Source organism: Aristolochia californica, unplaced genomic scaffold (assembly GCF_029961685.1).
Source record: "Aristolochia californica isolate CCGP_79_NKW_82.1479 unplaced genomic scaffold, dmAriCali1.0.hap1 SCAF_1, whole genome shotgun sequence".
In the NCBI taxonomy this organism is placed as follows: Eukaryota; Viridiplantae; Streptophyta; class Magnoliopsida; order Piperales; family Aristolochiaceae; genus Aristolochia; species Aristolochia californica.
The window spans coordinates 13,169,428-13,241,516 of record NW_027181770.1 but is presented as its reverse complement, the minus strand read 5'-3'; positions in this window follow the sequence as shown (position 1 = coordinate 13,241,516).

The window sequence follows — 72,089 nt, the reverse complement described above, 5'->3', positions numbered from 1 at the left end:
TTGTGTTTTCTCTTTTCCCATTATCTAGTATAAAAGGAGATAAGGAGGCAATTAGATCAAAACAAAACAAAAATTTTACAGTTTATGTATGCAAAAAAATTAAAACAAAAACAAAATTAAGAAAAGAAAATTTTTTTACACACAACAAATGAACACAAAAGTTTTGATATCTGAGTTTGGGAAATTGCACTAGTACAGCCCTAATAGCTTGGAATTTTACAAGAAATAGATTTCTAATTGATCCCACACATGTTTTAAATATAGATTATGCATGCTTGAAACATGTTAAAGATGCAAATGACCTATGGCTCCAAACCTCATTAAATTCTCAACTGAACGTGCAGTGGGATATTTACCCGAGTCAAACAAGCCATTATTTTGCCAATTTACAAAAATGCTGACCTAGCAATCATTGATTGTTGGAGGATAAGATCAAGCCCAAATGACCAAGGAAGGCCCACATATGTAAGATTATTATAAGATGGGCCCAAGCCCATAAGAAGTAGGACCCACAATGATTACCAAGAGTTGGCATCCTTATCACATCAGTTGGAAGATCAAAAACAACTTACAAAAGTATCTTTATCTTAGGGTCACCACCAAGAAGAGTTTTAGTTTAAGTTATATTTGGCATTTATCAATATTGAGTTACCTAATTATGTTAGGACTTACTTTAAGTGTTAGAGTGTGGGTGTAATTGGGTCAAGGGTAGTTTTATTGTAATTGGACTCTACTACCTTCCTCTATTATAAATAGAGGTTCATGTACTCTGATTACAACAAGTTATTGATGTCAATGAAGTATTTCACTTTTACATCAATTCAACATTGATGATTGTAAAGTGATTATCGGTCAATTGTGCATAACGGGCAATATTTTTGTAAGAAATGACTTATGGATTGAGAGCCAACACTCAGTTAAAAATCCCCTGCCTCGCCCTTTTTCCCTATGATAGCAAAACCTAATATATAAAAACAAGAAAGAATTTAAAACCCCTAAAAATAATAGACACTTTTTGGAATTATCTCTCTCTACATTTGTGCATTTAAATTTTAGATGTATACTTTTTTCTTAAATCAAAACTTGAGTTTTCATTTAGCCCTTTACCTTGTAAAAAAAAAGATAAGAAGGCAAATAGATCACAAAAAAACTAAAATTATAGAGTTTATGTATACAAAAAATTTAAAACAACAACAAATGTAAGTAAACAAAATTTATTCACACACCACAAACGGACACAAAAGTTTTGATATCCGAGTTTGGGAAGTACCACAACCTCAACCCTAATAGCTTGAAATTTTACAAGAAATAGATTTCTAATTTATCCCACACTTGTTTTAAGTCTATATTATGCATGCTTGAATCATGTTAAAGGTTCAAATGACCTATGGATCCAAACCTCATTAAATTCTCAAGTGAAAGTGCGGTGGGATATTTTCCCGAGTCAAACAAGCCATTATTTTACCCATTTATAAAATAGTCGACCTAACAATCATTGATGATTGTAAAGTGATTTATCAGTCAATCGTGTGTAACGAGCTATATTTTTGTAATAAATGACTCATGGATTGGGAGTCAACACACAGTTATAAATCTCCCGCCTCCCTCTTTTCTCGGACGATTTTACAAAAACTAGAAAGAATTTACAATCCCAAAAAATTACAGACAATTTTTAGAATTATCTCTCTCTACATTTGTGCATTTCCATTTTAGAAGTATACTTTTTTCTTAAATCAAAACTTGAGTTTTTACTTTTCCCTTAATCACGTAAAAAAATGATAAGAAGACAAATAGATCACAACAAAACAAAAATTTTAGAGTTTAGGTATGCAAAAAAATTAAAACAACAACAAATGTAAGTAAAGAAAATTAATTCACACACCACAAATGAACACAAAAGTTTTGATATCGAAGTTTGGGAAATTCCACTAGTTCAACCCTAATAGCTTAGAATTTTCCAAGAAAGGGATTTCTAATTGACCCCAAACATGTTTTAAATATTGATTATGCATGCTTGAATCATGTAAAAATTGCAAATGACCTATGAATCCAAACCTCATTAAATACTCAAGTGAACATGCGGTGGGATATTTACCCAAGTCAAAAAAGCCATTATTGTGCCCATTTACAAAAACGATGACCTAACAACTATTGATGGTCATAAAGTGATTTATCGATCAATCGTACATAACGGGCTATATTTTTTTTATGAAATGACTTAAGGAATTGAGGTCAACACTCAGTTAAAAATCCCCCCGCCTCCCCCTCTTTCCCGATGATTTCAAAATCTAATATATAAAAACTAGAAAGAGTTTATAATCCCTAAAATGTACAGACACCTTTTGGAATTATCTTTTTCTACATTTGTGCATTTCCATTTTAGATGTATACTTTTTTCTTAAATAAAAACTTGAATTTTAACTTTTCCCATTATCCCATAAAAAAAAAAGATAAGAAGGCAAATCAATCACAACAAAAAGAAAATTTTAAAGTTTATGCATGCAAAAAATTAAAACAACAACAAATGTAAGTAAAAAAAATTTATTCGCACAGCACATATGAACACAAAATTATTGATATCCAAGTTTGGGAAATCCCTCTAGTTCAACCCTAATAGCTTCGAATTTTACAAGAAAGAAATTTCTAATTGATCCCACACATGTTTTAAATATGGATTATGCATGCTTGGAACATGTTAAAGATGCAAATGAGCTATGGATCCAAACCTCATTAAATTCATAAGTGAATGTACGGTGGGATATTTACCGAGTCAAAGCAGCGATTATTTTGCCCATTTACAAAAAAGTTGACCTAACAATCAATGATGATTGTAAAGTGATTTATTGGTCAATCATGTGTAACGGGCTATATTTTTTTAAGAAATGAATAATTAATTAGGAGTCAACACTCAGTTAAAATCCCCCACCTCCCCTTTTTCTCGACAATTGCAAAACCTAATATATAAAAACTAGAAAGAGTTTACAATCCTTAAAAATTATAGACACATTTTGGAATGATCTCTCTCTACATTTGTGCGTTTCCATTTTAGATGTATACATTTTTCTTAAATAAAAACTTGATTTTTGATTTTTCCCTTTATCTAGTCAAAAAAAAGTTTGAACGCAAATAGATCACAAAAAAATGAAAATTTTAGAGTTTATGTATGCAAAAGACTTAAAACAACAACAAATGTAAGTAAAGAAAATTTATTCGTACATCGCAAATGAACACAAAAGTTTAGACATTAAAGTTTGGGAATTTCCACTACTTCCACCCATGTTTTAAATATGGTTTATGCATGCTTGGAACGTGTTAAAAACTCAAATGACCTATGGATCCAAACCTTATTAAATTCATAAGTGAACGTGTGGTGGGATATTTACTCGAGTTAAACATGCCATTATTTTTTCCTTTTACAAAAAAACTAACCTAACAATCATTGATGATTGTAAAGTGATTTATTGGTCAATCGTGCATATCGGGATATATTTTTTTAAGAAATGACTTATGGATTGAGAGTTAACACTTATTTAAAAATCCTCCACCTCACCCTTTTTCCTAACGTTTGCAAAACCCAATATATAAAAACTAGAAAAAGTTTACAATCCCTAAAAATTAAAGACACTTTTTGGAAATATCTCTCTCTACATTTGTGCATTTCCATTTTATATGTTTACTTTTTTCTTAAATAAAAATTTGAGTTTTCATTTTTCCCTTTATCTCATAAAAAAAAAAGATAGGAAGCATATAGATCACAACAAAACGAAAATTTTAGAGTTTATGAATGCATAAGATTTGAAACAACAACAAATGTAAGAAAATAAAATTTATTCGCACACGTCAAATGAACACAAAAGTTTTGATATCCATGTTTTGGAAATTCCACTAGTTCAACCCTAATAGCTTGGAATTTTACAAGAAAGAGATTTCTAATTGATCCCACACATGTTTTAAATATGGATTATGCATGCTTGGAACATGTTAAAGATGCAAATGACCTATGGATCCAAACCCCATTAAATTCGTAAGTATTTGTGCGGTGGGATATTTACCCGAGTCATACAAGCCATTATTTTTCCCATTTAAAAAATGTTGACCTAAAAATCCTTGATGATTGTAAAATGATTTATTGTTCAATCGTGCGTAATGGGCTATATTTTTGTAAGAAATGCCATAAGGATTGGGAGTCAACACGTAGTTAAAAATCCCCCGCCTCCCCCTTTTGTCCCGATAGTTTCAAAACCTAAAATATAAAAAGTAGAAAGAGTTTACAATCCCTAAAAATTACAGACACTTTTTGGAATTATTTTTCTCTAAATCTGTGATTTTCCATTTTAGATGTATACTTTTTTCTTAAATAAAAACTTGAGTTTTCAGTTTTGCCTTAATCTCGTACACAAAAAGATAAGTAGGCAAAAATATCGCACCAAAACAAAAATTTTAAAGTTTATATATGCAAAAAATTTAAAACAACAACAAATGTAAGTAAAGAAAATTTATTGACACACCACAAATGAACACAAAAGTTTTGATATCCGAGTTTGGGAAATTCCACTAGTTCAACCCTAATAGCTTGGAATTTTAATAGAAAGAGATTTCTAATTGATCCCACACCAGTTTTAAATATGGATTTTGCATGCTTGAATCATGTTAAAGAAATCTCTTTCTTATAAAATTCCAAGCCTTAACGGGTTGAACTAGTGGAATTTCGCAAACTTGGATAACAAAAATTTTGTGTTCATTTGTAGTGTGTGAATAAATTTTCTTTCTTTAAATTTGTTATTGTTTTAAAATTTTACCATACAAAAACTCTAAAATTTTCATTTTGTTGTGATCTATTTGCCTTTTCTGTTTACGGGATGAAGGGATAGCGAAAACTCAAAGTTTTGATTTAAGAAAAAAGTGTACATATAAAATTGAAATACACAATGCACAAATATAGAGAGAGATAATTCCAAAGAGTGTCTGTAATTTTTAGGGATTGTAAACTCTTTTTAGTTTTTATATATCAAGTTTTGCAATCGTCGGGAAAAGGGGGTGGCGAGGGAATTTTTTGTGAGTGTTGACTCCCAATCCATAAGTCATTTCTTTGGGTTTTATAGCCGGTTACACATGATAAATCACTTTACAATCATCTATGATCGTTAGGTCATCTTTTTGTAAACGGGTAAAATAATGGCTCTTTTGACTAGGGTAAATATCCCATCGCATGTTCACTTGAGAATTTATTGAGCGTTTGTTATTCTCTTTAAAAGGTTTGAATCCATAGGTGATTTGCATCTTTAACATGTTTCAAGATTGCATATCCATTTTTATAGCATGTGTGGAAGAAATCTCTTTCTTATAAAATTCCAAGCTTTAACGGGTTGAACTTGTGGAATTTCCCAAACTTGGACAACACAACTTTTGTGTTCATTTGTGGTGTGTGAATAAATTTTCTTTCCCTAAATTTGTTATTGTTTTAAATTTTTCCATACAAAAACTCTAAAAGTTTTATTTTGTTGTGATCTATTTGCCTTTTCGGTTTACGGGATAAAGAGATAGCGAAAACTCAAAGTTTTGATTTAAGAAAAAAGAGTACATCTAAAATTGAAATGCACAATGCACAAATGTAGAGAGAAGTAATTCAAAAGAGTGTCTGTAATTTTAAGGGATTGTAAGCACTTTTTAGTTTTTATATATCAGGTTTTGCAATCGTCGAGAAAAGGGGGAGGAAAGGGATTTTTAACTGAGTGTTGACTCCCGATCCATAAGTCATTTCTAGGGTAATATAGCCTGTTACGCATGATAAATCACTTTATGATCATCTATGATTGTTAGGTCAGCTTTATCATCATCTATGATTGTTAGGTCAGCTTTTTGTAAATGGGCAAAATAATGGCTTGTTTGACTCGGGTAAATATCCAACGGCAAGTTCACTTGAGAATTTAATGAGCGTTTTTTATTCCCTTTAAAACATTTGGATCCGTAGGTGATTTGCTTCTGTAACATTTTTCAAGCATGCATATCCGTTTTTAAAGCATATGTGGAAGATATTTCTTTCTTATTAAGATCCAAGCTTTTAAGGTTGAACTAGTGGAATTTCCCAAACTCTGACAACAAAACTTTCGTGTTCATTTGTGGTGTGTGAATAAATTTTTTGTACTTACATTTTTTATTGTTTTAAAATTTTTCCATAGATAAACTTCTAAATTTTCATTTTGTTGTGATCTATTTGCCTTTTTGGTTTATAAGATGAAGGGAGAGCAAAAAAAATATTTTTGATTTAAGAAAAAAAAGTACATCTAAAATGGAAATGCACATTTCAGAAATGTAGAGAGAGATAATTCCAAAGAGTGTCTTTAATTTTTAGGGATTGTAAGCTCTTTTTAATATTTATATATCATGTTTTGCAATCGTCGAGAAAAGGGGAAGGCGGGGGATTTTTAACTGTGTGTTGACTCCCAATACATAAGTCATTTCTCAGGGTTATATAGCCCATTACACATGGTAAATCACTTTACAATCATCTGTGATTGTCAGGGCAACTTTTTGTAAATGGGCAAAATAATGGTTTTTTTGACTCGGGTAAATATCCCACGGCATGTTCACGTGAGAATTTAATGAGCGTTTGTTATTCTCTTTAAAAGGTTTGGATCCATAGGTGATTTGCATCTTTGACATGTTTCAAGCATGCATTTCCATTTTTAAAGCATGTGTGGAAGAAATCTCTTTCTTATAAAATTCCAAGCTGTTAGGGTCGAACTAGTGGAATTTTCCAAACTTGGAAAACAAAACTTTGGTGTTCATTTGTGGTGTGTGAATAATTTTTTTTACTTACACTTGTTATTGTTTTTAAATTTTTCCTTAAATAAACTCTAAAAATTTCATTTTGTTGTGATCAATTTGCCTTTTTGGTTTTCGAGATGAAGGGAGAGCGAAAACTCAAAGTTTTGATTTCAGAAAAAATAGTACATGTACAATGGAAATGCACAATGCACGAAAGTAGAGAGAGATAATTCCAAAGAGTGTCTGTAATTTTAAAGGATTGTAAGCTCTTTTTAGTTTTTACATATCAGGTTTTGCAATCGTCGGGAAAAGGGGGAGGCGGGGGATTTTTAATTGAGTGTTGACTCCGGATCCATAAGTTATTTCATTCCAAAATATACCCCGTTATGGATGATAAATCACTTTACAATCATCTATGATTGTTAGGTCAGCTTTTTGTAAATGGGCAAAAGAATGGCTTGTTTGACTCAAGTTGATATCCCACCGCACGTTTACTTGAGAATTTAATGAGCGTTTGTTATTCTGTTGAAAGGTCTAGATCAGTAGGTGATTCGCATTTTAAACATGTTTCAAGCATGCATATCCATTTTTAAAGCATGTGTGGAAGAAATCTCTTTCTTATAAAATTCCAAGATGTTATAGTTGAACTAGTGGAATTTCCAAAAATTGGACAACAAAAGTTTTGTGGTGTGTTAATAAATTTTTTTTACTTATACTTGTTATTCTTTTTAGTTTTTTCCATACATAAACTCTAAAATTTTCATTTTGTTGTGATCTATTTGCCTTTTTGGTTAACGGGATGAAGGGAGAGCGAAAACTGAATGTTTTGATTTAATAAAAAAGAGTACAGCTAAAATGGAAATGCCCACTGCACAAATGTAGAGAGAGATAATTCCAAAGAATGTCTGTAATTTTAAGGGATGGTAAGCTATTTTTAGTTTTTATATATCAGGTTTCGCAATCGTCGAGAAAAGGGGGAGGCGGAGGATTTTTAACTGAGTGTTGACTCCCAATCCATAAGTCATTTTTAGGGTAATATAGCCCGTTGCACATGATAAATCACTTTACAATCTTCAATGACTGTTAGGTCAGCTTTTTATAAATGGGCAAAAGAATGGCTTGTTTAACTCGAGTAAATATCCTACCGCATGTTCACTTGAGAATTTAATGAGCGTTTGTTATTCTCTTTAAAAGGTTTGGATCAGTAGATGATTTGCATCTTTAATATGTTTCAAGCGTGCATATCCATTTTTAAAGCATGTGTGGAAGAAATCTTTTTCTTATAAAATTCCAAGTTGTTAGGGTCGAACTAGTGGAATTTCCCAAACTTGGACAACAAAAATTTTGTGTCCATTTGTGGTGCGTGAATAAATTTTCTTTTCTTACACATGTTATTGTTTTAAAATTTTTCCATACATAAACCCTAATATTTTCATTTTGTTGTGAACTATTTGCCTTTTTGTTTTGTGAGATGAAGGGAGAGCGAAAACTCAAAGTTTTTATTTCAGAAAAAATAGTACATCTAAAAGGAAAATTCACCATGCACAAAAGTAGAGAGATAATTCCAAAGAGTGTCTGTTATTTTAAGCGATTGTAAGCTCTTTTTAGTTTTTACATATCAAGTTTTGCAATCATCGGGAAAAGGGGGAGGCGGGGGATTTTTAACTAGGTGTTGACTCCCAATCCATAAGTTATTTCTTTCAAAAATATAGCCCATTACGGATGATAAATCACTTTACAATCATCTATGATTGATAGGTCAGCTATTTGTAAATGGGCAAACGAATGGCTTGTTTGACTCTGGTTAATATCCCACCACACGTTTACTTGAGAATTAATGAGCATTTGTTATTTTGTTTAAAAGGTTTGGATCCGTAGGTGATTTTCATTTTTAACATGTTTCAAGTATGCATATCCATTTTTAAAGTATGTGTGGTAGAAATCTCTTTCTTATAAAATTCCAAGATGTTAGAGTTGAGCTAGTGGAATTTCCCAAAATTGGACAACAAAACTTTTATGTTCTTTGGTGGTGTGTGAATAAATTTTCTTAACTTACACTTGTTATTGTTTAAATTTTTTTCCATACATAAACTCTAAAATTTTCATTTTGTTGTGATCTATTTGCCATTTCGGTTGACAGGCAGAAGGGAGAGCGAAAACTCAAAGTTTTGATTTAAGAAAAAAGAATACATCTAAAATGGAAATACACATTGCACAAATATAGAGAGAGATAATTCAAAAGAGTGTCAATAATTTTTAGGGATTGTAAGCTCTTTTTAGTTTTTATATATCAGGTTTCCCATTGGTCAAGAAAAGGGGAAGGCGGGGGATTTTTAACTGAGTGTTGACTCCCAATCCATAAGTCATTTCCTAAGGTAATATAGCCCGTTACGCATGATTAATCACTTTACAATCATCTATGATTGTTAGGTCAGGTTTTTTGTAAATGGGCAAAATAAAGGCTTGTTTGACTCGGGTAAATATCTCACCGCACGTTCACTTGAGAATTTAATGAGCGTTAGTTATTCTCTTTAAAAGGTTTGGATCCATAGGTTATTTGCATCTTTAACATGTTTCAAGCCTACATATCCATTTTTAAAGCATGTGTAGAAGAAATCTCTTTCTTATAAAATTCAAAGTTGTTAGGGTTGAACTAGTGGAATTTCCCAAACTTGGAAAACAAAACTTTTGAGGTCATTTGTGGTGTGTTAAGAAATTTTCTTTACTTACACTTTTTATTGTTTTTATTTTTTTCCATACATAAACTCTAAAATTTTCATTTTGTTGTGATCTATTTGCCTTTTTGGTTTACGGGATGAAGTGAGAGCGAAAACTCAAAGTTTTGATTAAAGAAAAAAGAGTACTTCTAAAATGGGAATGCACATTGCACTAATGTAGAGAGAGATAATTCCAAAGAATGTCTGTAATTTTGAGGGATTGTAAGCTATTTTTAGTTTTTATATATCCGGTTTTGCAATCGTCGGGAAAGGGGGAGGTGGGGGATTTTTAACTGAATATTGACTCCCAATTCATAAGTCAGTTTTAGGTAATATTGCCCGTTGCACATGATCAATCACTTTACAATTATCTAAGACTGTTAGGTCAGCTTTTTTTAAATGGGCAAAATAATGGCTTGTTTGACTCGGGTAAATATCCCACTGCTCGTTCACTTGAGAATTTAATGAGCGTTTGTTATGCTCTTTAAAAGGTTTGGATCCGTAGGTGATTTGCATCTTTAACATGCTTCAAGCATGCATATCATTTTTTAAAGCATGTGTGGAAGAAATCTCTTTCTTATAAAATTCCAAGCTGTTTGGGTTGAACTATTGGAATTTCTAAAATTTGGACAGCAAAAATTTTGTGTTCATTTGCGGTGTGTGAATAAATTTTCTTTACTTACACTTGTAATTGTTTTAAATTTTTTCCATACATAAACTCTAAATTTTTTATTTTTTTATGATCTATTTGCCTTTTCGATTTTTGGGGTGAAGGGAGAGCGAAACCTCAAAGTTTTGGGTTGAGAAAAAAAAGTACATCTGAATTGGAAAAGCACAATGCAAAAATGTAGAGAGAGATAATTCAAAAGAGTGTCTATAATTTTAAGGGACTGTAAGCTTGCTTTAGTTTTTATATATCAGGTTTTGCAATCGTCGGGGAAAGGGGGGACGGAGGATTTTTAACTGAGTGGTGACTCCCAATCCATCAGTCATTTCTTAGGGTAATATAGCCCATTACGCATGATAAATCACTTTACAATCATCAATGAATATTATGTCAGGTTTTTTAAAAGGGCAAAATAATGGCATGTTTTACTTGGGTAAATATCCCATCGCACGTTCACTTGAGAATTTATTGACCGTTTGTTATTTTCTTTATGAGTTTGGATCCATAGGTGATTTGCTTCTTTAATATGTTTTAAGAATGCATATCCATTTTTAAAGCAAGTTTGGAAGAACTCTCTTTCTTATTGGACAACAAAACTTTTGTGTTCATTTGTGGTATGTGAATAAATTTTCTTTACTTACATTTGTTATTGTTATAAATTTTTTCCATACATAAACTCTAAAATTTTCATTTTATTCAGATCTATTTGCCTTTTTGGATTACAGGAAGAAGTTAGAGCGAAAACTCAAAGTTTTGATTTAAGAAAAAAAGGTACATCTAAAATGGAAACGCAGAATGCACAAACGTAGAGAGAGATAATTTCAAAGAATGTCTATAATTTTTAGGGATTTTACGCTCTTTTTAGTTTTTATATATCAGGTTTTGCAATCGTCGGGAAAAGGGGGAGGTAGGGGCTTTTTAACTGAGAGTTGACTCCCAATCCATAAGTACTTTCTTAGGGTAATATAGCCTGTTACGCATGATAAATCACTTTACAATCACCTCTGATTGTTAGGTCAGCTTTTTTTAATTGGGCAAAATAATGGCTTGTTGGACTTGGGTAAATATCCCACCGCACGTTCACTTGAGAATTTAATGAGCGTTTGTTATTCTCTTTAAAAGTTTTGGATCCGTATGTGATTTGCATCTTTAACATGTTTCAAGCATGCATAACCATTTTTAAAGCATGTGTGGAAGAAATATTTTTCTTATAAAATTCCAAGTTGTCAAGGTTGAAATAGTGGAATTTCCCTAACTTGGACAACAAAACTTTTGTGTTCATTTGTGGTGTGTGAATAAATTTTCTTTTCTTACACTTGTTATTGTTTTAAATTTTTTCCATACATCAACTCTAAAATTTTCATTTTTTGTGTTCTTTTTGCCTTTTTGGTTTACAGAATAAAGGGAGAGCGAAAATTCAAAGTTTTGATTTAAGAAAAATGAGTAGATTTAAAATGGAAATACACAATGCAAAAATGTAGAGAGAAATAATTCTGAAGAGTGTCTATAGTTGTTAGGGATTGTAAGCTCTTTTTCATTTTTATATATCAGGTTTTGCAATCGTCCTTAAAAGGGGGAGGCAGGGGATTTTTAACTGAGTGTTGACTCCCAATCCATGTGTCATTTCTTAGGGTAATATGGCCCGTTACGCATGATAAATCACTTTACAATCATCTCTGATTGTTAGGTCAGCTTTTTATAATTGGGCAAAATAATGGCTTGTTGGACTCAGGTAAATATCACATCGCACGTTCACTTGAGAATTTAATGAGCGTTTGTTATTCTCTTTAAAAATTTTCGATCCATAGGTGATTTGAATCTTTAACATGTTTCAAGCATGCATATCCATTTTTAAAGCATGTGTGGAAGAATTTTTTTTCTTATAAAATTCCAAGTTGTTAAGGTTGAAGTAGTGGAATTTGCCAAATTTGGACAACAAAACTTTTGTGTTCATTTGTGGTGTGTGATTAAATATTTTTTACTGAAATTTGAAATTGTTTAAAATTTTTTCAATACATAAACTCAAAAAATTTCATTTTGTTGTGTTCTATTTGCCTTTTTGGTTTACGAGATGAAGGGAGAGCGAAAAACTCAAAGTTTTAATTTAAGAAAAAAAGAGTAAATCTTAAATGGAAAAGCACAATGCACAAATGTAGAGAGAGATAATTCCAAAGAGTGTCTGTAATTTTAAGGGATTGTACGCTCTTTTTAGTTTTTCAATATCAGGTTTTGCAATAGTTGGAAAAGGGGGAGGCGGAGGATTTTTAACTGAGTGTTGACTCCAGATCCATTAATCATTTCTTAGGGTAATATAGCCCGTTATGCATGATAAATCACTTTACAATCATCTATGAATATTAGGTCAGGTTTTTGTAAATGGGCAAACTAATGGCATGTTTTACTCGGGTAAATATCCCACCGCACGTTCACTTGAGAATTTAATGAGTATTTGTTATTTTCTTTAAGAGGTTTAGAACCGTAGGTGATTTTCATCTTTAATATGTTTCAAGAATGCATATCCATTTTTAAAGCATGTGTGGATAAACTCTCTTTCTTATAAAAGTCCTAGCTGTTTGGGTTGAACTAATGGAATTTCCCAAACTTGGACAACAAAACTTTAGTGTTCATTTGTGGTGTGTGAATAAATTTCCTTTACTTACATTTTTTATTGTTTTAAATTTTTTCCATAAATAAACTCTAAAATTTTCATTTTGTTCTGATCTATTTGCCTTTGTGGATTACGGGAAGAAGGGAGAACGAAAACTCAAAGTTTTGATTTAAGAAAAAAAAGAACATCTAAAATGGAAATGCAGAATGCTCAAATGTAGAGAGAGATAATTCCAATCAGTGTCTGTAATTTTTAGGGATTGTAAGCTTTTTTAGTGTTTATATATTAGGTTTTGCAATTTTCAGGAAAAAGGGGAGGCAGGGGCTTTTTAACTGAGTGTTGACTCCCAATCCATGAGTCATTTCTTACGGTAATATAGCCCGTTACGCATGATAAATCACTTTACAATCATCTTTGATTGTTAGGTCAGCTTTTTTTAATTGGGCAAAATAATGGCTTGTTGGACTGTTTGTTATTCTCTTTAAAAGGTTTGGATCCGTAGGTGATTTGCATCTTTAACATGTTTCAAGCATGCATATCCATTTTTAAAGCATGTGTGGAAGAAATTTTTTTCTTATAAAATTCCAAGTTGTTAAGTTTGAAATAGTGGAGTTTCCCAAACTTGGACAACAAAACTTTTGTGGTCATTTGTGGTGTGTGAATAAATTTTCTTTACTTACATTTGAAATATTTTTAAATTTTTTCCTTACATAAACTCTAAAATTTTCATTTTGTTGTAATCTAGTTGCCTTTTTTTTTTTTATTACAGAATGAAGGGAGAGCAAAAATTCAAAGTTTTGATTTCAGAAAAAAGAGTACAGCTGAAATGAAAATGCACAATGCTAAAATATAGAGAGAGATAATTCCAAAGAGTGTCAGTAATTTTTAGGGATTGTAAGGTCCTTGTAGTTTTATATATCAGGTTTTGCAATCGTCGGGAAAAAGGGTAGGCGGGGGATTTTTAAGTGAGTGTTGACACCCAATCCATAAGTCATTACTTAGGGTAATATAGGCCGTTACGCATGATAAATCACTTTACAATCATCTATGACTATTAGGTCAGCTTTTTGTAAATGGGCAAAATAATGCCTTGTTTGACTCGGGTAAATATCCCACCGCACGTTCACTTGAGATTTTAATGAGCATTTGTTATTCTCTTTAAAAGGTTTGGATCCGTAGGTGATTTGCATCTTTAACATGTTTCAAGCATGCACATCCATTTTTAAAGCATGTGTGGAAGAAAACTTTTTCTTTTAAAATTCCAAGTTGTTAGGGTTGAACTAGTGGAATTTCCCAAACATGGACAACAAACCTTTTGTGTTCATTTGTGGTGTGTGAATAAATTTTCTTTACATACATTTGTTATTTTTTTTTAATTTTTTCCTTCCATAAACTCTAAATTTTTCATTTTGTTGTGATCTATTAGCCTTTATTGATTACGTGATGCAGGGAGAGCGAAAAATCAAAGTTTTGATTTAAGAAAAAAAAAAAGAGTATATCTAAAATTGAAATGCACAATGCAGATATCTAGAGAGAGATAATTTCAAAGAGTGTCTATAATTTTTAGGGATTGTACGCTCTCTTTAGTTTTTATATATCAGGTTTTGCAATGGTCGGGAAAACGGGGTGGCGGTGGATTTTTAAATGAGTGTTGACACCCAATGCATAAGTCATTTCTTAGGGTAATATAGCCCGTTACGCATGATAAATCACTATACAATCATCTATGATTGTTAGGTCAGCTATTTGTAAATGGGCAAAATAATGGCTTGTTTGACTCAGGTAAATATCCATCGCACGTTCACTAGAGAATTTAATGTGCATTTTTTATTCTCTTCAAAAGGTTTTGCTCCGTAGGGGATTTGCATATTTAACATGTTTCAAGCATGCATATCCATTTTTAAAGAATGTGTGGAAGAAATCTCTTTCTTATAAAATTCCAAGTTGTTAGGGTTGAACTAGTGGAATTTCCCAAACTTAGATAACAAAACTTTTGTGTTCATTTGTGATGTGTGAATAAATTTTTTTTACTTACACTTGTTATTGCTTTTAATTTTTTCCATAGATAAACACTAAAATTTTAATTTTGTTGTGATCTATTTGCTTTTTTGGTTTACGGGATGAAGGGAGAGCAAAAAGTAAAAAGTTTTTATTTAAGAAAAAAGAGTACATCTAAAATGGAAATGTACAATGCACAAATGTAGAGAGAGATAATTCCAAAGAGTATCTATAATTTTTAGGGATTGTAAGCTCTTTTTAGTTTTTATGTATAAGGTTTTCCAATGGTCAGGAAAAGGGGGAGGCGGGGGATTATTAAATGAGTATTGACTTCCAATCCATAAGTCATTTCTTAGGGTAATATCGCCCGTTATGCATGATAAATCACTTTACAATCATCTATGATTATTAGGTTAGCTTTTTATAAATGGGCAAAATAATGGCTTGTTCGACTCGAGTAAATATCCTACCGCACGTTCCCTTGAGAATTTAATGAGCATTTGTTATTCTCTTTAAAAGGTTTGGATCTGTAGGTGATTTGCATCTTTAATATGTTTCAAGCATGCATATCCTTTTTTAAAGCATGTGTGCAAGAAATCTCTTTCTTATAAAATTCCAAGCTGTTTAGGTTGAACTAGTGGAATTTCCCAAAATTGGACAATAAAACTTTTGTGTTCATTTTTGGTGTGTTAATAAATTTTCTTAAGTTACATTTGTTTTGGTTTTATATTTGTCCCATACATAAATTCTAAAATTTTGATTTCGTTGTGATCTATTTGCCTTTTCAATTTATAGGATGAAGGGAGAACGAAAACTCAAAGTTTTTATTTAAGAAAAAAGAGTACATCTAAAATGGAAATGCACAATGCACAAATGTAGAGAGAGATAATTCCAAAGAGTGTTTGTATTTTTTAGGGATTGTAAGCTCTTTTTAATTTTTATATATCAGGTTTTGCAATCATCGGGAAAAGGGGGAGGTAGGGATTTCTAACTAAGTGTTGACTCCAAATCTATAAAGTCATTTCTTAGGGTAATATAGCCAGTTACGCATGATAAATCACTTTAAAATCATCTATGATTGTTAGGTCAGCTTTTTTGTAAATGGGAAAAATAATGGAATATTTAACTCGGGTAAATATCCTACCGCACGTGAGCTTGAGAATTTAATGAGCGTTTGTTATTCTCTTTAAAAGGTTTGGATCTGTTGGTGATTTGCATCTTTAAGATGTTTCAAGCATGCATATCTATTTTGAAAGCATGTGTTAAAGGAATCTCTTTCTTTTAAAATTCCAAGCTGTAAGTGTTGAACTAGTGCAATTTCCCAACTTGGACAACAAAATTTTTATGTTCATTTGTGATGTGGGAATAAATTTTCTTCACTTACATTTGTTATTGTTTTAAATTTTTTCCATACATAAACTCTAAAATTTTCATTTTGTTGTGATCTATTTGGCTTTTTGATTAACGTGATGAAGGGAAAGCGAACCCTCAAAGTTTTAATTTAAGAAAAAAGAGTACAACTAAAATGGAAATGCACAATGCACAAATTTAGAGAGAGATAATTCCAAAGAGTGTCTGTAATTTTTAGGGATTGTAACCTCTTTTTAGATTTTATATATCTGGTTTTGTAATCGTCGGGAAAAGGGGGAGGTGGGGAATATTTAACTGAGTGTTGTCTCCCAATCCATTAGTCATTTCTTAGGTTGAGAATTTATTGAGCGTTTGTAATTCTTTTGAAAAGGTTTGAATGCATAGGTGATTTGCATCTTTAAAAATTTTCAAGCATGCATGTCCATTTTTACAACAAGTGTGGAATAAATATGTTTCTTATAAAATTCCAAGCTATTAGGGTTGAACTAGTGGAATTTCCCAAACTTGGATAAAAAAACTTTTGTGTTCATTTGTGGTGTGTGAATAAATTTTTTTTACTTACACTTGTAATTTCTTTAAATTTTATCATACATCAACTCTAAAATTTTCATTTTGTTGTGATATATTTGCCTTTTTGGTTTACGGGATGAAGGGAGAGCGAAAACTCAAAGTTTTGATTTAAGAAAAAAGAGTACATCTAAAATGGAAATGCACAATGCACAAATATAGAGAGAGATAATTCCAAAGAGTGTCTATAATTTTTAGGGATTGTAAGCACTTTTTAGTTTTTATATTTAAGGTTTTACAATGGCACGAAAAATGGGGAGGCGGTGGATTTTTAAATGAGTGTTGACACCCAATCCATAAGTCATTTCTTAGGGTAATATAGCCCGTTAGGCATGATAAATCACTTAACAATCATTTATTATTGTTAGCTCAACTTTTTGTAAATGGGAAAATAAAGGCATGTTTGACTCGCGTAAATATCCCACTGCATGTTCACTTGAGAATTTAATGAGAGTTTGTTATTCTCTTTAAAAAATTTGGAGCCAAAGGTGATTTGCATGTTTAATATGTTTCAAGCATGCATATCCTTTTTTAAAGCATGTGTGCAAGAAATCTCTTTCTTATAAAATTCCAACTTGTTTGGGTTCAACTAGTGGAATTTCCCAAACTTGGACAACAAAACTTTTGTGTTCATTTGTGGTGTGTGAATAAATTTTCTTTACATAAATTTGTTTTGGTTTTAAATTTTTTCTATACATAAACTCTAAAATTTTCATTTTTTTGTCATCTATTTGCCTTTTCGATTTACGGGATGAAGGGAGAACGAAAACTCAAAGTTTTGATTTAAGAAAAAAGATTACATCTCAAATGGAAATGCACAATGCACAAATGTAGAGAGAGATAATTCCAAAGAGTGCCTGTAATTTTTATGGATGATAAGCTCCTTTTAGTTTTTATATATCAGGTTTTGCAATCATCGGGAAAAGGGCGAGGCGGGGGATTTTTAACTGAGTGTTGACTCCCAATATAACTGAGGTGGGGGATAAGTCATTTCTTACGGTAATATAACCCGTTACGCATGATAAATCACTTTACAATCATCTACGATCGTTACATCAGCTTTTTGTAAACGGGTAAAATAATTGCTTGTTTGACTTGGGTAAATATCCCAACGCATATTCAATTGAGAATTTAATGAGCATTATTGTTCTCTTTGAAAGGCTTTGATCCGTACGTGATTTGCATCTTTAACATGATTCAACCGTGCATATCCATATTCAAAGAATGTGTTGAAGAAATCTCTTTCTTATAAAATTTGAAGCAGTTAGGGTTGAACAAGTTGAATTTCCCAAACATGGACAACAAAACTTTTGTGTTCATTTGTGGTGTGTCAATAAATTTTATTTTCTTACACTTGTTATTGTTTTAAATGTTTTCCATACATAAACTCTAAAATTTTCATTTTGTTGTGTTCTATTTACCTTTTTGGTTTACAGGATGAAGGGAGAGCGAAAACTCAAAGTTTTGATTTAAGAAAAAAGAGTAAATTTAAAATGGAAATGCACAATGCAAAAATGTAGAGAGAAATATTTCCAAAGAGTTTCTATATTTTTTAGGGATTGTAAGCTCTTTTTCGTTTTTATATATCAGGTTTTGTAATCGTCGGGCAGGAAAAGGGGGAGGCAGGGGATTTTTAACTGAGTGTTTACTCCCAATCCATAAGTCATTTCTTAGGGTAATATAGCCCGTTACACATGATAAATCACTTTACAATCATCTATGATTGTTAGGTCAGCTTTTTGTCAATGGGCAAAATAATGGCTTGTTTGACTCGGGTAAATATACCACCGCACTTTCACTTGAGAATTTAATGAGCGTTCATTATTCTCTTTAAAAGGTTTGGATCTCTTGGTGATTTGAATCTTTAACATGTTTCAAGCATGCATATCCATTTTTAAAGCATGTGTGGGAAAAATCTCTTTCTTATAAAATTCCAAGCTATTAAGGTTGAACTAGTGGAATTTCCCAAACATGGACAACAAAACTTTTGTGCTCATTTGTGGTGTGTGGATAAAATTTCTTTACTTAGATTTTTTATTGTTTTAAATTTCCATACATAAACTCTAAAATTTTCATTTTGTTGTGATCTATTGGCCTTTTTGGTTTACGGGAAGAAGGGAGATCGAAAACTCAAAGTTTTAATATCCGAAAAAAGAGTACAGCTAAAATGGAAATGCACAATGCACAAATCTAGAGAGAGATAATTCCAAAGAGTGTTTGTAATTTTTAGGGATTGTAAGCTCTTTTTAGTTTTTATATATCAGGTTTTACAATCGTCCAGAAAAAGGGCGAGGCGGGGGATTTTTAACTGAGTGTTGACTCCCAATCCATAAGTCATTTCATAGGGTAATATAGCCCGTTACACATGATAAATCACTTTAAAATCATCTATAATTGTTAGGTCATCTTTTTGTTAATGGGCAAAATAATGGCATCTTTGACTCGATTAAATATCCCGCCGTACGTTCACTTGAGAATTTAATGAGCGTTTGTTATTCTCTTTGAAAGGTTTGGATCCATAGGTGATTTGCATCTTTAAAATGTTTCAAGCATGCTTATCAATTTTTAAAGCATATTTGGAAGAAATCTCTTTCTTATAAAATTCCAAGCTGTAAGGGTTGAATTAGTGAAATTTCCCAATCTTGGACAACAAAACTATTATGTTCATTTGTGGTGTGGGAATAAATTTTATTTATATACATTTGTTATTATTTTAAACTTTTTCCTTACATAAACTCTAAAATTTTCATTTTGTTGTGATCTACTTGCCTTTTTGGTTTACAGGAAGAAGGGAGTGCGAAAACACAAAGTTTTGATTTAAGAAAAAAGAGTACATCGAAAATGGAAATGAACAATGCACAAAAGTAGAGAGAGATAATTCCAAAGAGTGTCTGTAATTTTTAGGGATTGTATCCCCTTTTTAGTTTTTATATATCATGTTTTGCAATCGTCGGGAAAAGGGGGAGGCGGGGGATTTTTAACTGAGTGTTGTCTCCCAATCCAAAAGTCATTTCTTAGGGTAATATCGCCGGTTATGGATAAATCACTTTACATTCATCTATGATTGTTAGGTCAGCTTTTTGTAAATGGGCAAAAAAGAGACTTGTTTGACTCGGGTAAATATCCCACTGCACGTTCACTTGAGAATTTAATGAGCATTTTTTATTCTCTTAAAAAGGTTTGGATCTCTGGGTAATTTGCATCTTTAACATGTTTCCAGCATGCATATCCATTTTTAAAGCAAGTGTGGAAGAAATCTTTTTCTTATAAAATTCCAAGCTGTAAGGGTTGAACTAGTGGAATTTTTCAAACTTTGACCACAATAATTTTGTGTTCATTTGTGATGTGTGAATAAATTTTCTTTACTTACAGTTTTTCTTGTTTTAAATTTTTTCCATACACAAACTCTAAAATATTCATTTTGTTGTGATCTATTTGCTTTTTTGAATTACGGGATAAAGGGAGAGCGAAAACTCAAAGTTTTGATTTAAGAAAAAAGGGTACATATAAAATGGAAATGAAGAATGCACAAATGTAGAGAGAGATAATTCCAAAGAGTTTCTGTGATTTTTAGGGATTGTAAGCTCTTTTTAGTTTTTATATAACAGGTTTTGCAATCGTCAAGAAAAGGGGGATGCGGGGGTTTTTAACTGAGTGTTGACTCCCAATCCATAAGTCATTTCTTAGGGTAATATAGCCCGTTAGGCATGATAAATCACTTTACAATCATTTATGATTGTTAAGTGAGCTTTTTGTAAATGGGCAAAATAATGGCTTGTTTGACTCGGGTAAATATCCCACCGAACTTTCACTTGAGAATTTAATGAGCATTTGTTATTCTCTTTAAAAGGTTTGGATCCTTAGGTTATTTGCATCTTTTAACATTTTTCAAGCATGCATATCCATTTTTAAAGCATGTGTGGAAGAAATCTCTTTCTTATAAAATTCCATGCTGTTAGGGTTGAACTACAGGAATTTCCCAAACTTGGACAACAAAACTAATGTGTTCATTTGTGGTGTGTGAATAAATTTTCTTTACATACATTATTTATTTTTTCAAAAAAATTTCATACATAAACTCTTAAATTTTCATTTTGTGGTGATCTTTTTGCCTTTTTGGTTTACGGGATGAAGATAGAGCGAAAACTCAAATCTTTGATATAAGAAAAAAGAGTACAGGTAAAATGGAAATGCACAATGCACAAATCTAGAGAGAGATAATTCCAAAGAGTGTCTTTAATTTTTAGGGATTCTAAGCTCCTTTTAGTTTTTATGTATCAAGTTTCTAAATCGTCGGGAAAAAGGGGAGGCGAGGGATTTTTTATTCAGATTTGACTCCCAATCCATAAGTCATGTCTTAGGGTAATATAGACCGTTACACATGATAAATATCTTTACAATCATCTTTGATTGTTAGGTCAGCTTTTTGTAAATGGGCAAAATAATGGCTTGTTTGACTCGGGTAAATATCCCACCACACGTTCACTTGAGAATTTAATGAGCGTTTGTTATGCTCTTTAAAATGTTTGGATCTGTAGATGATTTGCATATTTAACATGTTTCAAGCATGCACATCCATTTTTAAAGCATGTGTGGGAGAAATCTCTTTCTTATAAAATTCCAAGTTGTTAGGGTTGAACTAGTGGAATTTCCCAAACATGGACAACAAAAATTTTGTGTTCATTTGAGGTGTATGAATAAATTTTATTTACTTACATTTTTTATTGTTTTAAATTTCCATACATAAACTCTAAAATTTTCATTTTGTTGTGATCTATTGGCCTTTTTGTTTTACGGTATGAAGGGAGAGCGAAAACTCAAAGTTTTGATTTATGAAAAGAGAGTACATCTAAAATGGATATGCACTATGCACAAATGTAGAGGGAGATAATTCCAAAGAGTGTCTATAATTTTTAGGGACTGTAAGCTCTTTTAAGTTTTTATATATCTGGTTTTGCAATCGTCGGGAAAAGCTGAAGGCGGGGGATTTTTAACTGAGTGTTGACTCCTAATCCTTAAGTCATTTCTTAGGGTAATATAGCCTATTACCCATGATAAATCACTTTACAATCATCTATGATTGTTAGGTCAGCTTTTTGTAAATGGGCAAAGTAATGACTTGTTTGACTCGGGTAAATATCCCACCTCACGTTCACTAAAGAATTTAACGAGCATTGGTTATTCTCTTTAAAAGGTATGGATCCATAGGTAATTTTCATGTTTAATTTTTTTTATGCATGCATATCCATTTTTAAAGCATGTGTGGAAGAAATCTCTTTCTTATAAAATTCCAAGCTGTTAGGGTGGAACTAGTGGAATTTCCCAAACTTGAACAACAATACTTTTGTGTTCATTTGTGGTGTGTGAATAAATTTTCCTTTCTTACATTTGTTTTATTTTTAAATTTTTTCCATACATAAACTTTAAAATGTTCATTTTGTTGTGATCTATTGTCATTTTCGGTTTAAGGGATGAAGTGAGAGCGAAAACTCAATGTTTTGATTTAAGAGAAAAGCGTACATCTAAAATGGAAATGCACAATGCACAAATGTAGAGAGAGATAATTCAAAAGAGTGTCTATAATTTTTAGGGATTGTAAGCAGTTTTTAGTTTTTATATATCAGGTTTTGCAATTCTCGGGAAAAGGGGGAGGCGGCGAATTTTTTATTCAGTGTTTACTCCCAATCCATAAGTCATTTCTTAGGGTAATGTAGCCCGTTACGCATGATAAATCACTTTACAATCATCTATGATTGTTAGGTCAACTTTTTGTAAATGGGCAAAATAATGGCTTGTTTGACTCGGGTAAATATTCCACCGCACGTTCACTTGAGAATTTAATGAGCTTTTGTTATTCTCTTTGAAAGGTTTTGATACCTGGGTGATTTGCATCTTTAACATTTTTCAAGTATGCATATCCATTTTTAAAGCATGTGTGGAAGAAATTTCTTTCATATAAAATTCCAAGCTGTTAAGGTTGAACTAGTGGAATTTCAGAACATGGACAACAAAACTTTTGTGTTCATTTGTGGTATGTGAATAAATTTTCTTTACTTACATTTGATATTTCTATAAATTTTTTCTATACATTAAACTCTAATATTTTCATTTTGTTGTGATCTATTTGCCTTTTTGGATTACGGGATGAAGGGAGAGCGAAAACTAAAAAATTTGATTTAAGAAAAAAGGGTACATCTAAAATGAAAATGCACAATGCACAAATGTAGAGAGAGATAATTCCAAAGAATGTCTGTAATTTTTAGGGATTGTAAGCTCTTTTTAGCTTTAATATATCAGGTTTGGCAATCGTTGGGAAAAGGGGGAGGCGGGGGATTTTTAATTGAGTGTTGACTCGCAATCCATATGTCATTTCTATGGGTAATATAGCCCGTTACGCATGATAAATCACTTTACAATCATCTATGATTGTTAGGTCTACTTTTTGTAAATAGGTAAAATAATGGCTTGTTTGACTCGTGTAAATATCCCACCGCACGTTCACTTGAGAGTTTACTGAGCGTTTATTATTCTCTTTAAACAGTTTGGATCCGTAGGTGATTTGCATCTTTAATTTTTTTTAAGCATGCATATCCATTTTTAAAGCATGTGTGCAAGAAACCTCTTTCTTATAAAACTCCAAGCTGTTAGGGTTGAACTAATGGAATTTCCCAAACTTGGACAACAATACTTTTATGTTCATTTGTGGTGTGTGAATAAATTTTCTTTACATTTTTTTTATTTTAAAATTTTTTCCATACATAAACTTTAAAATTTTCATTTTCTTGTGATCTATTGGCTTTTTCGCTTTACGGGATTAAGGGAGAGAGAAAAATCAATGTTTTGATTTAAGAGAAAAGTGTACATCTAAAATGGAAATGCACAATGCACAAATGTAGAGAGAGATAATTCCAAAGAATGTCAATAATTTTTAGGGATTGTAAGCTCTTTTTAGTTTTTATATCTCAGGTTTTGCAATTGTCGGGAAAAGGGGGAGGCGGGGGATTTATAATTCAGTGTTGACTCCAAATCCATTAGTCGTTTCTTAGGGTAATATAGCCCGTTACACATGATAAATCTCTTTACAATTCTCTATGATTGTTTGGTCAACCTTTTGTAAATGGGCAAAATAATGGCTTGTTTGACTCGGGTAAATATCCCACCGCACGTTCACTTGAGAATTTAATGAGCACTTGTTATTCTGTTTAAAACGTTTGAATCCATAGGTAATTTGTAGGGATTGTAAGCTCTTTTTAGTTTTTATATATCCGGTTTTGCAATCGTCGGGAAAAGGGGAAGGCGGGGGATTTTTAACTGAGTGTTGACTCCTAATCCATAAGTCATTTGTTAGGGTAATATAGCCCGTTAAGCATGATAAATCACTTTACAATCATCTATGATATTTAGGTCAGCTTTTTGTAACTGGGCAAAATAATTGCTTGTTTTACTCGAGTAAATATCCAGAGACACGTTCACTTGAAAATTTAATGAGCGTTTGTTATTCTCTTTAAAAGGTTTTGATCCCTGGGTGATTTGCACCTTTAACATGTTTCAAGTACGCATATCCATTTTTAAAGCATGTGTGGAAGAAATCGTTTTCTTATACAATTCCAAGCTATTAGGGTTGAACTAGTGGAATTTCTCAAACTCTGACAACTATACTTTTTTGCTCATTTGTGGTGTGTGAATAAATTTTCTTTACTTACATTTGTTATTGCTTAAAATCTTTTCCATACATAAACTCTAATATTTTCATTTTGTTGTGATCTATTTGCCTTTTTGGATTACGTGATGAAGGGAGAGCGAAACTCAAAGTTTTGATTTAAGAAAAAAGGGTACATCTAAAATGGAAATGCAGAATGCACAAATGTTGACAGAGATAATTCCAAAGAGTGTTTTTAATTTTTAGGGATTATAAGCTCTTTTTAGTTTTAATATATCAGCTTTGGCAATCGTCGGGATAAGGGGGAGGTGGGGGTTTTTTAACTGAGTGTTGACTCCCAATCCATAAGTCATTTCTATGGGAAATATAACCCATTATGCATGATAAATCACATTACAACCATCTATGATTGTTAGGTCAACTTTTTGTAAATGGGCAAAATAATGGCTCGTTTAACTAGGGTAAATATCCCACCACACGTTTACTTGAGAATATAATGAGTGTTTATTATTCTCTTTAAAAGGTTTGGATCCGTAGGTGATTTGCATCTTTAACATGTTTCAAGCATGAATATCCATTTTTAAAGCAAGTGTGGAAGAAATTTCTTTCTTATAAAATTCCAAGCTGTTAAGGTTGAACTAGTGGAATTTCAAAACTTGGACAACAAAAATTTTATATTCATTTGTGGTATGTGAATAAATTTTCTTTACTTACATTTGATATTGTTTTAAATTTTTTCCATACATAAACTCTAAAATTTTCATTTTGATGTGATCTATTTGCCTTTTTTGTTTACGGGATGAAGGGAGAGCGAAAACTCTAAGTTTTGATTTAAGAAGAAAGTGTAAATCTAAAATGGAAATGCACAACGCACAAATGGAGAGAGAGATAATTCCAAAGAGTTTCCTTTAATTTTCAGGGATTGTAAGCTCTTTTTAGTTTTTATATATCAGGTTTTGCAATCGTCGAGAAAAGGGGGATGCGGGGATTTTTAACTGAGTGTTGACTCCCAATCCATAAGTCATTTCTTAGGGTAATATAGCCCATTACACATTATAAATCACTTTACAATCATCTATGATTGTTAGGTTAACTTTTTGAAAATGGGCAAAATAATGGCTTGTTTGACTTAGGTAAATATCCCACCGCACTTTCACTAGAGAATTTAATGAGCGTTTGTTATTCTCTTTAAAAGGTTTGGATCCATAGGGGATTCGAATCTTTAACATGTTTCTAGCATGCATATCCATTTTTAAAGCATGTGTGGAAGAAATCTCTTTCTTATAAAATTCCAACCAGTTAGGGTTGAACTATTGGAATTTCCCAAACTTGGACAACAAAACTATTGTGTTCATTTGTGGTGTGTGAATAAATTTTCTTTACATACATTTATTATTTTTTTAAAAAAATTTCATACATAAACTCTAAAATTTTCATTTTGTGGTGATCTTTTTGCCTTTTTGGGTTACGGGGTGAAGGGAGAGCGAAAACTCAAAGTTTTGATATAAGAAAAAAGAGTACAGCTAAAATGGAAATGCACAATGCACAAATGTTGAGAGAGATAATTCCAAAGAGTGTCTATAATTTTTAGAGATTGTAAGCTCCTTTTAGTTTTTATATATCAGGTTTTGCAATCGTCAGGTAGAAGGGGAGGCGGGAGATTTTTAATTCAGTGTTGACTCTCAATCATAAGTCATTTCTTAGGGTAATATAGACCGTTTTGCATGATAAATCACTTTACAATCATCTTTGATTGTTAGGTCTGCTTTTTGTAAATGGGCAAAATGATGGCTTGTTTGACTCGGGTAAATATGCCACCGCACGTTCACTCGAGAATTTTATGAGCATTTGTTATTCTCTTTAAAAGGTTTGTATCTGTAGGTGATTTGCATCTTTAACATGTTTCAAGCATGCACATCCATTTTTAAAGCATGTGTGGGAGAAATCACTTTCTTATAAAATTCCAAGCTGTTTGGGTTGAACTAGTGGAATTTCCCAAACATGGACAACAAAACTTTTCTGTTCATTTGTGTTGTGTGAAAATGTTTTCTTTACTTACATTTTTTGTTGTTTTAAATTTCTATACACAAACTCTAAAATTTCATTTTGTTGTGATCTATTGGCCTTTTTGGTTTACAGCATGAAGGGAGAGCGAAAACTCAAAGTTTTTATTTAGGAAAAAAAAGTACATCTACAATGGATATGCATAATGCACAAATGTAGAGAGAGATAATTCCAAAGTGTCTGTAATTTTTAGGGATTGTAAGCTCTTTTTATTTTTTATATATTAGGTTTTGCAATCGTTGGGAAAAGGGGAAGGCGGGGGATTTGTAACTGAGTGTTGACTCCTAATCCATAAGTCATTTCTTAGGGTAATATAGCCCGTTACGCATGATAAATCACTTTACAATCATCTATGATTGTTAGGTCAGCTTTTTGTAAATGGGCAAAATAATGGCCTCCTAGACCTCTGGTAAATATCCCACTGCACGTACATTTAAGAATTTAATGAGCATTGGTTATTCTCTTTAAAAGGTTCGGATCCATAGCTGATTTGCATCTTTATTTTTTTAAGCATGTATATCCATTTTTAAAGCATGTGTGGAAGAAATCTCTTTCTTATAAAATTCGAAGTTGTTAGGGTTGAACTAGTGAAATTTCCCAAAATTGGACAACAATACTTTTGTGTTCATTTGTGGTGTGTGAATAAATTTTCCTTACTTACATTTTTTTTTTATTTTGAAATTTTTTCCACACATAAACTCTAAAATTTTTATTTCGTTGTGATCTATTGGCCTTTTCGGTTTACGGGATGAAGGGAGAGGGAAAACTCAATGTTTTGATTTAAAAGAAAAGTGTCCATCTAAAATTGAAATTCACAATGCAAAAATGTAGAGAGAAATAATTCCAAAGAGTGTCTATAATTTTTAGGGATAGTTAGCTTTTTTTAATTTTTATATCTCAGGTTTTCCAATTGTCGGGAAAAGGGGGAGGCGGGGGATTTTTAATACAGTGTTGATTCCCAATCTGTAAATCATTTCTTAGGGTCATATAGCCTGTTACACATGATAAATCACTTTACAATCATCTATGATTGTTAGGGCAGATTTTTGTAAATGGGCAAAATAATGGATTGTTTGACTCGGGTAAATATCCCACCGCACGTTCACTTGAGAATTTAATGAGTGTTTGTTATTCTCTGTAAATTGTTTCGATCCCTGGGTGATTTGCATCTTTAACATGTTTCAAGTATGCATATCCATTTTTAAATCAAGTGTGGAACAAATCTTTTTCTTATAAAATTCCAAGCTATTAGGGTTGAACTAGTGGAATTTCTCAAACTTGGACAACAATACTTTTGTGTTCATTTGTGGTATGTGAATAAATTTTCTTTAGTTACATTTGTTATTAATTTAAATTTTTCCATAGATAAACTCTAAAATTTTCATTTTGTTGTGATCTATCTACCTTTTTTGGATTACGGGATGAAGGGAGAGTGAAAACTCAAAGTTTTGATTTAAGAAAAAAGGGTACATCTAAAATGGAAATGCAGAATACAAAAATGTAGAGAGATAATTCCAAAGAGTGTCTGTAATTTTTAGGGATTGTAAGCTCTTTTTTGTTTTAATATATCAGGTTTGGCAATAGTTGGGAAAAGGGGGAGGCGGGGGATTTTTAACTGAGTGTTGACTCCCAATCCGTATGTCATTTCTTAGGGTAATATAGCCCGTTACACATGATAAATCACTTTACAATCATCTATGATTGTTGGGGCAGCTTTTTGTAAATGGGCAAAATAATGGATTGTTTGACTCTGGTAAATATCCCACGGCATGTTCACTTGAGAATTTAATGAGAGTTTGTTATTCTCTTTAAAAGGTTGGGATCCGTAGGTTATTTGCATCTTTAACATGTTTCTAGCATGCATATCCATTTTTAAAGCATGTGTGGAAGAAATTTCTTTCTTATGAAATTCCAAGCTGTTAAAGTTGAACTAGTGGAATTTCCCAAACTTGGACAACAAAATTTCTGTGTTCATTTGTGGTGTGTGAATAAAATTTCTTTACATAATTTTGATATTGTTTTTAATATTTCCTTACATAAACTCAAAATTTTTTATTTTGTTGTGATCTGTTTGCCTTCTTGGTTTGCGGGATAAAGGGAGAGCCAAAACTCAAAGTTTTGATATAAGAAAAAAGAGTACATCTAAAATGGAAATGCACAATGGACAAATGTAGAGAGAGATAATTCCAAAGAGTGTCTGTAATTTTTAGGGATTGTAAGCTCCTTTCTATACTTACATTTAGGATTTTTTTAAAAAAATTTCATTCATAAACTTTAAAATTTTTATTTTGTGGTGATCCTTTTGCCTTTTTGGTTTACGGGAAGAAGGGAGAGCGAAAACCCAAAGTTTTGATTTAAGAGAAAAGAGTACAGCTAAAATGGAAATGCACAATGCACAAATGTAGAGAGAGATAATTCCAAAGAGTGTCTAGAATTTTTAGGGATTGTAAACTCCTTTTAGTTTTTATATATCAGGTTTTGCAATGGTCGGGAAAAGGGGGAGGCGGGGGATTTTTTTAACTAAGTGTTTACTCTCAATCCATAAGTCATTTCTTAGGGTAATATAGCCCGTTATGCATGATAAATCACGTTACAATCATCTACGATTGTTTGGTCAGCTTTTTGTAAATGGGGAAAATAATGCCTTGTTTTACTCCGGTAAATATCCCACCACACGTTCACTTGAGAATTTAATGAGCTTTTCTTATTCTCTTTAAAATGTTTGGATCCGTAGGTGATTTGCATATTTAACATGTTTCAAGCATGCATATCCATTTTTAAAGCATCTGTGGAAGAAATCTCTTTCTTATAAAATTCCAAGCAATTAGGGTTGAGCTTGTGGAATTTCCCAAACTTGGACAACAAAACTTTTGTGTTCAATTGTGGTGTGTGAATAAATTTTGTTTACTTAAATTTGTTATTGTTTAAAATTTTTTCCATACATTCTAAAATTTTCATTTTGTGGTGGTCAATTTTCCTTTTGGGTTTGCGGGATGAAGGGAGAGAGAAAACTCCATGTTTTGATTTCAGAAAAAAGAGTACATCTAAAATGGAAGTGCACAATGCACAAATGTAGAAAGAGATAATTCCAAAGTGTGTTTTTAATTTTTAGGGATTGTAAGCTCTTTTTAGTTTTTATATATTAGGTTTTGGAATAGTAAGGAAATGGGGGAGGCGTAGGATTTTTAACTGAGTGTTGACTCCAATCCATAAGTTATTGTTTAGGGAAATATAGCTCGTTACGCATGATAAGTCAGTTTACAATCATATATGATTGTTAGGTCAGCTTTTTGTAAATGGGAAAAATAATGACTTGTTTGACTCGGGTAAATATCTCACCACACGTTCAGTTGAGAATTTAACGTATTCTCTTTAAAAGGTTTCGATCTGTAGGTGATTTGCATCTGTAACATGTTTTAAGCATGCATATGCATTTTTCAAGCATGTGTGGAAGAAATCTCCTTCTTATAAAATTCCAAGCAGTTAGGGTTGAACTTGTGAATTTACAAAACCTGGACAATAAAACTTATGTTCATTTGTGGTGTGTGAATAAATTTTCTTACATTTGTTATTGTTTTAAATTTTTTCCATGCATAAATTCTAAAATTTTCATTTTGTTGTGATCTATTTGCCTTTTTTGTTTACGGGACGGAGGGAGAGCCAAAAATCAAAGTTTTGATACAAGAAAAAAGAGTACATCTAAAATTGAAAAGCACAATGGACAAATGTAAAGAGAGATAATTCCGAAGAGTGTCTATAATTTTTAGGGATTGTAAGCTCTTTTTAGTTTTTATATATCAGGTTTTGCATTCATCGGGAAAAGGTGGATGCAAGTGATTTTTAATTGAGTGTTGACTCCCAATCCATAAGTCATTTCTTAGGGAAATATAGCCCGTTACACATGATAAATCACTTTACAGTCATCTATGATTGTTGGGTCAGCTTTTTGTAAATGGGCAAAATAATGAGTCGTTTGACTCGGGTAAATATCCCATCGCACGATTAGTTGAGAATTTAATGAGCGTTTTTTAATCACTTTAAAAGGTTTGGATCCGTAGGTGATTTGCATCTTTAACATGTTTCAAGCATGAATATCCTTTTTTAAAGCAAGTGTGGAAGAAATCTCTTTCTTATAAAATTCCAAGCTGTTTGGGTTGAACTTGTGGAATTTCCGAAACTAGGACAACAAAACTTATGTGTTCATTTGTGGTGTGTGAATAATTTATCTTTACTTAAATTTTTTATTGTTTAAAATTTTTTCCACATAACTCTAAAATTTTCGTTTTGTTGTGTTCTATTTGCCTTTTTGGTTTACGGGATGAAGGGAGAGCGAAAACTCTAAGTGTTGATTTAAGAAAAAATAGTACATCTAAAATGGAAATGCACAATGCACAAATGTAGAGAGAGATAATTACGAAGAGTGTCTGTAATTTTTAGGGATTGTAAGCTCTTTTCAAATTTTATATATCAGGTTTTGCAATCGTCACGAAAAATGGGAAGGCAGGGTTTTTTTAACTGAATGTTGACTCCCAATCCGTAAGTCATTTCTTAGGGTAATATATCCCGTTATGCATGATATATCACTTTACAATCATCTTTGATTATTAGGTCAGCTTTTTGTAAATGGGCAAAATAATGGTTTGTTTGACTCGGGTAAATATCCCACCACACGTTCACTTGAAAATTTAATGAGCATTTTTTATTCTCTTTAAAACGTTTGGATCCATAGGTGATTTGAATCTTTAACATGATTCAAGTATGCATCTCCATTTTTAAAGCTTGTGTAGAAGAAATCGCTTTCTTATAAAATTCCAAGCAGTTTGGGTTGAACTAATGGAATTTCCAAAACTTTGACAACAAAACTTTTGTGTTCATTTTTGGTGAGTGAATAAATTTTATTTACTTATATTTGTTATTTTTTTTAAATTTTTTCCATACATAAACTCTAAAATTTTCAGTTTGTGGTGATTTATTTGCTTTTTCTGTTTACGGGATGAAGGGAGAGGAAAAACTCAAAGTTTTTTATTTAAGATAAAAGAGTACATCTAAAATGGAAATTCACAATGCACAAATTTAGAGAGAGATAATTCCAAAGAGTATCTGTAATTTTTAGGGATTGTAAGCTCTTTTTAGTTTTAATATATCAGGTTTTGCCATCGACAGGAAAAGGGAGAGGCGGGGATTTTTAACTGAGTGTTGACTCGCAATCCATAAGTCAATTCTTAGGGTAATATAGCTCGTTACCCATGATAAATCACTTTACAATCATCTATGATTGTTAGGTCAGCTTTTTGTAAATCGATAAAATAATGGTTTGTTTGACTCGGGTAAATATCCCACCGCACGTTCACTTGAGAATTTAATGAGTGTTTGTTATTCGCTTTAAAAGTTTTGGATCCATAGGTGATTAGCATCTTTAACATGTTTCAAGTATGCATATCCATTTTTAAAGCATGTGTGGAAGAAATCGCTTTCTTATAAATTCCAAGCAGTTAGGGTTGAACTAATGAAATTTCCCAAATATGGACAAATAAACTTTTGTGTTCATTTATGGTGTGTGAATAAATTTCCTTTACTTACATTTGTTATTTTTTTAAATTTTTTCCATACAATAACTCTAAAATTTTCATTTTCTGGTGATCTATTTTCCTTTTAGGTTTACGGGATGAAGGGGGAGCAAAAACTAAAAGTTTTGATTTAAGAAAAAAGAGTACATCTAAATTGGAAATGCACAATGCACAAATGTAGAGCGAGATAATTCCAAAGTGTCTCTGTAATTTTTAGGGATTGTAAGCTCGTTTTAGTGTTTTGTAATCGTCGGGAAAAGGGGTAGATGGGGGATTTTTAACTGAGTGTTGACTCCCAAGCCATAAGTCATTTCTTAGGGTAATATACCCCGTTATGCATGATAAATCACTTTACAATCATCTATGATCGTTAGGTCAGGGTTTTGTAAATGGGTAAAAATAATGGCTTGTTTGACTCTGGTAAATATCCCACCGCACGTTCAGTTGAAAATTTAATAAGCATTTGTTATTCTCTTTAAAAGTTTTCGATCCATAGGTGATTTTCATCTTTAACATGTTTCTATCATGCAGAACCATTTTTAAAGCATGTGTGGAAGAAATCTCTTTCTTATAAAATTCCAAGCTGTTAGGGTTGAACTTGTGGAATTTCCAAAACTTGGACAATTAAACTTTTGTGTTCATTTGTGGTGTGCAAATAAATTTTCTTACTTACATTTATTATTGTCTTAAATTTTTTCTATACATAAATTCATAATTTTTCATTTTGCTGTGATCTTTTTGCCTTTTTTGTTTACGAGATGAAGGGATAGCGAAAACTCAAGGTTTTGATACAAGAAAAAAGAGTACATCTAAAATCGAAATGCACAATGCACAAATGTAGAGAGAGATAATTCTGAAGAGTGTCTGTAATTGTTAGGGATTGTAAGCTCTTTTTAGTTTTTATATATCATGTTTTGTAATCGTCGAGAAAAGGAGGAGGCAGGGGATTTTTAACTGAGTGTTGACTCCCAATCCATAAGTCATATAGCATGTTACGCTTGATAAATCACTTTACAATCATCTATGACTGTTAGGTCAGCTTTTTGTAAATAGGCAAAATAATGGCTTGTTTGACTCGGGAAAATATCCCCCCACACGTTCACTTGAGAATTTAATGAGCGTTTTTTATTCTCTTTAAAAGGTTTGAATGCATAGGTGATTTGCACCTTTAACATGTTTCAAGCATGCATATCCATTTTTACAGCATGTGTGGAAGAAATCGCTTTCTTATAAAATTCCAAGCTGTTAGGGTTGAACTAGTGGAATTTCCCAAACTTGCGCAACAAAACTTTTGTGCTCATTTTTGGTGTGTGAATAAATTTTCTTTAGTTACATTTGTTATTTTTTTAAAAAATTTCCAAATGTAAACTCTAAAATTTTCATTTTGTTTTGATCTATTTGCCTTTCTGGTTTACGAGATTAAGGGAGAGCGAAAACTCAAAGTTTTTATTTTAGAAAAAGAGTACATTTAAAAAAAATGCACAATGCACAAATGTAGAGAGAGATAATTCCAAAGTGTTTGTAATTTTTAGGGATTGTAAGCTCTTTTTAGTTTTTATATATCACGTTTCGCAATTGTTGGGAAAAGGGGAGGCGGGGGGTTTTTAACTGAGTGTTGACTCCCAATCCAGAAGTCATTTCTTTGGGTAATATAGCCCGTTACGCATCATAAATCACTTTACAATCATCTTTAATTGTTAGGTCAGCTTTTTATAAATGGAAAAAGTAATGGCTTGTTTGACTAGGGTAAATATCCCACCGCACGTTCACTTGAGAATTTAATGAGCGTTTGTTATTCTCTTTAAAAGGTTTGGATAAATAGGTGATTTGCATCTTTAACTTGTTTCATGCATGCATATCCATTTTTACAGCATGTGTGGAAAAAATCTCTTTCTTATAAAATTCAAAGTTGTTAGGGTTGAACTAGTGGAATTTCCCAAACTTGGATAACAAAACTTTTGTGATCATTTGTGGTGTGTGAATAAATTTTCTTTACTTACATTTGTTATTGTTTTAAATTTTTTCCAAACGTAAACTCTAAAATTTTCATTTTGTTGTGATCTATTTGCCTTTTTGGTTTACGGGATGAAGGGAGAGTGAAAACTCAGAGTTTGATTTAAGAAAAAGCAGTACATCTAAAATGCAAATGCACAATGCACAAATGTAGAGAGAGTTAATTCCGAAGACTGTCTGTAACTTTTATGGATTGTAAGCTCTTTTCAGTTTTTGTATATCAAGTTTTGCGCTCCTCTGGAAAAGGGGAAGGCGAGGGATTTTTAACTGAGTCTCTACTCCCAATCCAAAAGTCATTTCTTAGGGTAATATAGCCCATTATGTATGATAAATCACTTTACATTCATCTATGATTGTTTGGTCAGCTTTTTTTAAATGGGCAAAGTATTGGCTTGTTAGACTCGAGTAAATATCCCACCGTACGTTCACTTGAGAATTTAATGAGCGTTTGTTATTCTCTTTAAAAGGTTTGGATCCATAGGTGATTTGCATCTTTAACATGTTTCAAGCATGCATATCCATTTTTAAAGCATGTGTGGAAGAAATCTCTTTCTTATAAAATTCCAAGCTAGTAGGGTTGAACTAGTGGAATTTCCCAAGGTTGGACAACAAAACTTTTGTGTTCATTTGTGGTGTGCGAATAAATTTTCTTTACTTATATTTGTTATTTTTTTTAATTTTATACATACATAAACTCTAAAATTTTCATTTCGTTGTGATCTATTTGGCTTTTTGGTTTACGGGATAAAGGGAAAGCGAAACTCAAAGTTTTGATTTAAGAAAAAAAGTACAACTAAAATGGAAATGCACAATGCACAAATGCAGAAAGAGATAATTCCAAAGAGAGTTTGTAAGTTTTAGGGATTGTAAGCTCTTTTTAGTTTTTATATATCAGGTTTTGCAATCGTCGGGAAAAAGGGGAGGTGGGGGAATTTTAATTGAGTGTTGAATCCCAATCCATAAGTCATTTCTTAGGGTGATATATCCCGTTACGCATGATAAATAACTATACAATCACCTATTCCATTTTTTTTAAATGGGCAAAATAATGGCTTGTTTGACTCAGGTAAATATCCCACCGCACGTTCAGTTGAAAATTTAATAAGCATTTATTATTCTCTTTAAAAGGTTTCGATCCGTAGGCGATTTGCATTTTTAACATGTTTCTAGCATTCATATCCATTTTTAAAGCATGTGTGGAAGAAATCTCTTTCTTATAAAATTTAAAGCTGTTAAGGTTGAACTTGTGGAATTTCCAAAACTTGGACAACAAAACTTTTGAGTTAATTTGTGGTGTGTGATAAATTTTCTCTACTTAAATTTTTTATTGTTTTAAAATTTTTAAATACATAAACTTTAAAATTTTCATCTAGTTGTGTTCTATTTGCCTTTTTGGGTTGCCTTTTTGGTTTACAGGATGAAGGGAGAGCGAAAACTCAATGTTTTGATTTAGGAAAAAAGAGTACATCTGAAATCGAAATGCACAATGCAGAAATGTAGAGTGAGATAATTCCAAAAAGCGTCTGTCATTTTTAGGGATTGTAAGCTCTTTTTAGTTTTTCTATATCAGGTTTTGCAATCGTCGGGAAATGGGGGAGGCGGGGGATTTTTAACTGAGTGTTGACTCCCAATCTATAAGTCATTAATTAGGGTAATATAGCCCGTTGCACATGATAAATCACTTTACAACCATCTATGATTGTTAGGTTAGCTTTATGTAAATGGGCAAAATAATGGCTTGTTTGACATGTGTAAATATCCTACCGCACGTTCACTTGAGAATTTAATGAGTGTTCGTGATTTTCTTTAAAATGTTTGGATCCATAGGTGATTTGCGTCTTTAACATGTTTCATGTATGCATATCCATTTTTAAAGCATGTGTGTGACAAATCTTTTTCTTATAATAGTGCAAGCTGTTAGGGTTGAACTAGTGGAATTTCCCAAATACCGACAACAAAACTTTTGTGTTCATTTGTTGTGTGTGAATAAATTTTCTTAACTTACATTTGTTATTGTTTTAAATTTTTTCCATACATAAACTCTAAAATTTTCATTTTGTGGTGATGTATTTGCCTTTTTGGATTACGGGATGAAGGGAGAACGAACACTCAATGTCTTGATTTAAGAAAAAAGAGTATAGCTAAAATGGAAATGCACAATGCCCAAATGTAAAGAGAGGAAATTCCAAAGAGTTTCGGTAATTTTTACGGATTGTAAACTCTTTTTAGTTTTTAAATATCAAGTTTTGCATTCATCGGGAAAAGGGGGAGGTGTGGAATTTTTAACTGAGTGTTGACTCCCAATCCATAAGTCATTTCTTAGGGTAATTTGGCCCATTACGCAATATAAATAACATTACAATCATCTATAATTGTTAGGTCAGGTTTTTGTAAATGGGCAAAATAATGGCTTGTTTGACTCTGGTAAATATCCCACTGCACGTTCACTTGAGAATTTAATGAGCGTTTGTTCTTCTGATTAAAAGGTTTGGATCCGTAGGGGATTTGCATCTTTAACATGTTTCCAGCATGCATATCCATATTTAAAGCATGTGTGGTAGAAATCTCTTTCTTATCAAATTCCAAGCAGTTAGGGTTGAACTATTGGAATTTCCCAAACTTGGACAACAAAACTATTGTGTTCATTTGTGGTGTGTGAATAAATTTTCTTTACATACATTTATTATTTTTTTTTAACAATATCATACATAAACTCAAAAATTTTCATTTTGTGGTGATCTTTTTGCCTTTTTGGTTTACGGGATGAAGGGAGAGCGCAAACTAAACGTTTTGATATAAGAAAAAAGACTACAACTAAAATGGAAATGCACAATGCACAAATGTTGAGAGAGATAATTCCAAAGAGTGTCTGTAATTTTTAGGGATTGTAAGCTCCTTTTAGTTTTTATATATCAGGTTTTGCAATCGTCGGGAAGAAAGGGAGGTGGGGGATTTTTAATTCAATGTTGACTCCCAATCCATAAGTCATTTCTTAGGGTAATATTGACCGTTTCGCATGATAAATCCTTTACAATCAACTTTGATTGTTAGGTCTGCTATTTGTAAATGGGCAAAATAATGGCTTGTTTTACTCGGGTAAATATCCCACCGCACGTTCACTTGAGAATTTAATGAGCGTTTGTTATTCTCTTTAAAAGGTTTTGATCCCTGGGTGATTTGCATCTTTAACATGTTTCAAGTATGTATATCCATTTTTAAAGCATGTGTGGAAGAAATCTTTTTCTTATAAAATTCCATGTTATTAGGGTTGAACTAGTGGAATTTCCCAAACTTGGACAACAAAACTATTGTGTTCATTTGTGGTGTGTGAATAAATTTTCTTCACATACATTTATTATTTTTTTAAAAAAATTTCATACATAAACTCTAAAATTTTCATTTTGTGGTGATCTTTTTGTCTTTTTGGTTTACGGGATGAAGGGAGAGCGAAAACTCAAAGTTTTGATAGAAGAAAAAAGAGTACAGCTAAAATGGAAATGCACAATGCACAAATGTTGAGAGAGATAATTCCAACGAGTGTCTGTAATTTTTAGGGATTGTAGGCTCCTTTTAGTTTTTATATATCTGGTTTTGCAATCGTCGAGAAGAAGGGGAGGCGGGGGATTTTTAATTCAGTGTTGACTCCCAATCCATAAGCATTTCTTAGGGAAATGTAGACCGTTTCGCATGATAAATCACTTTACGGTCATCTTTGATTGTTAGGTCTGCTTTCTGTAAATGGGCAAAATAATGGCTTGTTTGACTTGGGTAAATATGCCACCGCACGTTCACATGAGAATTTTATGAGCGTTTGTTATTCTCTTTAAAAGGTTTGGATCTGTAGGTGATTTGCATCTTTAACATGTTTCAAGCATGCATATCCATTTTTAAAAGCATGTGTGGGAGAAATCTCTTTCTTATAAAATTCCAAGCTGTTTGGGTTGAACTAGTGGAATTTCACAAACATGGACAACAAAACTTTTCTGTTCATTTGTGTTGTGTGAAAATGTTTTCTTTACTTACATTTTTTATTGTTTTAAATTTGTATACAGAAACTCTAAATTTTTTATTTTGTTGTGATCTATTGGCCTTTTTGGTATACGGCATGAAGGGAGAGCGAAAAATCAATGTTTTGATTTAACAAAAAAGAGTACATCTAAAATGGATATGCACATTGCACAAATTTAGAGAGAGGTAATTCCAAAGTGTGTTTGTAATTTTTAGGGATTGTAATCTCTTTTAAGTTTTTATATATCAGGTTTTGCAATCATTGGGAAAAGGGAGAGGCGGGGGATTTTTAACTGAGTGTTGACTCCTAATCTATAAGTCATTTCTTAGGGTAATATAGCCCGTTACGCATGATAAATCACTTTACAAACATCTATGATTGTTAGGCCAGCTTTTTGTAAATGGGAAAAATAATAGCCTCTTAGACCTCAGGTAAATATCCCACCGCATGTACATTTATGAATTTAATGAGCATTGGTTATTCTCTTTAATAGGTTTGGATCCATAGCTGATGCATCTTTATTTTTTTTAAGCATGCATATCCATTTTTAAAGCATGTGCAGAAGAAATCTCTTTCTTATAAAATTCCAAGCTATTAGGTTTGAACTAGTGGAATTTCCCAAACTTGGGAAACAATACTTTTGTGTTCATTTTTGGTATGTGAATAAATTTTCCTTACGTACATTTTTTTATTTTTTTATTTTTTTATTTTTTCCACACATAAACTCTAAAATTTTCATTTTGTTGTGATCTATTCGCTTTTTCGGTTTACGGGATGAAGGGAGAGCGAGAACTCAATGTTTTGATTTAAGTGAAAAGTGTACATCTAAAATTGAAATGCATAATGCAAAAATGTCGAGAGAGATAATTCCAAAGAATGTCTATATTTTTTAGGGATAGTTAGCTCTTTTTAGTTTTTATATCTCAGGTTTTGCAATTGTCGGGAAAAGGGGGAGGCGGGGGATTTTTAATACAGTGTTGACTCCCAATCCATAAGTCGTTTCATAGGGTAATATTGCCCGTTACGGATGATAAATCACTTTACATTCATCTATGATTGTTAGGTCAGCTTTTTGTTAGTGGGTAAAATAATGGCTTGTTTGACTCAGGTAAATATCCCACCGCACTTTCACTTGAGAGTTTAATGAGCGTTTGTTATTTTCTTTAAAATGTTTCGATTCCTGGGTGATTTGCATCTTTAACATGTTTCAAGTATGCATATCCATTTTTAAAGCATGTGTGGAACAAATCGTTTTCTTATAAAATTCCAAGCAATTTGGGTTGAACTAGTGGAATTTCTCAAACTTGGAACACAATACTTTTGTGTTCATTTGTTGTGTGTGAATAAATTTTCTTTACTTACATTTGTTATTGATTTTAATTTTTCCATACATAAACTCTAAAATTTTCATTTTATTGTGATCTATTTACCTTTTTGGATTACGGGATGAAGGGAGAGCGAAAACTCACAGTTTTGGTGTAAGAAAAAAGGGTACATCTAAAATGGAAATGCAGAATACAAAAATGTAGAGAGATAATTCCAAAGTGTGTCTGTAATTTTTAGGGATTGTAAGCTCTTTTTAGTTTTAATGTATCAGGTTCGGCAATAGTCGAGAAAAGGGGGAGGCGGGGGATTTTTAACTGAGTGTTGACTCCCAATCCGTTACACATGATAAATCACTTGACAATCATCTACGATTGTTAGTGCAGCTTTTTGTAAATGGGCAAAATAATGGACTGTTTGACTCGGGTAAATATCCCACCGCACGTTCACTTGAGAATTTAATGAGCGTTTGTTATTCTCTTAAAAATATTTCGATCCCTGGGTGATTTGCATCTTTAACATGTTTCAAGTATGCATATTCATTTTTAAAGCATCTGTGGAACAAATCTTTTTATTATAAAATTCCAAGCTATTATGGTTGAACTAGTGGAATTTCTCAAACTTGGACAACAACACTTTTGTGTTCATTTGTGGTGTGTGAATAAATTTTCTTTACGTACATTTGTTATTGATTTAAATTTTTCCCTACATAAACTCTAAAATTTTCATTTTGTTGTGATCTATTTACCTTTTTGGATTACGGGATGAAGGGAGAGCGAAAACTCAAAGTTTTGATTTAAGAAAAAAGGGTACATCTAAAATGGAAATGCAGAATACTCAAATGTAGAGAGATAATTCCAAAGTGTGTCTGTAATTTTTAGGGATTATAAGCTCTTTTTAGTTTTAATATATCAGGTTTGGCAATAGTCGGGAAAATGGGGAGGTGGGGGATTTTTAACCGAGTGTTGACTCCCAATCCGTAAGTCATTTCTTAGGGTAATATAGCATGTTACACCTGATAAATCACTTTACAATCATCTATGATTGTTAGGGCAGCTTTTTGTAAATGGGAAAAATAATGGATTGTTTGACTCGGGTAAATATCCCACCGCACGTTCACTTGAGAATTTAATGAGCGTTTGTTATTCTCTTTAAAATGTTTCGATCCCTGGGTGATTTGCATCTTTAACATGTTTCAAGTATGCATATCCATTTTTAAAGCATGTGTGGAACAAATCGTTTTCTTATAAAATTCCAAGCAATTAGGGTTGAACTAGTGGAATTTCTCAAACTTGGAACACAATACTTTTGTGTTCATTTGTTGTGTGTGAATAAATTTTCTTTACTTACATTTTTTATTGATTTTAATTTTTCCATACATAAACTCTAAAATTTCATTTTATTGTGATCTATTTACCTTTTTGGATTACGGGATGAAGGGAGAGCGAAAACTCACAGTTTTGGTTTAAGAAAAAAGGGTACATCTAAAATGGAAATGCAGAATACACAAATGAAGAGAGATAATTCCAAAGTGTGTCTGTAATTTTTAGGGATTGTAATCTCTTTTTAGTTTTAATATATCAGGTTTGGCAATAGTCGGGAAAAGGGGGAGGTGGGGGATTTTTAACTGAGTGTTGACTCCCAATCCGTAAGTCATTTCTTAGGGTAAAATAGCCCATTACACATGATAAATCACTTTATAATCATCTACGATTGTTAAGGCAGCTTTTTGTAAATGGGCAAAATAATGGATTGTTTGATTCGGGTAAATATCCCACCGCACGTTCACTTGAGAATTTAATGAGCGTTTGTTATTCTCTTAAAAATATTTCGATCCCTGGGTGATTTGCATCTTTAACATGTTTCAAGTATGCATATCTATTTTGAATGCATGTGTGGAAAAAATCTTTTTCTTATAAAATTCCAAGCTATTATGGTTGAACTAGTGGAATTTCTCAAACCTGGACAACAACACTTTTGTGTTCATTTGTGGTGTGTAAATAAATTTTCTTTACTTACATTTATTCTTGATTTAAATTTTTCCCTACATAAACTCTAAAATTTTCATTTTGTTGTGATCTATTTACCTTTTTGGATTACGGGATGAAGGGAGTGCAAAAACTCAAAGTTTTCATTTAAGAAAAAAGGGTACATCTAAAATGGAAATGCAGAATACACAAATGTAGAGAGATAATTCCAAAGTGTGTCTGTAATTTTTAGGGATTGTAAGCTCTCTTTAGTTTTAATATATCAGGTTTGGCAATAGTTGGGAAAAGGGGGAGGTGGGGGATTTTTAACTGAGTGTTGACTCCCAATCCGTAAGTCATTTCTTAGGGTAATATAGCCTGTTACACCTGATAAATCACTTTACAATCATCTATGATTGTTAGGGCAGCTTTTTGTAAATGGGCAAAATAATGGATTGTTTGACTCGGGTAAATATCTCACCGCACGTTAACTTGAGAATTTAATGAGTGTTTGTTATTCTCTTTAAAATGTTTTGATCCCTGGGTGATTTGCATCTTTAACATGTTTCAAGTATGCATATCCATTTTTAAAGCATGTGTGGAACAAATATTTTTCTTATAAAATTCCAAGCTATTATGGTGAACTAGTGGAATTTCTCAAACTTGGACAACAACACTTTTGTGTTCATTTGTGGTGTGTGAATAAATTTTCTTTACTTACATTTGTTATTGATTTAAATTTTTCCCTACATAAACTCTAAAATTTTCATTTTGTTGTGATCTATTTACCTTTTTGGTTTACGGGATGAAATGAGAGCGAAAACTAAGTTTTGATTTAAGAAAAAAGGGTACATCTAAAATGGAAATGCAGAATACTCAAATGTAGAGAGATAATTCCAAAGAGTGTCTGTAATTTTTTGGGATTGTAAGCTCTTTTTAGTTTTAATATATCAGGTTTGGCAATAGTTGGGAAAAGGGGGAGGCGGGGGATTTTCAACTGAGTGTTGACTCCCAATCCGTAAGTCATTTCTTAGGGTAATATAGCCCGTTACACATGATAAATCACTTTACAATCATTTATGATTGTTTGGGCAGCTTTTTGTAAATGGGCAAAATAAGGGCTTGTTTGACTCTGGTAAATATCCCACCACACGTTCACTTGAGAATTTAATGAGCGTTTGTTATTCTCATTAAAAGGGTTGGATCCATAGGTGATTTTCATCTTTAACATGTTTCTAGCGTGCATATCCATTTTTAAATCATGTGTGGAAGAAATTTCTTTCTTATAAAATTCCAAGCGATTAAGGTTGAACTAGTGGAATTTCCCAAACTTGAACAACAAAACTTTTGTGTTCATTTGTGTGTGTGAAAAAATTTTCTTTACTTCATTTTGATATTTTTTTTAATATTTCCTTACATATACTCTAAATTTTTATTTTGTTGTGATCTATTTGCATTCTTGGTTTACTGGATAAAGGGAGAGCCTAAACTCAAAGTTTTGATATAAGAAAAAAGAGTACATCTAAAATTAAAATGCACAATGGACAAATGTAGAGAGAGAGAATTCCAAAGAGTCTCTATAATTTTTAGGGATTGTAAGCTCCTTTCTTTACATACATTTAGGATTTTATTAAAAAAATTTCCTTCATAAACTCTAAAAATTTCATTTTGTGGTGTTTTTTTTGCCTTTTTGGTTTATGGGATGAAGGGAGAGCGAAAACTCAAAGTTTTGATTTAAGAGAAAAGTGTACAGCAAAAATGGAAATGCAGAATGCACAAATGTAGAGAGAGATAATTCCAAAGAGTGTCTGTAATTTTTAGGGATTTTAAACTCCTTTTAGTTTTTATTTATCAGGTTTTGCAATTGTCGGGAAAAAGGGGAGGCCGGGGATTTTTAATTCAGTGTTGACTCCCAATCCATAAGTTGTTTCTTAGGGTAATATAGCCTGTTATGCATGATAAATCACTTTATAATCATTTATAATTGTTAGGTCAACTTTTTGTAAACGGGCAAAATAATGGCTGGTTTGACTCGGGTAATTATCCCACCGCACATTCACTTGAGAATTTAATGAGAGTTTGTTATTCTCTTTAAAAGGCTTGGATCCATAGGTGATTTACATCTTTAACATGTTTCAAGCCTGCATATCTATTTTTAAAGCAAGTGTGGTAGAAATCTCTATCTTATAAAATTCCAAGTTGTTACGGTTGAACAAGTGGAATTTCCAAAACTTGGAGAACAAAACTTTTGTGTTCATTTGTGGTGTGTGAATAAATTTTCTTTAGTTACATTTGTTATTGTTTTAAATTTTTTCCTTAAATATACTCTAAAATTTTCATTTTGTTGTGATCTATTTACCTTTTTGGTTTACGGGATGAAGGGAGAGCAAAAACTCAAAATTTTGAATTAAGAAAAAATAGTACAGATAAAATGGAAATACACAATGCACAAATGTCGAGAGAGATAATTCCAAAGAGTGTTTGTAATTTTTAGGGATTGTAAGCCCTTTTTAGTTTTTATTTATCAGGTTTTGCAATTGTTGAGAAAAGGGGGAGACATGGGATTTTTAAGAAAGTGTTGAATCCAAACCTAGAAGTCATTTATTTGGGTAATATAGCCCGTTATGCAAGATAAATCACTTTACAATCATCTACGATTGTTAGGTCAGTTTTTTGTTAATGGGCAAAATAATGGCTTGTTTGACTTGGGTAAATATCCCACCGCACGTTCACTTGAGAATTTAATGAGCGTTTGTTATTCTCTTTAAAAGGTTTGGATCCATAGGTGATTTGCATATTTAACATGTTTCAAGCATGCATATCCATTTTTGAAGCATGTGTGGATGAAATCTGCTTCTTATAAATTTCCAAGCTATTAGGGTTGAACTAATGGAATTTCCGAAACTTGGACAACAAAACTTTTGTGTTCATTTGTGGTGTGTGAATAAAGTTTCTTTACCTAATTTTTTATTTGTTTTAAATATTTTCCATACATAAACTCTAAAATTTTCATTTTGTTGTGATCTATTTGCCTTTTTTGTTTACGGGATGCAAGGAGAGCGAAAACTAAAAGTTTTGAATTAAGAAAACAGAATACATCTCAAGTGGAAATGCAGAATGCACAATTGTGGAGAGAGATAATTCCAAAGAGTGTCGGTAATTTTTAGGGTTGTAAGCTCATTTAAGTTTTTATATATCAAGTTTTGCAATCGTCGGGAAAAGGGGGAGGTGGGGGATTTTTAACTGAGTGTTGACTCCCAATCCATAAGTCATTTTCGTAGGGTAATATATCCCGTTACACATGATAAATTAATTTAAAATCATCTATGATTGTTACATCAGCTTTTTGTAAATGGGCAAAATAAGGGCATGTTTGACTCTGGTAAATATCCCACCACACGTTCACTTGAGAATTTAAAGAGCATTTGTTATTCTCATTAAAAGGGTTGGATCTGTAGGTGATTTGCAACTTTAACATGTTTCAAGCATGCATATCCAATATTAAAACATGTGTGGAAGAAATCGCTTTCTTATAAAAATCCAAGTTGTTAGGGTTGAACTAGTGGATTTCCCAAACTTGGACAACAAAACTTTTGTGTTCATTTGTGTGTGTGAATAAATTTTCTTTACTTAGATTTTTTATTGTTTCGAATTTTTTCCATACATAAACTCTAAAATTTTCATTTTGTGGTGATCTATTTACCTTTTCGGTTTATGGGATGAACGGAGAGCGAAAACTCAAAGTTTATAATTAAGAAAAAAGTGTACAGCTAAAATGGAAATACACAATGCACAAATGTATAGAGAGATAATTCCAAAGAGTGTCTGTAATTTATAGGGATTTTAAGATCTTTTTAGTTTTTATATATCACGTTTTGGAATTGTCGGGAAAAGGGGGAGGCAGGGGATTTTTAACTGAGTGTTGACTCCCAATCCATAAGTCATTTCTTTGGGTAATATAGCCCGTTATGCAAGATAAATCACTTTACAATCATCTATGATTGTTAGGTGAGCTTTTTGTAAATGGGGAAAATAATGCCTTGTTTTACTCGGGTACATATCCCACCGCACGTTCACTTGAGAATTTAATGAGCGTTTGTTATTCTCTTTAAAATGTTTGGATCCATAGGTTATTTGCATCTTTAACATGTTTCAAGCATGCATATCCATTTTTAAAGCCTGTGTGGAAGAAATCTCTTTCTTATAAAATTCCAAGCAATTAGGGTTGAACTAGTGGAATTTCCCAAACTTGGACAACAAAACTTTTGTGTTCAATTGTGGTATGTGAATAATTTTTTTTTGCTTACATTTGTTATTGTTTAAAATTTTTTTCCATACATTCTAAAATTTTCATTTTGTGGTGGTCTACTTGCCTTTGGGCTTACAGGATGAAGGGAGAGCGAAAAGTCCATGTTTTTATTTCAGAAAAAAGAGTACATCTAAAATGGAAATTCACAATGCACAAATGTGGATAAGAGATAATTCCAAAGAGTGTTTTTAATTTTTAAGGATTGTAAGCTCTTTTTAGTTTTTATATATCAGGTTTTGCAATCGTAAGGAAAAGGGGGAGGCGTGGGATTTTTAATTGAGTGTTGACTCCCAATCCATAATTAATTTTTAGGGAAATATAGCCCGTTACGCATGATAAGTTAGTTTACAGTCATATATGATTTTTAGGTCAGCTTTTTTTAAATGGGAAAAATAATGACTTGTTTGACTCAGGAAAATATCGCACCACATGTTCAGTTGAGAATTTAATGAGTGTTTTTTATTCTCTTTAAAAGGTTTTGATCAGTAGGTGATTTTCATCTTTAAAATGTTTCAAGATGGATATCCATTTTTAAAGCATGTGTGGAAGAAATCTCTTTCTTATAAAATTCCAAGCTGTTAGGGTTGACCTAGTGGAATTTCCCAAACTTGGACAACAAAAATTTTGTCTTCATTTGTGGTGTGTGAATATATTATCTTTACTTAAATTTTTTATTGTTTTAAATTTTTTCCACACATAAACTCTAAATTTTTCCTTTTGGTGTGATCTAGTTGCCTTTATGGTTTACGGGATTAAGGGAGAGCGAAAAATCTGAGAGTTGATTTAAGAAAAAAGTAAAATGGAAATGCACAATGCACAAATGTAGAAAGAAATAATTACGAAGAGTGTCCGTAATTTTTAGGGATTGTAAGCTCTTTTCAGATTTTATATATCAGGTTTTGCTATCATCGGGAAAAATGGTTAGGTAGGGGTTTTTTAAGTGAGTGTTGACTCCCAATCCATAAGTCATTTCTTAGGCTAATATATCCCGTTACGCATGATATATCACTTTACAATCATCTTCGATTATTAGGTCAGCTTTTTGTAAATGGGCAAAATAATGGCTTGTTTGACTCGGGTAAATATCCCACCACACGTTCACTTGAAAATTTAATGAGCGTTTGTTATTCTCTTTAAAAGGTTTGTATCCATAGGTGATTTAAATCTTTAACATGATTCAAGTATGCATCTCCATTTTTAAAGCATGTGTAGAAGAAATCGCTTTCTTATAAAATTCCAAGCAGTTTTGGTTGAACTAGTGGGATTTCCAAAACTTGGACAACAAAAATTTTGTGTTCATTTGTGGTGTGTGAATAAATTTTATTTACTTAAATTTTTTATTGTTTAAAATTTTTTCCATACATAAACTCTAAATTTTCATTTTGTGGTGATTTATTTGCTTTTTCTGTTTACAGGATGAAGCGAGAGTAAAAACTCAAAGTTTTTTATTTAAGATAAAATAGTACATCTAAAATGAAAATTCACAATGCAAAAATATAGAGAGAGATAATTCCAAAGAGTGTCTGTAATTTTTAGGGATTGTAAGCTCTTTTTAGTTTTAATATATACGGTTTTTCCATCGTCGGGAAAAGGGAGAGGCGGGGGATTTATAACTGTGTGTAGACTCCCAATCCATAAGTCATTTCTTATGGTAATATAGCCTGTTACCCATGATAAATCACTTTATAATCATCTATGATTGTTAGGTCAGCTTTTTGTAATTGGGTAAAATAATGGTTTGTTTGACTTGGGTAAATATCCCACTACACATTCACTTGAGAATTTAATGAGCGTTTGTTATTCGCATTAAAAGGTTTGGATCCGTAGGTGATTAGCATCTTTAACATATTTCAAGTATGCATATCCATTTTTAAAACATGTGTGGAAGAAATCGCTTTCTTATAAAATTCCAAGCGGTTAGGGTTGAACTAATGGAATTTCCCAAACATGGACAACAAAACTTTTGTGTTCATTTATGGTGTGTGAATAAATTTTCTTTACTTACATTTGTTATTATTTAAATTTTTTCCATACAATAACACTAAAATTTTCATTTTGTGGTGATCTATTTTCCTTTTTGGTTTAAGGGATGAAGGGGGCGCGAAAACTAAAAGTTTTGATTTAAGAAAAAAGAGTACATCTAAAATGGAATGCACAATGCACAAATGTAGAGCGAGATAATTCCAAAGTGTCTCAGTAATTTTTAGGGATTGTAAGCTCGTTTTAGGGTTTTGCAATCGTTGGGAAAAGGGGTAGATGGCAGATTTTTAACTGAGTGTTGACTCCCTAGCCATATGTCTTAGGGTAATATAGCCCGTTATGCATGATAAATCACTTTACAATAATCTATGAACGTTAGGTCAGGGTTTTGTAAATGGGCAAAAATAATGGCTTGTTTGACTCGGGTAAATATCCCACCGCACGTTCAGTTGAAAATTTAATAAGCATTTGTTATTCTCTTTAAAATGTTTTGATCCATAGGTGATTTTCATCTTTAACATGTTTCTATCATGCATAACCATTTTTAAAGCATGTGTGGAAGAAATCTCTTTCTTATAAAATTCCAAGCTATTAGGGTTGAACTTGTGGAATTTCCAAAACTTGGACAACAAAACTTTTGTGTTCATTTGTGGTGTGCGAATAAATTTTCTTACTTACATTTATTATTTTTTTAAATTTTTTCCATACATAAATTCATAATTTTTCATTTTGTTGTGATCTTTTTGCCTTTTTTGTTTACGAGATGAAGGGAGAGCGAAAACTCAAGGTTTTGATACAAGAAAAAAGAGTACATCTAAAATCGAAATGCACAATGCACAAATGTAGAGAGAGATAATTCTGAAGAGTGTCTGTAATTTTTAGAGATTGTAAGCTCTTTTTAGTTTTTATATATCAGGTTTTGTAATCATCGGGAAAAGGAGGAGGTAGGGGATTTTTAACTAAGTGTTGACTCCCAATCCATAAGTCATTTATTAGGGAAATATAGCCTATTACACATGTAAATCACTTTACAATCATCTATGATTGTTAGGTCAGCGTTTTGTAAATGGGCAAAATAATGGCTTATTTGACTCGGGAAAATATCCCACCGCATGTTCAGTTGATAATTTAATGAGAGTTTGTTATTCTCTTTAAAAGGTTTGGATCCATAGGTGATTTGCATCTTTAAAATGTTTCAAGATGGATATCCATTTTTAAAGCATGTGTGGAAGATATCTCTTTCTTATAAAATTCCAAGCTGTTAGGGTTGACCTAGTGGAATTTCCCAAACTTGGACAACAAAACTTTTGTCTTCATTTGTGGTGTGTGAATATATTATCTTTACTTAAATTTTTTATTGTTTTAAATTTTTTTCCACACATAAACTCTAAAAGTTTCCTTTTGGTGTGATCTAGTTGCCTTTATGGTTTACGGGATTAAGGGAGAGCGAAAACTTTATGTTTTGATTTAAGAAAAAAGAATACATCTAAAATGGAAATGCACAATGCACAAATGTACAGAGAGAAAATTCCAAAGAGTGTCTGTAGTTTTTAGGGATTGTAAGCTCTTTTCAGATTTTATATATAAGGTTTTCCAATTGTCGAGAAAGGGGGGAGGCGGGGGATTTTTAATTGAGTGTTGACACCCAATCCATAAGTCATTTCTTAGGGTAACATAGCCCGTTACGCATGATAAATTACTTTACAATCATCTATGTGTATTAGGTCAGCTTTTTGTAAAAGGGCAAAATAATGGCTTGTTTGACTCGGGTAAATATCCCACCACACGTTCACTTCAAAATTTAATAAGCGTTTGTATTTCTCTTTAAAAGGTTTGGATCCATAGGTGATTTGCATTTTTAAAATGTTTCAAGCATGCATACGCATTTTTAAAGAATGTGAGGAAGAAATCGCTTTCTTATAAAATTCCAAGCTATTAGGGTTGAACTAGTGGAATTTCCCAAACTTGGACAACAAAACTTATGGGTTCATTTGTGTTGAGTGAATAAATTTTCTTTACTTACATTTTTTATTGTTTTAAATTTTTTCCATACATAAACTCTAAATCTTTCTTTTTGTAGTCATCTATTTGTCTTTTTGGTTTACGGGATGAAGAGAGAGCGAAAACTCAAAGTTTTGATTTAAGATAAAAGAGTACATCAAAAATGGAAATTCACAATGCTCAAATGTAGGGAGAGATAATTCCAAAGTGTGTTTGTAATTTTTAGGGATTGTAAGCTCTTTTTAGTTTTTATATATCAGGTTTTGCAATCGTCAGGAAAAGGGGGAGGAGGGGGATTTTTAACTGAGTGTTGACTCCCAATCCATAAGTCATTTCTTAGGGTGATATAGCCCGTTACGCATGATAAATCACTTTACAATCATCAATGATTGTTAGGTCAGCTTTTTGTAAATGGGCAAAACAATGGCCTATTTGACTCGGGTAAATATCCCACCTTACGTTCACTTGGGAATTTAATGAGTGTTTTTTTTTCTCTTTAAAAGGTTTGGATATGTAGGTGATTTGCATCTTTAACATTTTTCAGGCATGAATATCCATTTTTAAAGCATGTTTGGAAGAAATCTTTTTCTTATAAAATTGGAAGTTGTTAGTGTTGAACTAGTGAAATTTCCCAAACTTGGACAACAAACTTTTGTGTTCATTTGAAGTGCGTGAATAAATTTTCTTTACTTATATTTGTTATTTTTTTAAAAATTTTCCTTACTTAAACTCTAAAATTTTAATTTTTTGGTGATCTATTTCCGTTTTTGGTTTACGGGATGAAGGGAGAGCGAAAACTCAAAGATTATATATAAGTTAAAAGAGTACATCTAAAATGGAAATGCACAATGAACAAATGTAGAGATAGATAATTCCAAAGAGTGTCTGTAATTTTTAGGGATTGTAAGCTCTTTTTAGTTTATATAGATCAGGTTTTGCAATCGAGGGATTTTTAACTGAGTGTTGACTCCCAATCCATAATTCATTTCATAGGGTCATATAGCCCATTACGGTTGATAAATCACTTTACAATCATCTATGATTGTTAGGTCAGCTTTTTGTAAATAGGCAAATTAATGCCTAGTTTGACTCGGGAAAATATCCCCCCACACGTTCACTTGAGAATTTAATGAGCGTTTTTTATTCTCTTTAAAAGGTTTGAATGCATAGGTGATTTGCTTCTTTAACATGTTTCAAGCTTGCATATCCATTTTTATAGCAAGTGTGGAAGAAATCGCTTTCTTATAAAATTCCAAGCTGTTAGGGTTGAACAAGTGGAATTTCCCAAACTTGCGCAACAAAACCTTTGTGCTCATTTTTGGTGTGTGAATAAATTTTCTTTACTTACATTTGTTATTTTTTTAAATTTTTTCCAAATGTAAACTCTAAAATTTTCGTTTTGTTGTCATCTGCCTTTTTGGTTTTCAAGATAAAGGGAGAGCGAAAACTCAAAGTTTTTCTTTTAGAAAAAGAGTACATTTAAAAAAATGCACGATGCACAAATGTAGAGAGAGATAATTCCAAAGAGTGTTTGTAATATTTAGGGATTGTAAGCTCGGGGATTTTTAACTTTGTGTTGACTCCCAATCCAGAAGTCATTTCTTTGGGTAATATAGCCCGTTACGCATAATAAATCACTTTTACAATCATCTATCATTGTTAGGTCAGCTTTTTATAAATGGAAAAAGTAATGGCTTGTATGACTCGGGTAAATATCCCACTGCACGTTCACTTGAGAATTTAATGAGCGTTTGTTATTCTCTTTAAAAGGTTTGGATCCATAGGTTATTTGCATCTTTAACTTGTTTCATGCATGCATATCCATTTTTACAGCATGTGTGGTAGAAATCTCTTTCTTATAAAATTCAAAGTTGTTAGGGTTGAACTAGTGGAATTTCCCAAACATGGACAACAAAACTTTTGTGCTCATTTGTGGTGAGTGAATAAATTTTCTTTACTTACATTTGTTATTGTTTTAAATTTTTTCCAAACGTAAACTCTAAAATTTTCCTTTTGTTGTGATCTATTTGCCTTTTTGGTTTACGGGATGAAGGGACAGCGAAAACTCAGAGTTTTGATTTAAGAAGAAGCAGTACATCTAAAATGCAAATGCACAATGCACAAATGTACAGAGAGTTAATTCCGAAGACTGTCTGTAATGTTTATGGATTGTAATCTCTTTTTAGGTTTTTTATATCAAGTTTTGCGATCCTCGGGAAAAGGGGAAGGTGAGAGATTTTTAACTGAGTCTCTACTCCCAATCTAGAAGTCATTTCTTAGGGTAATATAGCCCGTTACGTATGATAAATCACTTTACATTCATCTATGATTGTTTGGACAACTTTTTGTAAATGGGCAAAGTATTGGCTTGGTCGACTCGAGTAAATATCCCACCGTAGGTTCACTTGAGAATTTAAGGAGATCCATATGTGATTTGCATCTTTAACATGTTTCAAGCATGCATATCCATTTTTAAAGCATGTGTGGAAGAAATCTCTTTCTTATAAAATTCCAAGTTGTTAGGGTTGAACTAGTGGAATTTCCCTACGTTGGACAACAAAACTTTTGAGTTCATTTGAGGTGTGCGAATAAATTTTCTTTACTTACATTTGTTATTGTTTTAAATTTTATACATATATAAACTCTAAAATTTTCATTTCGTTGTGATCTATTTGCCTTTTTGGTTTACGGGATAAAGGGAGAGCGAAAAATCAAAGTTTTGATTTAAGAAAAAAAGTACAGCTAAAATGGAAATACACAATGCACAAATGCAGAAAGAGATAATTCCAAAGAGTGTTTGTAAGTTTTAGGGATTGTAAGCTCTTTTTAGTTTTTATATATCAGGTTTTGCAATCGTCGGGAAAAGGGGGAGGTGGGGGGAATTTAATTGAGTATTGAATCCCAATCCATAAGTCATTTCTTAGGGTCATATATCCCGTTACGCATGATAAATAACTATACAATCACCTATTCAGCTTTTTTTAAATGGGCAAAATAATGGCTTGTTTGATTCAAGTAAATATCCCACCGCACGTTCAGTTGAGAATTTAATAAGCATTTTTTTTCTCTTTAAAAGGTTTCGATCCGTAGGCGATTTGCATTTTTAACATGTTTCTAGCATTCATACCCATTTTTAAAGCATGTGTGGAAGAAATCTCTTTCTTATAAAATTCCAAGCTATTAAGGTTGAACTTGTGGAATTTCCAAAACTTGGACAACAAAACTTTTGTGTTCATTTTTGGTGTGTGAATAAATTTTCTAAACTTACATTTTTGATTGTTTTAAAATTTTTAAATACATAAACTTTAAAATTTTCATTTAGTTGTGATCTATTTGCCTTTTTGGTTTACAGGATGAAGGGAGAGCGAACACTCAAAGTTTTAATTTAGGAAAAAAGAGTACATCTAAAATCGAAATGCACAATGCCGAAATATAGAGTGAGATAATTTCAAAAAGCGTCTATAATTTTTAGGGATTGTAAGCTCTTTTTAGTTTTTATATATCAGGTTTTGCAATCGTCAGGAAATAGGGGAGGCAGGGATTTTTAACTGAGTGTTGACTCCCAATGTATAAGTTATTAATTAGGGTAATATAGCCAGTTGCGCATGATAAATCATTTTACAATCATCTATGATTGTAAGGTCAGCTTTATGTAAATGGGCAAAATAATGGCTTGTTTGACATGTGTAAATATCCTACCTCACGTTCAGTTGAGAATTTAATGAGCGTTCGTCATTTTCTTTAAAAGATTTGGATCCATAGGTGATTTGCATCTTCAACATGTTTCATGCATGCATATCCATTTTTAAAGCATGTGTGTGACAAATCTCTTTCTTATAAAAGTCCAAGCTGTTAGGGTTGAACTAGTGGAATTTCCCAAATACCGACAACAAAACTTTTGTGTTCATTTGTGGTGTGTGAATAAATTTTCTTAACTTCATTTGTTATTGTTTTAAATTTTTTCCAAACATAAAATCTAAAATTTTCATTTTGTGGTGATGTATTTGCCTTTTTGGATTACGGGATGAAGGGAGAACGACCACTCAAAGTTTTGATTTAATAAAAAAGAGTATAGCTAAAATGGAAATGCACAATGCACAAATGTAAAGAGAAAAAATTCCAAAGAGTTTCGGTAATTTTTAGGGATTGTAAACTCTTTTTAGTTTTTAAATATTTGGTTTTGCATTCGTCGGGAAAAGGGGAGGTGGGGGATTTTTAACTGAGTGTTGACTCCCAATCCATAACTCATTTCTTAGGGTAATTTAGCCCGTTACGCATGATAAATCACATTACAATCATCTATGATTTTTAGGTCAGCTTTTTGTAAATGGGCAAAATAATGGCTTGTTTGACTCTGGTAAATATCCCACCGCACGTTCACTTGAAAATTTAATGAGCGTTTGTTATTCCCTTTAAAAGGTTTGGATCCGTTGGAGATTTGCATCTTTAACATGTTTCAAGCATGCATATCCTTTTTTAAAGCATGTGTGGAAGAAATCTCTTTCTTATAAAATTCAAAGCTATTAGGGTTGAACTAGTGGAATTTCACAAACTTGGACAACAAATATTTTGTGTTCATTTGTGAATAAATTTTCTTTTCTTGCATTTTTTATTTTTTAAAATTTTTTTCCATACATAAACTCAAAAATTTTCATTTTGTGGTGATCTATTTGCTTTTTTGGTTTACGGGATGAAAGGAGAGCGAAAACTCAATGTTTTGATTTAAGAAAAAAGAGTACATCTAAAATGGAAATGCACAATGCACAAATGTAGAGAGAGATAATTCCAAAGAGTGTCTGTAATTTTTAGGGATAGTAAGCTCTTTTTAGTTTTTATATATCAGGTTTTGCAATCGTTAGGAAAAAGGGAAGGCGGGGGATTTTTAACTGAGTGTTAATTCCCAATCCATATGTCATTTCTTAGTGTAATATAGCCTGTTATGCAAGATAAATCACTTTACAATAATCTATGATTGTTTGATCAGCTTTTTTTACATTGGCAAATTATTGGCTTGTTTGACTCGGGTAAATATCCCACCGCACGTTCATTTGAGAATTTAATGAGCTGTTGTTATTCTCTTTAAAAGGTTTCGATACATAGGTGATTTTCATCTTTAACATGTTTCAAGCATGCATATCCATTTTTAAAGCATGTGTGGAAGAAATCTCGTTCTTGTAAAATTGCAAGTTGTTAGGGTTGAACTAGTGGAATTTCCCAAACTTTGACAACAAAACTTTTGTGTTCATTTGTGGTGTGTGAATAAATTTTATTTTTTTACTTTTGTTATTAATTTAAATTTTTTCCATACATAACTCTAAAATTTTCATTTTGTTGTGATTTATTTGCCTTTTTTGTTTACGGGATGAAGGAAGAGCGAAAACTCAAAGTTTTGAGTTAACAAAAATGAGTACATCTAAAATTGAATTGCACAATGCACAAATGTTGAAAGTGATAATTCCAAAGAGTGTCTGTAATTTTTATGGATAGAAAGCTCTTTTTAGTTTTTATATATTAGGTTTTGCAATCTTCGGGAAAAGGAGGAGGCGATTTTTATCTGAGTGTTGACTCCTAATCCATGAGTCATTTCTTAGGGTTCTATAGCCCGTTATGCATTACAAATCACTTTACAATCATCTATGATGCTTAGGTCAGCTTTTTGTAAATGGGCAAAATAATGGCTTGTTTGGCTCGGATAAATATCCCACCGCACATTCACTTGAGAATTTAATGAGCGTTTGTAATTCTCTTGAAAAGGTTTGGATGCAGAGGTGATTTGAATATTTAACATGTTTCAAGCATGCATATCCATTTTTATTGCATGTGTGGAAGAAATCTCTTTCTTATAAAATTCCAAGCTGTTAGGGTTGAACTAGTGAAATTTCCCAAACTTGTACAACAAAACCTTTGTGCTCATGTGTGGTGTGTGAATAAATTTTCTTTACTTACATTTGTTATTGTTTTAAATTTTCTCAAAACGTGAACTCTAAAATTTTCATTTTGTTGTGATCTATTTGCCTTTTTGGTTTACGGTATGAAGGGAGAGCGAAAACTGAACGTTTTGATTTAAGAGAAAAGTGTACATCTAAAATGGAAATGCACAATGCACAAATGTAGAGAGAGATAATTCCGAAGAGTGTCTGGAACTTTTAGGGATTGTAAACTCTTTTTAGTTTTTATATATCAGGTTTTGTAATCGTCGGGAATAGGGGCAGGCTGGGGATTTTCAACAGAGTGTTGATTCCCAATCCAAAAGTCATTTCTAAGGGTAATATAGTCCGTTACGCATGATAAATCACTTTACAATCATCTATGATTGTTAGGTCAGCTTTTTGTAAATGGGCAAAATAATGGCTTGTTTGACTCAAATAAATATCCCACCACACGTTCTCTTGAGAATTTAATGAAAGTTTTTTATTGTCTTTAAAATGTTTGGATCCATAAGTGAGTTTCATCTTTAACATGTTTGAAGCATGCATATCTATCTTTAAAGACTGTGTGGAAGAAATCTCTTTCTTATAAAATTCCAAGCTGTTAGGGTTAAACTAGTGGAATTTCCCAAACTTGGACAACAAAACTTTTGTGTTCATTTGAGGTGTGTGAATAAATTTTCTCTACTTACATTTGTTATTTTTTTAAATTTTTTCCATACATAAACTATAAAATTTTCATTTTGTTGTGATCTATTTGCCTTTTTGATTTACAAGATGAAAGGAGAGTGAAAACTCAAAGTTTTGATTTATGAAAAAAGAGTACATCTAAAATGAAATTCACAATGCATAAATGTATAGAGATATAATTTCGAAGAGTGTCTGTAATTTTTTGGGATTGTAAGCTCTTTTTAGTTTTTATATATCAAGTTTTGCAATCGTCGGGTAAAGGGGGAGGTAGGGGATTTTTAACTGAGTGTTGACTCCCAATCCATAAGTCATTTCTTAGGGTAATATAGCCCTTTACGCATGATAAATCACTTTGTAATCAACTATGATTGTTATGTCAGCTTTTTGTAAATTGGCAACATAATGTCTTGTTTGACTCGGGTAAATATCCCATAGCACGTTCACTTCAGAATTTAATGAGCGTTTGTTATTACCTTTAAAAGGTTTGGATCCATAGCTGATGTGCATCTTTAACATGTTGCAAGCATGCATATCCATTTTTAAAACATGTGTGGAAGAATTCTCTTTCTTATAAAATTTCATGGTGTTAGGGTTGAACGAGTGGAATTTTTCAAGCTTGGACAATAAAACTTTTGTGTTCATTTGTGGTGTGTGAATAAATTTTCTTTACTTAAATTTTTTATTGTTTTAAATTTTTTCCAAACGTAAACTCTAAAATTTTCATTTTCTAGTGATCTTTTTGCCTTTTTGGTTTACGGGATAAAGGGAGAGCAAAAAACTCAAAGTTCTGATTTAAGAAAAAGGAATACATCTAAAATTGAAATGCAGAATGCCCAAATGTAGAAAGAGATAATTCCAAAGAGTGTTTGTAATTTTTAGGGATTGTAAGCTCTTTTTAGTTTATATAGATCAGATTTTGCAATCGGGGGACTTTTAACTGAGTGTTGACTCCCAATCCATAATTCATTTCATAGGGTAATATAGCCCATTACGCATGATAAATCACTTTACAATCATCTATGATTGTTAGGTCAGCTTTTTGTAAATGGGCAAAATAATGGCTTGTTTGACTCGGGTAAATATCCCCCTGCACGTTCACTTGATAATATAATGAGCATTTGTTATTCTCTTTAAAAGGTTTGAATGCATAGGAGATTTGCATCTTTAACATCTTTTTGTTGTGATCTATTTGCCTTTTTGGTTTACGAGACGAGGGGAGAGCGAAACTCAAAGTTTTTATTTTAGAAAAAAGAAAATGAACAATGCACAAATGTACAGAGAGATAATTCCAAAGAGTGTCTGTAATTCTTAGGGATTGTAAGCTCTTTTAGTATTTATATATCAGGTTTTACAATCGTTGGGAAAAGGGGGAGGCGGGGGATTTTTAACCGAGTGTTGACTACCAATCCATAAGTCATTTCTTTGGGTAATATAGCCTGTTACGCATGATAAATCACTCTACAATCATCTATGATTGTTAGGTCAGCTTTTTATAAATGGAAAAAATAATGGCTTGTTTGACTCGGGTAATATCTCACCGCACGTTCACTTGAGAATTTAATGAGCTTTTGTTATTCTTTTTAAAAGGTTTGGATCCATTGGATCCATAGGTGATTTGCATCTTTAACTTTTTTCATGCATGCATATCCATTTTTACAGCATGTGTGGAAGAAATCTCTTTCTTATAAAATTTAAAGCTGTTAGGGTTGAACTAGTGGAATTTCCCAAACCTGGACAACAAAAATTTTGTGCTCATTTGTGGTGTGTGAATAAATTTTATTTACTACATTTGTAATTTTTTAAAATTTTTTCCAAACATAAACTCTAAAATTTTCATTTTGTTGTGATCTATTTGGCTTTTTTGTTTACGGGATGAAGGGAGAGCGAAAACTCAAAGTTTTGATTTAAGAAAAAGCAGTACATCTAAAATGCAAATGCACGGAGAGTTAATTCCAAAGTCTATCTATAATTTTTATGGATTGTAAGCTCTTTTTAGTTTTTGTATATCAAGTTTTGCGATCGTCGAGAAAAGGGGAAGGTGAGGGATTTTTAACTAAGTCTTGACTCCCAATCTAGAAGTCATTTCTTAGGGTAATTTAGCCTGTTACGTATTATAAATCACTTTACAATCATCTATGATTGGTTGGTAAGCTTTTTGTAAATGGGTAAAGTATTGGCTTGTTAGACTCGAGTAAATATCCCACCGCACGTTCACTTGAGAACTTAATGAGTGTTTTTTATTATCTTTAAAAGGTTTGGATCCATAGGTGATTTGCATCTTTAACATGTTTCAAGCATGCATATCCATTTTTAAAGCATGTCTGGAAGAAATCTCTTTCTTATAAAATTCCAAGCTGTTACGGTTGAACTAGTGGAATTTCCCAAAATTGGACAACAAAAATTTTGTGTTCATTTGTGTTGTGTGAATAAATTTTTTTTACTTACATTTGTTATTGTTTTAAATTTTATCCATACATAAACTCTAAAATTTTCATTTCGTTGTGATTTGTTTGGCTTTTTGGTTTATAGTATAAAGGGAGAGCGAAAACACAAAGTTTTGAATTAAGAAAAAAGTGTACATCTAAAATTGAAATACACAATGCACAAATGTAGAAAGAGATAATTCCAAAGAGTGTCTGTAAGTATTAGGGATTGTAAGCTCTTTTTAGTTTTTATATATCCGGTTTTGCAATCGTCAGGAAAAGGGGGAGGTGGGGGAATGTTAATTGAGTGTTGAATCCCAATCCATAAGTCATTTCTTTGGGTAATATATCTTGTTACGCATTATAAATTACTTTACAATCATCTATGATTGTTAGGACAACTTTTTGTAAATGGGCAAAATAATGACTTGTTTGACTCAGGTAAATATCCCACCGCACTTTCACTTTAGAATTTAATGAGCGTTTGTTATTCTCTTTAAAAGGTTTGGATCCATAGATTATTTTCATCTTTAACATGTTTCAAGCATGCATATCCATTTTTAAAGCATGTGTGGAAGATATCTCTTTCTTATAAAATTCTAAGCTGTTAGGTTTGAACTAGTGGAATTTCCCAAACATGGACAACAAAACTTTTGTATTCATTTGAGGTGTGTGAATAAATTTTCTTTACTTATATTTTTTGTTGTTTTAAATTTTTTCCATACATGAACTCTAAAATTTTCATTTTGTTGTGATCTATTTGCCTTTTTGGTTTACGAGATGACGTGAGAGCGAAAAATTAAAGTTTTGATTTAAGAAAAAAGAGTAAAACTAAAATGAAAGTACACAATGCACAAATGTGTATAGAGATAATTCCAAAGTGTGTATGTTATTTTTACGGATTGTAAGCTCTTTTTAGTTTTTATATATCTGATTTTGCAATCTCAAGAAAAGCGGGAGGCGGGGGATTTTTATCTGAGTGTTGACTCCCAATCCATAAGTCATTTCTTAGGGTAATATAACCCGTTATGCGTGATAAATCACTTTACAATCATCTATGGTTGTTAGGTCCGCTTTTTGTAAATGGACAATATAATGGCTAGTTTGACTCGGGTAAATATCCCACTGCACATTCACTTGAGAATTTATTGAGCATTTGTTATTCTCTTTAAAAGGTTTGGATCTGTAGGTTATTTGCGTCTTTAACATCTTTCAAACATGCATATTCATTTTTAAAGCAAGTGTGGAACAAATCGCTTTCTTATAAAATTCCAAGCAGTTAGGATTGAACTAGTGGAATTTCCAAAACATGGACAACAAAACTTTTGTGTTCATTTGTGGTGTGTGAAAAAATTTTCTTTACTTAAATTTGTAATTTTTTAAAATTTTTTAAATACATAAACTCTAGAATTTTCATTTAGTTGTGATCTATTTGCCTTTTTCGTTTACAGGATGAAGGGAGAGCGAAAACTCAAAGTTTTGATTTAGCAAAAATGAGTACATCGAAAATCAAAATGCACAATGCACAAATGTAGAGAGAGATAATTCCAAAAAGTGTCTGTAATTTTTAGGGATTGTAAGGTCTTTTTAGTTTTTATATATCGGGTTTTGCAATCGTCGGGAAATGGGGGAGGCGGGGGATTTTTAACAGTGTTGACTCCCAATCTATAAGTCATTAATTACGATAATATAGCCCGTTATGCATGATAAATCACTTTACAATCATCTATTATTGTTAGGTTAGCTTTATGTAAATGGGCAAAATAATGGCTTGTTTGACTTGTGTAAATATCCCACCGCACGTTCAGTTGAGAATTTAATGAGCGTTCGTTACTCGCTTTAAAAGGTTTGGATCCGTAGGTGATTTGCATCTTTAACATGTTTCATGCATGCATATCCATTTTTAATGCATGTGTGTGACAAATCTCTTTGTTATAAAATTCCAAGCTATCAGGGTTGAACTAGTGGAATTTCCAAAACACCGACAACAAAACTTTTGTGTTCATTTGTGGGGTGTGAAAATTTTTTCTTTACTTACATTTGTTATTATTTTATATTTTTTTCCATACATAAACTCTTAAATTTTTATTTTGTGGCGATGTATTAGCCATTTTGGATTACGGGATGAAGGGAGAGCGAACACTCAAAGTTTTGATTTAAGAAAAAAGAGTACAGCTAAAATGGAAATGCACAATGCACAAATGTAAAGAGAGATAATTCCAAAGAGTGTCGGTAATTTTTAGGGACTGTAAGCTCTTTTTAGTTTTTATATATCAGGTTTTGCAATCGTCGAGAAAAGGGGGAGGCGGCGAATTTTTATCTGAATGTTGACTCCCAATCCATAAGTCATTTCTTAGGGCAATATAGGCCGTTACGCATGATAAATCACTTTACAATCATCTATGATTGTTAGGTCAGCTTTTTGCAAATGGGCAAAAATATTGGCATGTTTGCCTGTGGTAAATATCCCACCGCACGTTCACTTGAGAATTTAATGAGCGCTTGTTATTCTCCTTAAAAGCTTTCGATCCGTAGGTGATTTGCATCTTTAACATGTTTCAAGCATGCATATCCTTTTTTAAAGCGTGTGTGGAAGAAATCTCTTTCTTATAAAATTCCAAGCTGTTAGGGTTGAACTAGTGGAATTTCCCAAACTTGGACAACAAAACTTTTTTTTTCATTTGAGGTGTGTGAATAAATTTTCTTTACTTACATTTGTTATTTTTTTAATTTTTTTCCATACATAAACTCTAAATTTTTCATTTTGTGGTGATCTATCTGCCTTTTTGGTTTACGGGATGAAGGGAGAGCGAAAACTCAATGTTTTGATTTAAGAAAAAAGCGTACTTCTAAAATGAAAATGCACAATGTAGAAATGTAGTGAGAGATAATTTCAAAGAGTGTCTGTAATTTTTAGGGATTGTAAGCTCTTTTTAGTTTTTATATATCAGGTTTTGCAATTGTCGGGAAATGGGGGAGGCAGGGGATTTTTAACTAAGTGTTGAATCCCAATCCATAAGTCATTTATTAGGGTAATATAGCCCGTTACGCATTACTTGACAATCATCAATGAATGTTAGGTCAGCTTTTTGTAAATGGATAAAACAATGGCCAGTTTGACTCGGGTAAATATCCCACCGCTAGTTCACTTGAGAATTTAATGAGCTTTTGTTTTTCTCTTTAAAAGGTTAGGATCCGAAGGTGATTTGCATCTTTAACATTTTTCAAGCATGCATATCCATTTTTAAAGTATGTGTGGAAGAAATCTCTTTCTTATAAAATTCCATGCTCTTAGGTTTGAACTAGTGGAATTTCCCAAACTTGGACAACAAAACTTTTGTGTTCATTTGTGGTGTGTGAAAAAAAATTCCTTACTAACTTTTGTTATTGTTTAAAATTTTTTTGCATACATAAACTCTATAACTTTCATTTTGTTGTGATTTATTTAATTTTTTGGTTTATGGGATGAAGGGAGAGCAAAAACTCAAATTTTTTATTTAAGAAAAAAGAGTACATCTTGAATGGAAATTCACAATGCACAAGTGTTGTGAGATATAATTCCAAAGAGTGTCTATAATTTTTAAGGATTGTAAGCTCTTTTTAGTTTTTATAAATAAGGTTTTTCAATCGTCGGGAAAAAGGGGAAGCGAGGGATGTTTATCTGAGTGTTGACTCCCAATGTATAAGTCATTTCTTAGGGTAATATAGCCCATTACGTATGATAAATCACTTTACAATCATCTGTGATTGTTTGGTCAGCATTTTTTAAATGGGCAAAGTATTGGCTTGTTTGACTTGGGTAAATATCTCACTTACGTTCACTTTAGAATTTAATGAGCGTTTGTTATTTTCTTTAAAAGGTTTGGATCCATAGGTTATTTGCATCTTTAACATGTTTCAAGCATGCATATCCATTTTTAAAGTATGCGTGGAAGAAATCTCTTTCTTATGAAATTCCAAGCTGTTAGGGTTGAACAAGTGGAATTTCCCAAACTTGGACAACAAAACTTTTGTGTTCATTTGTGGTGTGTGAATAAATTTTCTTTACTTACATTTGTTATTGTTTTAAATTTTTTTAACACATAAACTCTAAAATTTTCATTTTGTTGTGATCTATTTGCCTTTTTAGTTTTCGGGTTTAAGGGAGAGCAAAAACTCAAAGTTTTGATTAAAGAAAAAAGAGTACATCTAAAATGGAAATGCACAATGCATAAATGTACAGAGAGATAATTCCGAAGAGTGTATGTAATTTTTTGGCATTGTAAGCTCTTTTCGGTTTTTATATATCAAGTTTGCAATAGTCGGAAATAGGGGGCAACGGGGGATTTTTAACTGAGTGGTGACTCCCAAGCCATAAGTCATTTCTTAGGGTAATATAGCCCTTTACACATGATAAATCACTTTATAATCAACTATGATTGTTACGTCAGTTTTTTGTAAATGGCCAACATAATGGCTTGTTTGACTCGGCTAAATATCCCACAGCATTTAATTGAGAATTTAATGAGCGTTTGTTATTCTCTTTAAACGGTTTGGATCCATAGTTGATTTGCATCTTTAACATGTTTCAAGCATGCATATCCATTTTTAAAACATGTGTGGAAGAATTCTCTTTCTTATAAATTTTCATGCTGTTAGGGTTGAACGAGTGGAATTTCCCAAACTTGGGCAATAAAACTTTTGTGTTCATTTGTGGTGTGTGAATAAATTTTCTTTACTTACATTTGTTATTGTTTTAACTCTTTTCCAAATGTAAACTTTCAAAATTTTATTTTGTAGTGATGTAAGTGCTTTTTTGGTTTACAAGATAAAGGGAGAGTGAAAACTCAAAGTTTTTATTTAAGAAAAAGGAGTACATCTAAAATTGAAATGCACAATGCACAAATGTAGAAAGAGATAATTCCAAAGAGTGTCTGTAATTTTTAGGGATTATAAGCTCTTTTTTTTGCATAGATCAAGTTTTGCAATCGTCGGGAAATGGGGGGCGGTGGGGGATTTTTAATTGAGTGTTCACTCACAATCCATAAATCATTTCTTAGGGTAATACAGCCCGTTACCTATGATAAATCACTTTACAATCATCTATGATTTTTTGGTCAGCTTTTTGTAAATAGGCAAAGTATTGGCTTGTTTGACTCGGGTAAATATCCCTCCGTACGTTCACTTGAGGATTTATTGAGCGTTTGTTATTCTCTTTAAAAGGTTTAGATCCATAGGTGACTTGTATCTATAACATGTTTCAAGCATGCATATCAATTTTTAAACCATGTGTTGAAGAAATCTCTTTCTTATAAAATTCCAAGTTGTTAGGGTTGAACTAGTGGAATTTCCAAAACTTGGACAACAAAACTTTTGTGTTCATTTGTGGTGTGTGAATAAATTTTCTTTACTTACATTTTTTATTGTTTTAAATTTTTTCCATACATAAACTCTAAAATTTTCATTTTGTTGTGATCTATTTGCCGTTTTGGTTTACAGGATGAAGGGAGAGCAAAAAATCCATGTTTTGATTAAAGAAAAAAGAGTACATCTAAAATTGAAATGCACAATGCATAAATGTAGAGAGAGATAATTCTGAAGAGTATCTGTAAATTTTTGGGATTGTAAGCTCTTTTTAGTTTTTATATATAAGGTTTTGCAATCGTAGGGAAAAGAGGGAGGCAGGGAATTTTTAACTGAGTGTTGACTCCCAATCCATAAGTCATTTCTTAGGGTAATATATCCCTTTACCCATGATAAATCACTTTATTATCAACTATTATTGCTACGTCAGTTTTTTTGTAAATGGCCGACATAATGTCTTGTTTGGATCCATAGTTGATTTGCATCTTTAACATGTTTCAAGCATGCATATCCATTTTAAAAACTTGTGTGGAAGAATTCACTTTCTTATTAAATTTCTTGCTGTTAGGGTTGAACGAGTGGAATTTCCCAAACTTGGACAACAAAACTTTTGTGTTCATTTGTAGTGTGTGAATAATTTTTTTTTACTTACATTTGTTATTTTTTTAAATTTTTTCCAAACATCAACTTTAAAATTTTTATTTTGTAGTGATCGAAATGCTTTTTTGGTTTACAGGATAAAGGGAGAGCGAAAACTCGAAGTTTTGATTTAAGGAAAAGGAGTACATCTAAAATTGAAATGCACAATGCACAAATGTGGAAAGAGATAATTCCAAAGAGTGTCTATAATTTTTAGGTATTGTAAGCTCTTTTTATTTTTATATATCAAGTTTTGCAATTGTCGGGAAAAGGGGGAGGCGTCGGATTTTTAACTGAGTGTTGACTCACAATCCATAAATCATTTCTTAGGGTAATATAGCCCATTACGTTCACTTGAGGATTTAATGAGCGTTTGTTTTTCTCTTTAAAATATTTGGATCCAAAGGTAATTTGCATCTTTAACATGTTTCAAGCATGCATATCCATTTTTAAAGCATGTGTGGAAGAAATCTCTTTCTTATAAAATTCCAAGCTATTTGGGTTGAACTAGTGGAATTTTCCAAACTTGGACAACAAAACTTTTGTGTTCATTTCTGATGTGTGAATAAATTTTCTTTACTTAATTTTATTATTGTTTTAAATTTTTTCCAAACTTAAGGTCTAAAATTTTCATTTTGTTGTGACCTATTTACCTTTTTGGTTTACTGGATGAAGGAAGAGCGAAAACTCAAATTTTTCTATTAAGAAAAATGAGTACATAAAAAATGGAATTGCACAATGCACAAATGTAGAAAGAGATAATTCCAAAGAGTGTTTGTAATTTTTAATGGATTGTAAGCTCTTTTTAGTTATTATATATCAGGTTTTGCAATCGTCGGGAAAAGGGGGAGGCGGGGGATTTTTAAATGAGTGTTGACTCCCTTTCCATTAGTCAATACTTAGGGTAATATAGCCCGTTATGTATGATAAATCACTTTACAATCATCTATGATTGTTTTGTCAGCTTTTTTGTAAATGGGCAAAGTATTTTCTTGTTTGACTCGGGTAAATATCCCATTGTACGTTCACTTGAGATTTTAATGAGCGTTTGTCATTCTCTTTAAAAGGTTTGGATCCATAGGTAAATTGCAACTTTAAAATGTTTCAAGAACGCATTTCCATTTTAAAAGCATGTGTGGAAGAAATCTCTTTCTTATAAAATTCCAAGCTGTTAGGGTTGAACTACTAGAATTTCCCAAACTTGGACAACCAAACTTTTGTGTTAATTTGTGATGTGTAAATAAATTTTCTTTACATACATTTTTTATTGTTTTAAATTTTTTCCATACGTAAACTCTATAATTTTCATTGTGTTGTGATCTATTTGCCTTTTTGTTTTACGGGATGAAGGGAGAGCAAAAACTCAAAGTTTTGATTGAAGAAAAAAGAGTACATCTATAATGGAAGTGCACAATCCACAAATGTAGAAAGAGATAATTCCAAAGAGTGTCTGTAATTTTTAGGGATTGTAAGCTCTTTTTGTTTTTATAGATCAAGTTTTGCAATCCTCGAGAAAAGGGGGAGGCGGGGGATTTTTAACTGAGTATTGACTACCAATCCATAAGTCAATTCTTAGGGTAATATAGCCCAGTACGCATGATAAATCACTTTGCAATCCTCTATGATTGTTAGGTCGGCTTTTTGTAAATCGGCAAAATAATTGCTTGTTTGACTTGGGAAAATATCACACTGCACGTTCACTTGAGAATTTAATGAGTGTTTGTTATTCTTTTTAAAAGGTTTGGATCCATAGATGATTTGCATCTTTAACATGTTTCAAGCATGCATATCCATTTTTAAAGCATGTGTGGAAGAAATCTCTTTCTTATAAAATTCCAAGCTGTTAGGGTTGAACTAGTGGAATTTCCCAAACTTGGACAAAGAAATTTTTGTGTTCATTTGTGGTGTGAGAATAAATTTTCTATATTTATATTTGTTATTGTTTAAAATTTTTCCGTACTTAAACTCTCAAATTTTCATTTTGTTGTGATCTACTTGTCTTTTTGGTTTATGGGATGAAGGGAGAGCGAAAACTCAAAGTTTTGATTTAAGAAAAAAGAGTACATCTAAAATGTAAATGCACAATGGACAAATGTAGAGAGAGATAATTCCAAAGAGTGTCTGTAATTTTTAGGGATTGTAAGCTCTTTTTAGTTGTTATATATCAGGATTTGCTATCGACGGGAAAACGGGGGATTTTCAACTTGGTCTTGCCTCCAAATCCATGAGTCATTTCTTAGGGTAATATAGCCCATTACGCATGATAAATCACTTTACAATCATCTATGATTGTTAAGTCAGCTTTTTGTAAATGCGCAAAATAATGGCTTGTTTCACTCGGGTAAATATCTCACCGCTCGTTCACTTGAGAATTTAAAGTGCGTTTGTTATTAGAAGGTTTGGACCCATAGGTGATTTGCATCTTTAACATGTTTCAAGCATGCATATCCATTTTTAAAGCATGTGTGGAAGAAATGTCTTTCTTATAAAATTCCAAGCTGTTAAGGTTGAAGTAGTGGAATTTCCCAAACTTGGACAACAAAACTTTTGTGTTCATTTGTGGTGTGTGAATAAATTTTCTTCACTTATATTCGTTATTGTTTAAAATTTTTTCCATACATAAACTCTAAAATTTTCATTTTTTTGTGATCTATTTGCCTTTTTGGTTTACGGGATGAAGGGAGAGCAAAAACTCAAAGTTTTGATTTAAGATAAAATAGTACATCTGAAATGGAAATGCACAATGCAGAAATGTAGAGAGAGATAATTCCGAAGAGTGTTTGTAAATTTTAGGGATTGTAAACTCTTTTTAGTTTTTATATATCAGGTTATGCAATTGTCGGGAATAGCGGGAGGCGGGGGATTTTCAACAGTATTCACTCCCAATCCATAAGTCATTTCTAAGGGTAATATAGCCCGTTACGCATGACAAATCACTTCACAATCATCTATGATTGTTAGGTCAGCTTTTTGTAAATGGACAAAATAATGGCTTGTTTGACTCGGGTAAATATCCCATTGCACGTTCACTTGAGAATTTAATGAGCATTTGTTATTCTCTTTAAAAGGTTAGGATCCATAGGTGATTTGCATCTATAACATGTTTCTAGCAAGCATATCCATTTTTAAAGCATGTGTGGAAGAAATCTCTTTCTTATAAAATTCCAAGTTGTTAGGGTTGAACTAGTGGAATTTCCCGAACTCTGACAACAAAACTTTTGTGTTCATTTGTGGTGTGTGAATAAATTTTCTTTACTTACATTTGTGATTGTTTTAAATTTTTTCCATACATAAACTCTAAAATTTTCATTTTGTTGTGCTCTTTTTCCCTTTTTGGTTTACGGGATGAAGGGAGAGCGAAAACTCAAAGTTTTGCTTTAAGAAAAAAGAGTACATCTAAAATGGAAATGCACAATGTATAAATGTAGAGAAAGATAATTCCGAAGTGTGTTTGTAATATTTTGGGATTGTAAGCTCTTTTTAGTTTTTATATATCAGGTTTTGCAATCGTCGGGAAAGGGGGAGGCGGGGTATTTTTAACTGTGTGTTGACTCCCAATGCATAAGTTATTTCTTACGGTAATATATCCCTTTACGCATGATAAATCACTTTATAATAAACTATGATTGTTACGTCAGCTTTTCGTAAATTGGCAACATAATGTCTTGTTTGGCTCGGGTAAATATCCCACAACACGTTTACTTGAGAATTTAATGAGCGTTTGTTATTCTCTTTAAAATGTTTGTATCCATAGGTGATTTGCATCTTTAATATGTTTCGAGCATGCATATCCATTTTTAAAACATGTGGGCAATAAATCTCTTTCTTATAAAATTTCATGCTGCTAGGGTTACAGGAGTGGAATTTCGCAAACATGGACAGTAAAAATTTTGTGTTCATTTGTGGTGTGTGAATAAATTTTCTGTACTAACATTTTTTAATGTTTTAAATTTTTTCACAAAGTAAACTCTCAAATTTTCATTTTGTAGTTATGTAATTGCGTTTTTGGTTAACGGGATAATGGGAGAGTGAAAACTCAAAGTTTTGATTTTAGAAAAAAGGAGTACATATAAAATTCAAATGTACAATGCACAAATATAGAAAGAGATAATTCCAAAGAGTGTCTATAATTTTTAGGGATAGGAAGCTCTTTTTATTTTTATAGATCAAGTTTTGCAATCGTCGAGAAAAGGGGGAAAAGGGTGATTTTTTACTGAGAGTTGACTCATAATCCATAAGTCATTTCTTAGGGTAATATAGACCGTTACGTAGGATAAATCACTTTAAAATCATCTATGATTGTTTGGTCAATTTTTTGTAAATGGGCACAAAATTGGCTTGTTTGACTCGGGTAAATATCCCATCGTACATTCACATGAGATTTTAATGAGCGTTTGTCATTCTCTTTAAAAGGTTTGGATCCATAGGTAAATTGCAACTTCAAAATGTTTCAAGAACGCATTTCCATTTTAAAAGCATGTGTGGAAGAAATCTCTTTCTTATAAAATTCCAAGCTGTTAGGGTTGAACTACTAGAATTTCCCAAACTTGGAAAACCAAAATTTTGTGTTCATTTGTGGTGTGTGAAAAAATTTTCTTTACTTACATTTTTTATTGTTTTAAATTTTTTCCATACATAAACTCTAAATTTTTCATTTTGTTGTGATCTATCTGCCTTTTTGGTTTACGGGATGAAGGAAGAGCGAAAACTCAAAGTTTTGATTGAAGAAAAAAGAATACATCTAAAATGGAAATGCACAATGCACAAATGTAGAGAGTGATAATTCCAAAGAGTTTCTGTAATTTTTAGGGATTGTAAGCTCTTTTTAGTTTTTATTTATCAGGTTTTGCAATCGTTTGGAAAAGGGGGAGGCGGGGGATTTTTAACTGAGTGTTGACTCCCAATCCATAAGTCATTTCTTAGGGTAATATCGGCCGTTACGCATGGTAAATCACTTTACAATAATCTATGATTGTTGGGTCAGCTTATTATTAAATGCGCAAAATAATGGCTTGTTTGACTCGGGTAAATATCTCACCGCACGATCACTTGAGAATTTAATCAGCATTTGTTATTCTCTTTCAAAGGTTTGGATCCATAGGTGAGTAGCATCTTTAACAAGTTTCAAGTATGCATATCAATTTTTAAAGCATGTGTGGAAGAAATCTCTTTCTTATAAAATTCCAATCTGTTAGGGTTGAACTAGTGGAATTTCTCAAACTCTGACAACAAAACTTTTGTGCTCATTTGTGGTGTGTGAATAAATTTTATTTACTTACATTTTTTATTGTTTAAAATTTTTTCCATACGTAAACTCTAAAATTTTCATTTTGTTGTGATCTATTTGCCTTTTTGGTTAACGTGATGAAGGGAGAGCGAAAACTCAAAGTTTTGTTTTAAGATAAAAGAGTACATCTAAAATGGAAATCCACAATGCACAAATGTAGAGAGAGATAATTCCAAAGAGTGTCTATAATTTTTTGGGATTGTAAGCTCTTTTAAGTTTTTATTTAACAGGATTTGCAATGGTTGGGAAAAGGGGGAGGTGGGGGATTTTTAACTTAATGTTGACTCCCAATCCATAAGTCATTTCTTAGCGTAATATAGCCGGCTATGCACGATAAATCACTTTACAATCATCTATGATCGTTAGTTCAGCTTTTTGTAAATGGGCAAAATAATGCCTTGTTTTGACTCAGGTAAATATCCCACCGCTCGTTCACTTGAGAATTTAATGAGCATTTGTTATTCTCTTTAAAAGGTTTGGATCCATAGGGGATTTGCATCTTTAACATGTTTCAAGCATGCATATCCATTTTTAGAGCATGTGTGGAATAAATCTCTTTCTTATAAAATTCCAAGCAGTTAGGGTTGAACTAGTGGAATTTCCAAAACTTGGACCACAAAACTATTGTATTCATTTGTGGTGTGTGAAGAAATTTTCTTTACTTAAATTCGTTAATGTTTTAAATTTTTTCCATGCATAAACTCTAAAATTTTCATTTTGTTGTGATCTATTTGCCTTCTTGTTTTACGGAATGAAGGGAGACCAAAAACTCAAAAGTTTTGTTTTAAAAAAAAAAAGTACATCTAAAATGGAAATGCACACTGCACAAATGTAGAGCGAGATAATTCCGAAGAGTTTTTGTAAGTTTTAGCGATTGTAAGCTCTTTTTAGTTTTTGTGTATCTGGTTTTGGAATCATTGGGAAAAGGGGGAGGCATGGGATTTTTAACTGAGTGTTGACTCCCAATCCATAAGTGATTTCTTAGGGTATTATAGCCCATTATGCATTATAAATCACTTTACTATAATCTATTATTTTTTCTAAATGGGTGAAATAATGGCTTGTTTGATTCGTGTAAATATCCCATCGCACGTTCACTTGAAAATTTAATGAGCGTTTTTTATTCTCTATAAAAGGTTTGGCTCCTAGGTGATTTGCATCTTTAACATGTTTTAAGTATGCATATCTATTTTTAAAGCATGTGTGGAAGAAATCTCTTTTTTATAAAATTCCAAGCTGTTAGGGTTGAAGTAGTGGAATTTCCGAAACTTTGACAATAAAACTTTTGTGTTCATTTGTGGTGTGTGAATAAATTTTCTTTACTTACATTTGTTATTGTTTTAAATTTTTTCCATACGTAAACTCTAAAATTTTCATTTTGTTGTGATCTATTTGCCTTTTCTGTTTACGAGATGAATGGAAAGTGAAAACTCAATGTTTTGGTTTAAGAAAAAAGAGTACATCTAAAATTGAAATGCTCAGTGCACAAATGTAGAGAGATAATTCCAAAGAGTGTCTGTATTTTCTAGGGATTGTAAGCTCTTTTTAATTTTTATATATCAGGTTTTGCAATCGTTGAAGAAAGGGTGAGGTAGGGGATTTTTAATTGAGTGCTGACTCCCAATCGATAAGTCATTTCTTAAGGTAATATAGCCCGTTGCGCATGATAAATCACTTTACAATCTTCTATCATTGTTAGGTCAGCTTTTTTTAAAAGGGCAAAATAATGGCTTGTTTGAATTGAGAAAATATCCCACCGCAAGTTCACTTGAGAATTTAATGAGCCTTTGTTATTCTCTTTAAAAGGTTTGGATCCATAGGTGATTTGCATCTATAACAAGTTTCAAGCATGCATATCCATTTTTAAAGCATGTGTGGAAGAAATCTCTTTCTTTTAAAATTCCAAGCTGTTAGGGTTGAACTAGTGGAATTTCTGGAACTTGGACAACAAAACTTTTGTGTTCATTTTTCGTAAGTTGATAAATTTTCTTTACTAACATTTGTTATTGTTTTAAATTTTTTCAGTACATAGACTCTAAAATTTTCATTTTGTTGTGATCTATTTGCCTTTTTGGTTTACAGGATGAAGGAAGAGTGAAAACTCAAAGTTTTGATTTAAGAAAAAGGAGTACATCTAAAATGGAAATGCACAATGCACAAATGTAGAGAGAGATAATTCCAAAGAGTGTTT